A 72,089-nucleotide genomic window follows, 5' to 3' on the forward strand; every position below is an offset into this window, starting at 1 on the left:
CAGGGTTTTAACCAATGTCTATTACTTTGTCTTGGTGTGAGTCATTGCCAGTTAAGTAAACACAATAGCTTGTGATAAGTAGGCTTAAGAAATAGGGCATGTCTTGTAGCAGAGGATTGTTTTGTTCTTGTTTTTTGAACAGGAAGTTTTTCATCGATACAGTTTTCATCAAACTACATGTGCAGGAGTAGCCTTTAGGGGTGTTTAGAAAAAGATCTGTCTCTGAGGAGTGCTTAGAAAGTTGGCTTTCAGTCAGATTTGCCTCTGAGAAACTTGATAGATGAACAAGGCTGAAGCAGGCAGGAGCTGGGAAGCTAACTACTAAGGGGAACACGTGGGTAGCTTTTCCGTGGTTTCACAGAAGACTGCCTTCCTCTGTCCCTAGATTGGTGCCTAGTCCTGTCAGGGATGTATTAATTTAATAAGTTAATTAAATTAAATTTAAATAATTTATAATAATTTCCAGAAACCTTAATGTAGGCACCATTTACCAATAATGATGCCAGGCAGATTCGGGATTTTTAGTCGATGACTACAAATACTCAGGTCAGACAAATTTATGGAAAGAATTACATTGGCAGAGCCTAAAGTCCAAGATGATCTCTGGAAAATGAGTTAGCTATGATTTGAATGTGAAGCACTGACATGTCTTACAGATTACTTTGGGTGTCCAAATTACTGTTTCAGCGCCAGTTATGAGAATTGATTAAAATGTGCCAGAAACGGGTCCAATCTCTCCTTGTCGGCTGGTGGATTCCTATTTAATGCTTACATCATTTACTATTTTGCCTAGAGAAAAGACTTAGATTGCCAGGGAGCTGGAACAGGTGTAGCTGTGCGTTCTTGTTTTTCCTAGTAGCAGATGGTGCCGAAAGATGATCATCTCTGTGGGGCCATTACAGGATAATGCACAGGAATAAATAAGTACAATGATAGGTCTCAACAAAGATAGCTGGGGCTTGATCCAGCATTTGAAAATGATGCATATTCACTGAGCAGTTTTATCTATTAGCTCAGAAAGGCCCACTTAAAACTGGAATCCTTGCCTTTTAATTTTCCTTCATATAAAAATTTCCCTCCAAATCAACCAGCCCACTATTCTCTCCAATTACAGCAATATATCAGAAAGGATGGAAATAAAGGGAAATTCTTTCAGACAATGCTTTGTATTAAAAGGGAGGAGGTAATTTTCTTTGGAGATCCTCCTTACCCCCCAGCAATTTCTGTTTTTATTTTAATGGATTTTATGGGACCTGGTCTTTGATCTTGTCCTCTTAAAAACCAAGGGAGCAATGGAAGGTTAATTCTAGCAATTCTCTCCTAATGTACCTCTGCTATTTTGCATGAAGGACATGGCTTGAATATAATTTGGCCTGGTATTGGATTGAAGAGATGCTTATTTTCTTTTGTGCAAGTGTAATTTTTATCTTCTCTGGGGGGGGGGGGACTAAAAATCTAACCTTCATAGTTCTCAGTACATATACACTGAATACATACATATATATGTATAAATGTAGCTATAATCTTACGTTTCTCATGTTGAAATTTGACAATGCCAAGGAACTATTTTAGTGGGACTTTACTTCGTTGTCTCACTCTCCTTGTTTAAATTTTATCTCTTAATCTGTAAGCCTCAGCAGTATTTGAGGAATATTGTTCCCTTAGCTTAATGCAATTTTTTCCACATGATGTGTTCTCCGACTGTCCTGTCTTTCCTTCACTTGCTGACAACATTGTTCAGTCCATTTGGGCTAAAATGCATTGAAAGCAAATGCATACAAATTTGAACATTCTGTCTGAGTCTTTAACACAGCTATGTTCATTAGCAGGAGATTCTGCCTGGCATGTTGATTAAGCGGCCTTCATCCTTTAAAATGTTTTTTTGTGACGTCTTTGACAAATAAAAGGAAGTCCTTAGATGCATGCTTATGAACCGTAATACCACTTCCCAAAGCATCAGAGTGCGTATGGGCATGCACGCTCAAGTGGGGTTATGCATGTAATTACTTATCCACAGCCAGATTTATGTTCTTATTTCTCAACACCACAATAATTGATGGTTTCTAAAATCTCATTATGCATCTGGATCTAAGACACAGAAACGCTTCATTTCCTCTATTAAAAAGAACTTAATGTAAACATTTAAAATGTGGCTTTTCAGAAATCAAACTCTGTATTAATATAGACATTTGAGTCATGGTTAACCTTCATAGTGCAAACATTTGTGGGTCCCAGGGGGTTAATTTTTGATTGCCTGCTCTACCTGCATCCTCAGAAATGAAAGAGGCATGCAGGAGAAAGAACAAAAACAGACTGTCTTTGTGATGCCTTGCGCATCTCCCTCTACATTTCCATATAGAACATAAATAGTGACAGGAATTGAATCAGGAAACAGAAGAGAAATCTCTCTTAAACTGGGATCATTCCCATTTGAAGCCATAAACTGATTATGCCAAGTTTTTGCAATTTTTCAGATACTGGGTCATTATCTATGAAGGGCCAAAGAAGATTCACAAGAATTGGCTAAATGAGAAGAAACCCTGTGTCACACCTTTTCCTAATTTGGCTGAAAAGCCAAACAACAATCTAGAGTACAGAATTAAGAGAATGTTTTTTTTCCTAATAGTAAAGAGCACATAGAGAAGCAGAATTATTAGGATTGTAATCATATAGACTAAGCTTGTTCAATGAAAACAATACATTGTACAACTGAGAATCACATTCAAGAAAATTGTCACTTTAGTTGAACAGTGTAATATAATTTCTCTTATCATTTACTGTGTCTAATTAGCCTTAGGTTCATTTTATAGGCAATATTTAATCCTGGGTGTTTTTTAAAAATTTATTTCTTTTTTTAATATTATCATCTTACTGCGAATATAATTATTCACTCTTACCTACTAGGAATAAATTTGGTTGGGAGTTACTGCAAGATAAATATTGCTTAGAAACCATAATTTCCCATTGTATTTGTCTAGTTAATAAAGGGAGGTATTTTATTTCTCCCTGGTGACCACTTGTACTTTGTTCAGTAATTAAGGAAGTAAGTCAGTACACCTAGATTTTAGCCTTTCTACAACCCTTGCAGATTTGACAGGAGTCTAGGCCAGTTAAGGTATAGTATTGAGCAGTTACTGAGCTAAAACCAGGGAGGTTCTAATGGTAATGCTTTAAACTGGTATCCATAATTTAAGTGGTATGAAATATATCAAATATATCCTGCCTGAGATAATCTACAGGTGTCTTTTCAGAATATGTCTTTTCAGAAACCTTTTTAGTCACAGTGGGATAAGTTAAAAGAGTGCCTACCATCTGTATATATTTTCATGTACATTTGTTCATAGGAGTCAAGTGATTGTTTCAGCCCTGGCTCTTCCTTGTTAGCTGCATGACCGTGTTCTCTAAGATTTTGTTTCCTCACATGTAGACTAAGAATACTGGTGTTGTTTGCTTCATAGTATTACTGTGAGTGTTTGCTGAAGCAATGCATGTATTTTGTATAATGCTCACATATAATGAAAGCTCCATGAGAAATTTTCATTATTACCATTGTTAAATGTATTCATGCAGACTGTTCGTTGGATTATAAAGTCACGGTGCTGAGTTTTTCATGAAGTTAATGAAATCATTCTGTTGGCTTTCATTTCACGTATACAAAGTACTATTACACATAACCCTCATGAAGTGTACTTTCTTACCATATTCTATTCATATTTCAAGTTTCCACCCAGATGTTTCCTTTTCCTGGAAGCATTTCCTTGCTCTACTCCCTCTAGCTGGGACCCTTTATTTTGTATAACATAGCGCTCTGAACCCTCTTTGATGAAGACTCTCTTGTTGCAAATGTATTATAACTGTTGCTATCCATCTTCCTACTGAGAAAGTAAACTTCATGTATTGTTTACTATTTATCTTGGCATCCCACGTGCTTTGTGATCACAGTGATAAATCAACAAAGGTTTCTTGAATAAATAAATGGAAATGCTGATTTTCTTGTCAGATTGTTCTTCTTTATTTTTTCACACATATCTTGTTTTTTCCACATGTTTTTTGTTATTTAGTCAAGTCATATGCAGATGCTGTGGCACATTCTTATGAAAGGTAAGCATGCTTTTTAAGAAAGAGAAATGCAAATAAATGGGAAGACATACCATATTCATAGACTGGAAGACAATATTATTATGTATGTACTATGTAAAATGATCACTGTGACCTTTATCAATATCTCAGTGACACTTTTTTCAGAAATGAAAAAAGAATCATCATAAAATTCACATGAAATCTCAGTGGACCCTGAATAGCTAAAACGACTTTGAAAGGTTTCCTACTTCTTGATTTCAAAGCATTATAAACTGACAATGAGAAAAATGACATAAAATCAGGTAAGTAGACCATCATATAGAGATCTTAAGAAATACACCCTATTAATATAGTCAAATGACCTCTGACAACAAATGAAATTACCATAGGATCTAGCAATTTTACTTTTACTTCTGGGTATGTATCCAAATATATAAAACACTACATATAATAATCTGTACTCTTATTTTCATTCCAACACTATTCACAATAGCCAAGAATTAGAAGTAACTTTAATGTCCATTTTAAATGGGATAAATACAATGAAGAGAGTGTATGAAAGTATGTGGGTGACAGTGGAAAGGTGTACGGCTTGGGGAGGGGGAGAAAATTCTGTTACATGCTTTGAAATGGATGCAGATAAAAGAGATTGTGTGAAATGAAATAAGCATATATAATAATCCTGCTTCTATAAAATACCTTAATTAAGTAGGCAAATTCATCGAAACAGAACACAGATGGACAGTGGTTACTAAGGGCACGGGGAAGAATAATAGGGAAGTTGTTTAATGGGTAAAATAGTTCAAACTTGCAAGATGAAAATCTTCTGGACATATACTTTACAACAATGCAAACATACTCAACACTATTGGCCTATACCCTTGAAATGGTTAAGACAGTAAATGTGATGTTATAATTTATTTTTAATATTTTAGAAAGTTTTGTTATCTTTAAGTAGTTGTACAGATGAGTTGCCATTTCAAAAAGCAGTTTAATGAATACCATACGTCTTGATCAATGTCACTTCTTTCAACATTCTCACCCATCCCTCCCCTACTCATCCCTTATGAGTTTTTAACCACAATAAACAAAATACAGGGCATGGCATGGCATTTAGGAAAGGTATATGTCATTTCACTTTCTCCTTTGAGAATCTGTGTACCGGTAGACATTTAGCTCAGTAGGTAAGCAAGCTTTTCGGTGACACCCGTGCATTTGATTTAGTTAGTATGTAGACATGCTGATTGCTAAGACTAAGATGGAAAGAGATTGGAGGGAGCGACACTGTCCTCCAGGGATGGCATGATGTACGGAACTTCACTTGCTACTTATCAATTATACTGATCCTCAGATTCATGAGCAGATTTGCTATAAGGTGAGAGTCTTTCCACTTCCTTTCCTTGGCTGAGGTTTTATTGATTGCACGTGAACATCTAAAGCTGGGAGAGATCACGTACACAGAAGGAGCCTAGGATGCAGAGAAGAATGGTTCCCCTCCCTCTCACCAGACCCTGGAATTGCTTTGTATAATTGCTTCAGGATTAAAGCCAGTTTGTCATTTGCCAGTGGGTCAGATTGCCTCCTCCAGGCTGACTGCTTGGCTGCTGTCCAAAAAACCTATATGTTGTACAGGCTTTGCGAACGTGAGTCTGGAGAGTGTAGCTCTCTACAGCCTTTGCTATTTGGGTTGGGGACATAAAAAGCAGCAAGATCTGGGAAAAAGGAGCAGCAAGTGGAGAATGGACAGGGGACTGAACTAAAAAGGTCCAGGCATGCCTGGAATAAATCAGAAATGTAATAGTCTGTCTCTTGCCAAAAAAAGACAATAAATAAACCCAGTGCACCTGTGTGTAGGTTTGTGTGCGTGCATATGTGTATAGCAATCTATCTTCTCAGATGTACACACACAGTAGGATGGAATGAAAGTCTACAGACCTAGAAAAATTCGGAAGCTAAAATGTAGTTAATACCAGTTACCAGGAATACATGCTCTGTGTTATTATCTGAATTTCAAACTGCTAAGTACCTTTCTTGAGACTTTTTTCTGATGTCCCCCTTTCAAACAAATTCTAAGAAGAAAACTGGAGAGAAAAATTGGAAATAGTTGGGGAAATAGTTGATTTCTGCTTCTGTCTCCCCAGTGTTGTTCGAGATTGTGATTTGACTGTGGTAATAAATTAGCAAACAAATCTATTATTTCTACCATTCCATTGTATACATACATATTTTTTGACATAATTTTATTAATAAAGCTATTTTTTGTCTGCTTGCACTGAATTAGTATATAGTGACTATTTATTTAAAACATATTGACTTGCAAGGATGCTGATTTCTTTTTTTTATTTTTTTATTTATTTTATTTTTGTGAACATACTGTACAGAGGGGTTACAATTACATGGGCAGGATAATGTGTACATTTCTTACCAAGCATTGCAGCCTCCTCCTTTGTTTACCTTTCACATCCCTTCCCAGCTTCCCCCCACCCCCCTACCTAATCCTCCCCCCTCCCCCCCCCACCAACGTTGTAAAGCTCGTTTTCGACATGACAACTTGTACTTTTCATTGTTGCAACAGGTCCACCTGTATCCTTAAATGACTGGTTTTTCCCCATCTCCTCCACAAGTTATACTGACATCAAATATAGTGAAAGCAGGGGTTATACTGTGGGGGAAGGACATACAAAGCAACAAAGAGATAATCTTATAAATGCGTTAGAAACAAATGCATGAAAGAAAAAAACATTAAAATACATATCTAAGGGTTCATTTTCCTAACATCACATTATCTGACCTTTTCCGCTTGACTCATACATATACTAGATATTGCAAATAAGGGAAACCATGGGACCTATGTTTCTTTGGGCCTGGCTTACTTCACTTAATATAATTTTTTCCAAGCCTTTCCATTTCCTAACAAATGGGGCAATGTCATTCTTTCTGATGGAGGCATAGAATTCCATTGTGTATATATACCACATTTTCTTGATCCATCCATCTACTGAGGGGCATCTGGGTTGGTTTCATATCTTAGCTATGGTAAATAATGCTGCAATAAACATAGTTGTGCTGGTAGCTTTAGTGTGGTCTTGTTTGTAAACATTTGGGTAAATGCCCAAAAGTGGGATTGCTGGGTCATAGGGGAGCTCTATGTGAAGTCTTTTGAGGAACCTCCATACTGCTTTCCAAAGTGGTTGAACAAGTTTACATTCCCACCAACAATGCAGTAAGGTTCCCTTCTGTCCACATCCCCTCCAGCATCTGTTGTTGTTAGAGTTCTTGATTTTTGCCATTTTAACTGGAGTGAGGTGGTATCTCAATGTTGTTTTGATTTGCATTTCTTTTATGGCTAGGGATGTTGAGCATTTCTTCATGTGTCTATTGGCCATCCTTCTTTCTTCTTCAGAGAAGTTTCTCTTTAAGTCTTTAGCCCACTTATTTATTGGGCAGTTGTTTCTTTGAGGATTTGTTGTTGGGGGATTTAATTTTTTGAGTTCCAAGTATATTTTAGATATGAGACCCTTGTCTGTTGTCTGGCTAGTGAAGATCTTCTCCCAATCTGTGGGCTTTCTATTGATCTTGCTAACTATGTCCTTTGCCATGCAGAAGCTCTGCAACTTCATGCAATCCCATTTGTCCAACCTTTCTTTGATTTGTTGTGTTTCCAGGTCTCTATTCAGAAAATTTCGGCCTGAGCCAAGGGTTTCTCCTATTCCATCCTGTAATGTTTTCAGTGTGTCTGCTTTGACTTCGAGGTCTTTGATCCATTTGGAGTTGATTCTGGTGCAGGGTGATATATAAGGATCTAGCTTTAGTTTTCTACAAGTAGTTAACCAATTTTGCCAGCACCATTTACTGAAGAGGCTGTCTTTCTTCCATTCTATTATTTTAGCTCCCTTATCGAAGATTAGATGGCTATAGGTCTGTAGGTTCATTTCTGGGTTTTCAATTCTATTCCATTGGTCCTGAGGTCTGTTCTTATGCCAATACCAAGCTGTTTTGATTACTATGGCTTTATAGTAGAGTTTGAAGTTTGGTATTGATATTCCTCAGGCAGTGTTCTTTCCATTGAGGAGCGTTTTTGCTATTCGGGGTCTTTTATTGTTCCATATGAATTTTTGGATTACCTCTTCTATTTCCTTGAAGAATGAGGTTGGAATTTGGATAGGTATTGCGTTGAATTTGTAGATAGCCTTGGGAAGTATTGCCATTTTCACGATGTTAATCTTTCCAATCCAGGAGCATGGGAGGTTTTGCCATTTTTTAAGTTCTGTGTTGATTTCCTTTTTCAAGATTTTAAAGTTTTCATCATAGAGGTCCTTCACTTCTTTGGTTAAGTTAATAAGGATGCTGATTTCTTAGCCAGCTCAGGGAGCCAAGTTGTGTGACTATTTTGGATATTGACAGAACCAAGAAGGGAACTTCAACTCTGTTCTGGTGTGGGACCATTGGGAGCCTTCAAGATTTTCTTATCTTCTTCCTGAAGAACAACTCTACATCCACTACTCTCTAGCAGTGGCCCTAGCTCCGAATTGGACCCTAAACTTTGATTGTGTCCTTTCAACTCACCAAATCCTTTCAGATCTACATATACTTTAAAAAATAGGTTTGGATTCTATTTGGCTCCTTCTCTTGCCCCCTGCCTCTTTATCTTTATTACCTAACATCACCATGTATGGAATTGTGTCTCCTCAAGACTCCTAGTCCTGCCCCACCTGACTATGTTGGAGATTGAGGACAAGGAGAGGAGTCTATAAGGCTGGGCCTCTGACTCAATGGAACTGTGGTCTGTAAGAAGAAAATAGAACAGAGATATTTCCCCATGGGGCACATAACAAAAAGGCAAGTAGGAGGAGCCCTCACCAAAGCTCAGCTGTCTTGATTTCCGGTCTTCAGAACTGTGAGGAAATAAACTTCTTTATGGCCAACGAGCATTTTTCATTATGCAAGCTCTAACTGGCTGAAGCATCTATATTAGCTCAAGTCCTCACCTGGATTACTGTATTAACTCACTACAGTTAGTATCATCCTTAATTCATTTCCAATAATTAGTCAGTGTATAGCCCACTAATGCTCTGCTTAAATATTTACTCAACAAGCAATGAAAACATATGTATACAAACAACTTACATGAGAATATTTATAGCAGCTTCATTCATCATAGTCTTAAAACAACTCAAGCATACATAACAAGTGAATAAACACATTTGCATATTGGTATAATGGAATACATTATAGCAATATAAAGGAAATTACAGGAAGAACTCCTAGTGTCCTATAGCATGTAGGGTGACTATAGTTTGCTATTTATTCTATGTCTTATGAAAACTGGGGAGAGGAGTTTGAAGACTCCTAACACAAAGAAATCAGGTTTCTGATTTGATCATGGTACAATGCATATACACTGTATCACCTGTGTTCAATTATTGTGTGTTAATAAGAAAGAAAAGAAAAGGAAGCAGTTCCTGACAAGCTACAGAGGTTTAGACCAAGAAATATTATACCAGGTATGATTATATTGTATATGGTTCAATTCGTATGTTGATATTGAGCAGACAAGCTTAGGTGTAATAGTAGAGATTAGAAATTGGGCATGGTGCTTCATACTCATAATCTTACCTACTTGGCAAGCAGAGACTGAATCATAATGCGTTTGAGGCTAGCCTGGGCAAAGTTAGTGATACCCTGTCTCAAAACAAAATAAAAACAAAAGGCCTGGGGGCATGGCTCAAGTAGCAGAGAGGCTACTTAGCATGGATGAGATCTGGTTCAGCTCCTAAGTTGAAAGAGTAGTTTAGAGGGTGTTGTTCATTAGCAAGGGCATAAGGAAAAACTTCAGGGGAATTGGAAGGTTCCATGTATATATTATTACATGGATATACACATACATTTGTTAAATAAAAATCTACATGTATAGAATGGATATATATTTGTTAAATTTTGTTTTATTGTAAAGATACTGTACAGAGGGGTTATAGTTACATGAACGTAATGAGTACATTTCTTGTCGAGCATAGTTACCTCTTCCTTTGTTTTTCTTCTACCATCCCTTTCCTCTCCCACCTCCCTGACTCCCCCCTTCCAAGTTGTAAATTTTATTTCCAACATAGTGTCTTGTGAGTATCATTGTTGCAAGGCGGCAGCCTATGACCTTGTTTCAGCATTTTGTTATTCCCCATCCCTCCCCCAATTAGATAAATGTACATACAAGATGTATATACAAGATATAAATGTATGTACAAGACGCAGGGTACCAAAATCAAATACAGTGACAATGGGGATATACCATAGGGAGAGAACATACAAAAGAAACAAAACAAAATCACATAGTACATTAAAAGCAATAGCAACAAAGAAAAACCTCTTGTGTCCATATCTTTGGGTTCATTTCACTTAGCATCATCTTCTATGGTCATATGTACTAACTTTGCCCAGGCTATTCTCAAACTCACTATGATTCAGTCTCTACTTGCCAAGTTGGTAAGATTATAAGTATGAACACCATGCCCTAATACTACAGTTAAGCTTGTCTGCTCAACATCAACATATAAATTGAGCCATATACAATATATTGTTTGGTGGTTAAGGTCATTCATTCAGCACAATACATATATTTTGGGGATGCTGGAGAAAGAACCAAGGGTCTTGCACAAATTAAGCAAGCATTCTACCACTGAGTCACACATTCATCCCTAGTATAATATTTCTTGGTCTTTACCTATGTAGCTTGTCAGGAATTGCTTCCTTTTCTTTTTTTTTCTTTTCTTTTCTTTGTTTTTAAAGTTTTAAGCTTTTCTGCTCATCTGATAAGATTATCCTAGACATATACTAATTGTTGCAAATAAGGGAAACCATGGGACCTATATTTCTTTGGATCTGGCTTATTTCACTTAATATGATTTTTTCCAAGTCTTTCAATTTCCATTCTTTCTGATGGAAGCATAGAATTCCAGACAATGGATATATTTTTATTACATTGAAATTATATATCAACCAGTTGGGTACTGGTAATCCCAGTTACTTGTAATCCCAGCTACTCTGACAGCAAATTGAGAGGATTGCAATTGAAGGCCAGATAGGGAAAATTGTGTGAGATCTCATCTCTCCCAGTCACTTAGCATGGCTGGCATATGCCTGTCATTCCAACTATTGCAGGAGGTGTAAATAGGAGGATCATCAACCAGGCTGACCCAAGCAAAAAGTGAGAACTTACCTCAAAACTAACCAGAATACAAAGGGCTAGAGGTATGCTCAAGTGGTAGAGCACCTGCATAACAAGTGCAAAGCCCTGAGTTCAAATCCCAGTATTACTAAAAAAATGACATGTCCAGTGAAAGCATAGATGCATACTACCTGTTACTGAACTAATCATGTTTTAGAACACAAAAAGTTTTTTACAACTTTCGTCTTTTTGTATTTACTTTGGTTCCAAATAACAGCATGTCCAAGAAGATAATATTTCAATGTAATTTTTCATAGGTTGGCATAACATTGATAAAATTATAATCTGATCCTGTACTACCATTTGTCCTTTCTACCAGCCAGCACTCTAACTCCCTTATTTTGCTTGTAGTGTTTCACTTCCTGTTTTACAAGGTTTCCCTCAGCATTGAGGCGAAGTTCATGGAACCACGGCTCGCTGTGCCCATTCCCAGCAGAATGGTGGGCAGAAACGTGAAGGAAATTCACTCTCCTAGATGTCAGAATCTCTAGAAGAGCAATCCCTGCTGGGAGCCCAGTTGTGATGTGCTGGTGGAGATTCTCAGTGCTCCCTGGCACCTTTCTCAACTGTGAGCTCCTTTGTATATTTCCAATCAATCAATTGACTTTTTTACTTATAACTGAAGTCACATTTTTTTTTTTTGTCAAGCACATACCCGTGGCTTCCTGTCATGCATTGATAGTCTAAGTCCCTTAGCCAGGTGTACAGGTTGGGTTCCTGAGATGCTGACCTTGAGCAATAATGCCAACTAGGACCTTTTGGAGGTGATTTAAATAAGAGTTGGAGTTCTGGGAGATGGTGCAGTGTTCCTGCTTGAATGATGGGAAATCTGAGTATTTATTTATCATCTCACTCCCATTTGTCATTAGCCCAAGGCTGCTGCTGATGCATTTACTCTCTGAAAATGTGATTCTGTCCTCTTAGAGCTCAGACAAAACAGTCAGGGAGAGATTTGCTGATGTGGAGGGATGTGACCATTATAGACTCAAACAACAGGGCCAAGACTGCACGGTGGGATGGCAAGGATACCAGTTAGAAGGTTGGAAGTTTCCCCTCTGCTTTGCCAGTGGTCTCCATTGAACTATGCACTGGTGGACTGTCTCTTCCTTTGTGGTCTATGTTGTCACTGTGCACAACTTCTTTTGATCTCACAAGGGCACCAGGTTTAGTAAGCTCTTTATTCCTCATGACTTTGTACAGTGGAACCTGATTCAGTTCAGACACTCTCCTTTTTTTTTTTTTTTGGACAATTCCAACCTATACTGTGTGAGATCAAATATCCCTTGCTCCAGGGACTTTTTCCTAACCCTGAAAAGGAACAAATCTCTCTATCAAAGCTTCCATTGTATTTTGTCCTTCATGTATCACAGAAGTTACTGCGTGCACACAAAATGTTCATGTCTCTATATTTCCTCCTCATCACTGGAGACCCAGTCCAAGATGGTCTTCAGGTGCCAGAATCTTGGACAGTTTACCAAACACACTATTATACTCTTTCTCATGCATATATACCTGACTTACTTCATAAAGCAGGATCGGTAAGAGACTGATGATAACAGCTAGTAATAAAGTAGAACAATTATAGCAGTATGTTATAATACCTGTTACTTAAAACTTTGGACTTACTTCTGGACATTTCCACTTAGTAGTTTTAGACCATTGTTTACAACGGGTATCTGAAAACGCTGGAAGCAAACTGTGGATAAAAGGGGGCGGGGGTAACTGCATAGTATGAGTACTGTGAAAGCAGCAACTTCTCCCTTTTAATCAGGGCACACACACACAGCCAAGAACAGAGCCTGGCAGTTGCATACTAAATGTCTGAGTGAACCACGTAAGTGAGTATCAGGGTAGGAACAGAATGGGAATGAGATCAGAGGACCCCATTGGTGGTCATAGGAGAGTTGACATTCCTGACATTCTTGTACAAATTCCTGGCTGTCTGGCTGTCTTTGATGCTTGAGGTTAATTGTAGATGAGTTGGCTGAACTTATGGTTTCAAGTTCAGGTAGATAATTTTTCACTGTCTCAACGTGATGATCACATTATTTTTTTCTGCCCAAACTCACCCCATCCCATCCTCTGACATACACTGTCCCCTTTCCGGATTCTGAATTTCTTCTGATTTCTTCTTTGTCTGATTACGAAAGGGTCTATTTAGGGATTACCTCAAAGGTGTTACAACACCTGGCCCTGTGTAATGTAGTTTTATTAAACTGAACTTTTTGGTATTATGTTTTACCAAATTCTGCACATACTTCAAAACTTTGTTATAGATAAGATTTTTTTCAAGCCTGAATTGTAAAATTCTACACACACACACACACACACACACACACACACACACACACACACACACACAACTTAAATGCTTTTTACGTGCTAATCATAGAACATTTTTCTCTCACGTAGAGTCTAACAGGGTCATTTCCCCAGTATACATTTCAGCATGTTATGAATATGCAAGTATATGGGAAAAAAACCTAGAAACTTGTTTACAGAACATGGACAAGCAACTATGGAGGTTTCTTTGTTACTAATAATACAGGAAACCAACCAAGAAAAATGATTATTTTAAACCACAGGTGAGCCTCTAATGAATGTGCATGCTAGATTTGAAAGATTAACCTGTACAAAAGCTCAGGGAAAAAAGCCCTAATGATAACTGATTATACATCTCAACCACAGGGAGAAAAGTATTTAAGGGTAGATTTTTCTGTAATTTCTGTAACTTTGATTATTTGTGTTTCAGATTTCCTTAAATAACTCCCTGAGAATGGTTGCAAACTGTCTTTCTCACAGAGAAATTTATTTCTTAGTTTGTGGAAGAACTTGCTAAACCCGAACATATTTTGTGTGACAACATAAATATGTAAAACTCCTTATTAGATACATTATATTTTGAAAATTCACTACAAATAAAACACAATGATTTCTTAGATGCTACTTTACTTTTAGAGAGACACTATCATTTGCTATCATATTATGAATTAAGAATGCAGGGCTCTGGGATTAGTGATGAAGTTAATATTCTTTGCATTTTTTAATGAATTAATTTTATTTTATTTAGCTGGTCCTGGGGCTTGAACTCTGGGGCTTAGGCTCTGTCCCTGACCTTATTTTGCTCAAGGCTAGCACTCTACCATTTGAGCCACAGTGCCACTTCCTGCTTTTTCTGAGTAGTTTGTTGCAGATAAGAATTTCATGGACTTTCCTGCTTGGGTTGGCTTCTAACTGCGATCCTCAGATCTCAGCTTCCTGAGTAGCTAGGATTACAGATGTGAGCCACTGGCACCTGGCTTTTTGCTTTTTTTTTTTTTTTAATGCTCTTTAACATTCATTCACTTTTAAAGACATGCTCCATGCAACACAGAGACCTTTATGTAGGAACCATATGCTCAAAGAGCTCCAATCAAATAGAAGAATAATATCCAAATAACCATAATTCTAGCCAGAACATGATAAGCCAGTCCAGAAGTATTAAGTTGGGAAGGTTCAGAGCCCCAAGGGATCTACGTGTGAGAGGATGAGGGTAGGCTGCTTTGAGAATTATTTTTACCTTAGAATTATTTTTTTTTCCTTTTATCATTAAGTAGTTGGACAAAGGAGTTGCCATTTACCAAATCAGTTTATGAATACCATGTATCGTGATCAATTACACCCTTTCAATATTCTCATTCATGCCTCTCCAACATACTCCTACCCTTACTCCTCTTAATTTTGTAGAATAAACATTGGGTTGTTGACCTTATTCTCTCCTCTTCTTCTCTTCATTCAGCTACCTCTTTCCCCTTGACCCCACCCCACCCGTTCCCAGTACCTGCTTCCTGGTCTTATTTTGTTGAATTTTTATTTTGCCTTTCTAAGGTACAGTAATGGCTTTCTAAGGCATTACACTATTTGAGCTTTGAATGATTTATTTTGTCATAAATATGGGCTGAACTTTACACAAGAATAGCAGAAAGGAGAAAGGAAGACATTTAAGACAGCGAAAAGAATGTGAACCAAATTGTTAAAAAGAAATTTGTTCAGAGCTGCATTGAGATTCCATCTCACACCACGGAGAATGGCTGTTATTAAGAAAAAAAGACCAAAGGAAATCATGATGGTGAGGGTGTGGAGTAGAGGGATGCTTATCCATTGTTGATGGGAATATAAATCACTACAGCCACTGTGGAAATTCACTATGGAGATTCTTCAGAAACTAAAAGTAGGACTACCATAAGATCCAGTTGTAGTATTGGGTATAGAGCTGAAGGAAAACAGTAAAAAACAAAACAAAACAAAACAAGAGACAACTACTTACCCATGTTCATTGTGGTATTACTCACAGGAACCATGGTATAGAACCAGCCTGCATGGCCCCCACCTGGGGATAGCTAATGTAAATGCAGTGTGTACACACAATAGAGTATGTTTAGCTGCAATGAAGAACTTCATCCTGTGCAGAAAAATGGGCCGAAGTGGAGGACATTATAATAAGCAAAGTAAGTCAGACAAAGAAAAATAAGTACCACATTTTCTCTCTTATCCAGAAACAAAAACATGAACAAAATGTAAACAAAAGCCTGAATTAAAACCGGAAGGAACTGGAAGTAGAAGATGAACTATTTAGAGGAATAGAAGAGGGTTACTAAGAGGGAGAGAAGAGTCAGAGGGAAGAGAAGGAGGAGTGGGAAAGGGCAATGCGTGGTCTGCATGTATAGCGATGTCTCGGCGCCAACCATTGATTTGTATCAAATATGTAAGTGCAGGTAAAAATAAAAGAACATATGCGGAATAGGATTAGGGCACTAGACACATCCCACTTTTTAGACAGGGCAAGCCGGAGCAGAGATGGTCTGGTCCAAGGGCAGAGATACTTGAATGATGGGTTGGGACATTAGCTATCAATTTTGACTTTGAATTTGCTCATTTGATTGAATTGGTTGCTCCTGAATATAGTGATTAATGTAAATGGAAAAGGTGGCTCTTGTCAGTGTTAGAGTAATATCTGGACGTCTGTGCTAATCTTTAACATGGCATCTAAGCCCTCTCCAGTCTCCTCTCTTGCCTTAGCCTCCGGTGCCCTGGCATTGGTACCCTATCAGACTGGCAGGGTGCCAGTCTGCTTCCTGCTCTCCGTGGCCCACCTCTCTCATCACAGCCAGCTAACATCTTCTTGTTTCGTGACTTGACTCAATGTCACATCCTCAGCCAAACTGTTCCTGGCCATTAAGTAGCTCTTCCTTTTCCTCTCTGTGTCCCATTTATCTTAATAGTGGAATTAGTGGTTAACTGTGTCCTCTTTGCCCATCTGAGGTGAGCACATTACTGTATACTTAGCAAAGCTTTCCCTACAAGAGGAAGGTTGAGAACTGACACTCAGAGAAGCATCAGCTGTAGAATAGGAGAAATGCTTACAGTATTTGGTTGAACTCTTACTTGCGGGTTGTGGAATAGAAACTCTGATTACTTCTTCTTCTGGAATAGAAACTCTGATTACTTCTTCTTCTATACCGACTAACCATTGCACAGAATGTTGATTCTGCCTCACATTCAGGACATTCTTGAGAAATGGACAGAGCAGAAGTTATACCACGTTGTAGGTAGTGACATTGAAGGGCTGGCTAGAAACCATGACAACCTGGAACTCGAATCCAGTTTTTGAATATTGACTGTGGATTGGAAAAAGTACTGTGCTATGTTCAATCAGCAATATTCAATCTCAATTAATGGGTGGAGACATGGCAGAAAAACACAGTGCCTGACTAAAAGAATGGAGTGGAGTCAGCTTAGGACCCTGGTAACACTCCACTTGTTAAAAGCAGTATTTCTTGCCTAAAGTCAATTTGAAAAAACTGGCTCAGAAAACAGTACTTGAATCCTGTCGAAATGACTTCAATTTCTATTACAATAAATTACTAGTCTTCTTTGCAATTAGTCATCTGACTTGTCAACCGTAGGAAGGGAGGATTTATTTTCTGGTTCAGTCAGCGCTGTTGAGCAGGAGGGCAGGCTGCCACGCTAGAACCCGAGCTGTGTTTCCAGCTAGTATGGGAGAGGGGCAAGGGAAAGGGGGATTGAGATAGAAAGATGATCATCGCATGAGATGTTCTTATTGTTGTATGAACTCAGCTCCAAGTTCAGTGTAGCTTTTTTTTTTTCTAAAAACAATTGTTTTTTTTTTTCTTTCTAAAATTCAGTTTTTGAGCTGCTGTTTGGAAGTTGGGAAATGTCTTCTTATCGTTATGTCTGGCCTGAAGTCAGTGGAGGCAGAGTGGAAACTGACACGTTGCAGCTTCCTCCTGGAAAGCAGGGGACACAGGCCATCCTGAGTGTGTGTGTGTGTGTGTGTGTGCACGCACATGCGCACCCTTAAAGGGCCTCCAGGACTGAAGGACTTGGCTGCAGTGGCTGTGTTAAGAGAACTGGGGAAACAGAGGAACAGAGACTAAAAGGAAGCAGAAGTGGACCTGGAGTTATGACTCATCCTGCCAGAGAATGTTACTCATGCCTTGAGCTATGTTCACTAGGTGGTCACAGAGACACTTGTCCCTGCCCACTGGGTGTTCGTGACACTTGTAGCTCTAGAGGGTTCTGCGTTGCCATGAACACTGTAGGTCAAGTGCTCCACTCCAGATGTTCCTCTGAGCTGTCATTGTCCCTAGAGGACTATTCAACCCAGACATCTCCTGCAGCCACAATCCTTCCATGGACAATACTAGCAAGATTTCCACTTGTTTTACTTTCCTAACCTACTGTCTAGTTTGTTTAATACTTTAAAGAATTGCTTGCTTTCCTAATGGAAACTTCTGTTAGGATAGGAATTGTTTTGGTCAGTTTTTTATTTTTATTTTTTTCTGATGAATAAACCATTTTAAATTTGACTGTGTTCTCTCTTCTTCTTCTTTTTTGTACTAGTCCTGGGGCTTGAACTCAGGGCCTCAGTGCTGTCCCTGAGCTTCTTTTTGCTCAAGGATAGTACTTTACCACATGAGCCACAGCACCACATCTGGCCTTTTCTGAGTAGTTTATTGAAGATAAAGAGTCTCACTGACTTTCTTTCCCTGTCTTGCTTAGAACTGCAATCCTCAGATCTCAACCTCTTAAGTAGCTGGGATTATAGGCATGAGCCACAGGCACCTGGATCTGGTCTCATTTTTTAATGCTAAGAGTAAAGCCCAGGGATTTGTATAGATTATGATCTGTGTTTTTCCATCCATCCATCCATCCATCTGTCCATCCACCCATCCAGTCTATATCCAGTATTAGACCAAAATCTGAAGCATGTTTGTTTGGTTATCTGATCACGATTGGGCTTCCTGGACTTTATCTACCTATATTGAAACTTTGGCTCTCCCGCTCACTACCTGTGACGGGAACAATATTCAATATCTCCACCTTTGTACAAATATTGCAATAAAAATGTGTCATGTGATTTTTGCAGGCATTAGTCACAACATAATAATAAGTGATAGTTATCTTTATTGAGTAATTGCTACATACTAAACATTGTGTCAAACATTTATTTAGTCCTCCTTACAACCCCATGTAAGGAGAATCATTTTAGTTCTCTTTTTATGATTCAAATAATGTTTGGAAAGTTAAGTAATCTATAATTACTATGAGATGGAAAAGGTATTTAAACTACTTTTATGTGTGACTTGACTATGGTAACCACTCAATAAGTGACTCAATAAATGTTAGCCATCATTATTATTCACTATATAATTTTAGACAGCCTATAAATTCCCTTATTTTTCTCAAAGATATCAACTGTGAAATAAGCAACTTAATATTTGATTCCTAAAAAAACAGGAGGAGATTCACAAAGATTAAAGAAATAGGTGGAAAAACAATCATTTTTTATTACACATACATATAATATATTTTTATTGATAATTAAATCTTATTGAAGATATAACATGTTTCATTATGCTGGCAACTAGCGTCTGTTAAAAACGAGTTTGCAGAATGCCAGTTTGGCTTAGGTAATGCTGTGAAAGAGGTTCAGTATATGTGTTCTGGATTATTCCTCAACAAAAACTATCTTGGCAGGGTGTCACATACAAGCTTTCAGATTTGCCTGTGAATAGTTAAAACTGAACTGCAAGTCCTCAAATGTCAAGGGAATTCAGTGATTGAGGGTTCTGAAATTTGATACTCGTATTATGAATATTTGTTCACTTATCAATATTTATTAAACTATAATTTCTTAAACAAGCAGAAAAAATAATTTTTGTATTTTTTGCTATCTTTATGCCAGAGTTATGAATTTAATTGGGATGAATTTTTTTTTTTTTACCACTTAACAGTTAACATGCATATTTGGATTTTGTATTTCATATTCAGGAAGATTATTTTTCCTGGAATTGAATCATGACACTGTGTGATTATGTTTATATACTGTATTTCATGTCAGTGGTTTATAGGAGATACAACTTTGTTCAAGTGAAGAATACATGTCTAGATCTTCTATTAGGACAGTAGAGATAGCCAGTACCCCATTGGAAAAAAAATAGCAGGATTTTAGGATTGGAAAGGGTAGAAAGTCTATGTAGTTCAGTTTCTTCTTTTTTACAGATGAAGAAGTGGGAAATCAGGGAGGGTGACTTGTCTACAGTTACATGGGCAGTTAGTATAAGAAATAAGCATCTTGTCAGGTGCTTGTGGCTCATGCCTGTAATCCTAGCTGCTTAGGAGGCTGAGAGAGGACCCCAGTTCCTGTAATCCTAGCTGCTTAGGAGGCTGAGAGAGGACCCCAGTTTGAGGTCAGCCTTGGCAGAAATCCACAAGACTCATCTAAAAAACAACCAGCCAAAAAGTGGGGCCAGAGGTGTGGCTCATGGGTAGAGCGCCATCTGTGATCAAGAGAGTCAAGCAAGTGCAAGAACCTGAATATGGAAAAGAAAAAAGAAGGAAAAAGAAAAAAAAGAAAAAGAAGCATAACTCTTTTATTTCTATTTAATGCTTTGTCAAGGGGCAGAGATATTATGCTCAGAATTCTAGTTTTATGTCATAGATAAAAGAACTTAAAAAATTTACATGAATGGATAGTTAATGTGCCCATTATACCATCTGTCTTAGGGAATAAACATGTTATTTGAGATTTCATGAGTCTTCTAACTGATTCTGCTAATATGTGTCTGTGTACAGAGATACATATTTTAGTTTCACTAAAAATAATGCATTTCCCCAACTAAAACAGCTCACATTCATTATAGCAATTAAAAACATAGAAAGTCACAAATGTAAAATAAAAGTAACTCCTCATTTTACCACTAACCGTGGTAAAATGGTTTGGAGGTTCATGTGTTGGGAGACTGGACATCAGTGTGATGGTGTGGGAGATGTGAATCTCTGAGAGAGCCCAGTGGGGGATCTTGAGGTCTGTAGAGAACTTTCCTTAAAACAGTACTCGTGGGATCCCTGAGATCTGGTGAAAGTGAGTTGTGTAACCCCTGGATTGTGTGTGTGACTCCTGAATTGTTTTTTTGGCTCCTCACTTCCTCACACAAATGATTCCATCAGGATGTTTGAAATAGTCAGGAGGTCCTTGTCAGAGTTAAGGTAAGGCCAGAACCATGCCCTTGACCCTCTAAAATTGGGAACTATATTTCTTTCCTTGTATAGTCAGCCTGCTTCAAGTATTCCTTTATAGTAATGAAAAATGGACTAATATACCAGTGTTAGGCAACCATTGTTAATTTAAGAGTTTTTTCCTGTATTTCAGATGATCTATATGTGTGAATATAGTTATATGTGCATAAAACATATTTTATAGATGGTATATAAACATGTAAGAGTACATATTAGCATCTATCTATATTATGTTAGTAGAGCATTCCTCATCTGAAAAGCTTCAATATCTGAAAGTTTTCTGAATGCTGACATGGTATTTTAAGTGAGAAATTCTACTTCTGACTTCATCATGCTGAAGATGTACCAGGCATACTGTATAAAATTAGTTCCAGCTTATAAACACAAGGTAAAAGGAAAACATGAATAAATTTCATGTTAGATTTGAGTATTATTCCTAGGAAATATAATTATGTATAGGTGAATATTTTTAAATCTGGAACTCATTTTGAGTCCAAGTATTTGAATAGGAGACATTCAATTTGCACTATTATTATATGTGATTCATAACAGTCTAGTTATATACAATTAACATTTGCTTCCTTAAGATACTATGATGCATTAGTTTAAAAGTTAAAAATGCATTAATGAATGTTCTCCTTTTTCTTATCCTTTGAATTAATTTATCATTAGAAATATTTGGCTTTGTGATAGAATTCACTTTGCCTGGACGTAATTTTTGAGGGCTAGATGTTCTCACCATGAACTTGATTCTCTAGAAGTAGAGATTTATTCAGTAATTCTATTAATTTTTCAGTAATTTTCCTGTGTTCGAAAGGTTGGCATGAACTTTCCATAATATCTTCCTTTTGAAATCTTTTTAATTCCCAGCTTTGTCCCAGTTTCATTCTAATGCCTCTGAGTTTGGGGTTTTATTTGTCTTATCTGTTTTTAAATTTGTCATACAGATTCGGTTTTATTACATGTTTCAGTGAATCCACTCTAGCAGATACAGACAATGACCCATTCAAGTCCTCCTCCCAAGAAGCCCAGTTGTCCCAGCTGCTGGGAATACTGTCAGTGCACAGCCTCAGCTGGCCATACTTCTATAACCACCTTGTCTAAACACCTCCTCCTTTTGCAGGGCAGCTCATATCATATCCAATGGCTTTTTGAGGTAGGGGTGGAAAGGCCTGCTAGCTGGCCTATTGTGGGACAATTTTGATGGGTCTGTTTATCACAGGAGCTCTCCAGAGTCAGTTGAGGCTCTTTGGTTCGCATTACAAATCACCTTCACCCTCCAAGCAATTTTTCTTCTCTTCTTTCCCTCTTTGCTCAGATGCTAATTCCAATAATACTTCTGAACAAATATCCTGAGCATTCAAGTGTCTCAGAATCAGCTTCATGAAGAACCCCAAATTGAGCAATTGCATTAGTCTGTTTTTTATTGCTCTAACAAAACACTTGAGGGAACTCAACTTGAAGGAGGAAAACCTCTGAAAAATGGTCAGTTGGCTCCACTGCTTTTCAGACCATGATGAAGTAGACTATCATGGCTGAGCATATGTGGTGGAAGAGTGGCTTACCTCATGGTGGTTGGGAGGTGGTGCTGGGGAAGGAGGTAGAACAAGAGATATCCATCAAAGTCAAGCCGCAGAGACTCACTTCCTTTAACTCCGCTCTACTTTCTAAAGTTTCTACCACTTCCCAGTAGTGCCCTGTGCTGGAAATCAAGGCTTCAATGTACTTTTTTAGAGGAGTGGGGGAGAGCAGGCATTCCTGATTCAAACTACAATAGCAATGTGATTTCTTTCAGACCAAGAAGGCTGCCAATAAGGATGGAATTTTGTGTTGTACCATTCTCTACTATCAATAGTATAGATAGCTCCTGACAAAAGATGGTGGCTGGTTTGTAAAACCTTCAATTAACAGTAATCTGAAATATTTCACTAGAAGATAATGTACTAGCTAATAGAAAGTATTGAACATTTATAAAACATGGTGGAAATAAATGGAGGACACAATATAGAGGAGGACACAATATAGAGTGTTGAACATTCTCTAAATCAACTAGTCTGGTCCTACAAATTAATCTCTCAAGAAAGAAGAGGTAGAAAGTGTTGTAGAAGAAGAAAAATCACAAGGACATACCAACAAAGTACAAGGTGTGGACTTCCAGGTCTTCAAATTGTAAAACTAAACAACATGTATAAAGAGAGGTATGGAGCAAGGGATGAATTTGAAGTATTTGCATATTACATGTTGGCATAGATTGAGAACATGCTACCTCTTCCTCTATATTCTTACCAATTCCCATTTCCTCTACCTTTATTCCTTTAGTTCTTTTCTAAAAATGTATCTGATAAACAAAAATTGTACATATTAATGGGGTCCCTTGTGCTGTCTCAATAATATGCACATGGTATAATGTTTAAATCAGTCTAAATATACCTATGTCTTTGAACAATGGTTGTTTCTTTATGATGCAAACATTCTGAATGGTTTTCTCTAGATTTTTGCAATATATGGTACATAACTGTTCTCTCTAGCCACACTACTGTGCAATAGAATAGTAGAACTTCCTACCTCCATCCAGCTGTAACTTAGTATCCTCTGCTCACTCCACATGTCCCCCCAACTCCTATTCAGCCCACGTTCCTGCTCTCAGATTCCTTAGATACATGAGAGAGATATTTCTGTGCCTGACTTGTTTCATTTAATATGATGATCTGCAGTTCCATCCCTATTGTTACCAATCACAGCAGGGAAAGTACTTCGTTGTGAACATATATCTTATTTTCTTTACCCATTCACCAATTCTTCAACAAGTAAGGTTACTTCCTAGTCTGGAATGTTGTGAATAGTGCTGTAATAAAAATCCAAGGCAGATTTCCTTTTAGTATAGTGATTTCTTTCCTTCAGATGTTCACCAAGTAGAGGGATGGGTAAATTTCACAGTTGAGTTCCATTAAAATTGTTTTTTGAGGATTGTCTTTATTTTTCCCACTATGGCTGTACTAAGCCCTATTCCTTCCCATAATGTGTAAAGGCTCCTCATTTTCACCAGCACCGTTATCTTTTGTCCTTTGATAAAAGCTCTTCTTACTGGAGTGAGTGGATATATCATAGGGTTTTATTTTTCACTTCCCTGATGATTAGGGATGTTGAACGTTGTTTTTAATATATCTGTATATTTGTATGTATTCTTCTAAGAAATGTCTATTTAAGTCTTCAGCCTTTAAAATATGACTATATTTTTGCTTCTAGAATTTCTTATATAATTTGAATATTAACTCCTTTCTTTGGGGTTGGGACATTTTTAGTCTAGTAAACTTCTGATATATGATTTCAATGAGACTACAGCTCTAAAATAGTTATATCTGGGCAGTAGAAGACACATAAAAGGTAGCTCATAGCAGCTCTGCTTGTTACATCACAAATAGAAACCACCCACATGTCCATTATCATTGGGAGGAATAAACTGTCCTGGTCTAAAATCAAGGAAACACAATGTTCTAATATTTACTAATACCTGAAAGTTAAATTTTGGGCTTCTAATTTGAATTTTAGTTTTGGTTTAATCGATTGCTTTCTACTCCAGCCTGAACTGCATATTAAAATAAGGACATTCTATAAAAGCTTTTGAAGTTGACCTTTATCTTTCATTTGCTGATCTCACTCACTGGTTATCAACTTCTTCAGAATGAACACTGCCTTTCTGTTTGGATATATAATTCCTCTCTTCCAGTATGTGGTTTTTGAAGCACAGGAACTAGCTTGCTCCTTTAAAAGCCATTTGCAGCAGTCTGCTGAGAATTTAAAATTTTATGGCTTATTCCATCAGTTCATGTGATATTACCCCATCTGAATTTCACTAACTGAGCTAATGCATAATTAGCATTGCTCCTCACTTCTCTCTTTGCTTCCCTTACGAGTCTGGAATTATGTTTTCATCACGTGTGTAGGGAAGGAAGGCTGGGATTATTTTCTATTCTATAAACACCTACTTTGCTCTCTGGTTATTATTTTTTTTAAAGTCTTCCTATTGGCTGATGAAAATACTATTATTTAATAATAATATTCTTCTCTTGTTTGTGGTTTCCCATAAAACCAGCTTCCAGCCTTTTCTTTCAACTTAATTAGCTGGGCCTTTCCTTGCAAAAGCCACAGTGTTGTTTTATTTCTTGCCATTGAGATGTGTTAACAATTCATCAGCAGGTATTAATGTTTATTTTCGCTCAATGAGAATTGAAGATACACACCTTTCACAGTTTATTAATTTTAAAGTTCCCTGGATCAAAATTATCTCTGGGGACTAAAAGCCATTTAAAATTTTGTCATGCACTTACCTGGCTTATGATAATTAAGGCTTCAGTGTGTTTTGACTAAGGGAGTTCTATTAGTCCATAAAAGGATAGTGGTATGTGACCAAGGTAAACATCTTTGTGAGCTTTCAAGATAATTCCAGAAGACATTGCTGATTAAAGAAGACTCTGAGATTTAGGTGCATTGCCTCTATTAGAAGGTGGAATGTAATAACTGATCACCTTTGGGTTCCATTTAGGAAACATTATAGGAGGTAATATTGTGACTTAAAAAAATCATTAACTGCAGAATCTAAGAGGCCTTCATGTTCCTTAAGGTTTAACTAGAACGTAGAGATAACACTCTCAGATTTTGTATCATAATAAACCACCCTAATATTTAGTGCTTTAAAATAAAATTCCTTTCTTTATTGACAATTTTGTCGTTTGGCCCTTGGATAGAGCTCAGCTGTGTTATTCCTTGATGTTCTAGCTGAAGCTCACTCATGTCTTTGGTCTGTTGACAGGTTGGCTAGGCGGTTGGGGAGAGACTTCAGATAGGATGGCTGCTCTTCCCTCCATTGGCTCTCACATCTTGTAGAAGTTTAACTCCAGATTTTTCACATGGAAGTATGGCAAAGGACTTGAAGATAACCAGACAGGGCAAGTATCAGGAAGCAAGCATTTGTAAGTCTGCTTGTTCCCTGGACAAACTGTGTGTGAGAGGCAGACGGAAGATGGAAGGTGGGAGGTGAAGGCGTGGTGAGTAAGTAGGGTGCAGAGATAGGAACAGATATGGGCTACAGCAAACAGAATAAAAGAAAGACGACTTGTCTCACTTACTGTGGGTCAGCATTTTGGCAAGTATATTTTAAGGAATTTTGATCTAATAAATATGGCCCTGAAAGAGGAGCTCTTTACCTTAGGTCTTCAAGGTCAGAACGCAGAATTTCCCAAACTTACCCTAAAAAACGTATATTCTCACCCCTCCCACTTTCTAGTGGTATTCTCTAGGCTTACATGACCTTCATAATATTTGTTGTTGCCATTCTTTTTTTTGTCTTTTTCCCTCTTTTTGAAATGACCTTTGTGATATTAACAGTGGTGCTGTAGACAATGAACTTCTTGATCAGCCTTTTATTTTCCATTCCATCCTTTTGGAAAAGACTCTAACTCTATCATTTCCATAGGTTAACCATCTCCTTAAATCGATAGTATTAAATTAGCAAATTTTACTAATAATTTTTTCAGGAAGAAAACAAAGCAAAACAATGAGGACTGATAGAGAAGCACATCACTGTGCCATAGGGTCATTGTCTTAGGACTCTGTGTGCATGTGGTTTTACTATGGTGAGATTTTAACTATGGAGACTATTCTGTGGTTCACATCTTTTTTTTTTTTTTTGGTTCCGGTTGTGGGCCTGAACTCTGGGCCTGGGTGCTGTCCCTTAGCTTTTCAACTCAAGTCTAGCGCTCTACCACTTGAGCCACAGCACCACTCCCAGCGTTTATTTCCCTGCTTATGTGGTGCTGAGGAATTGAACCCAGGGCCTCATGCATGCAAGGCAAGTGCTCTACCACTGAGCCACCTTCCCAGCCCCTCACATCTTTATAATAATGCTTGTTTAATAGTAACTGGAATGAGCCAAGAATTAGGAATCATTTAATTTAGTACATATCAATAATTTAATTCTGCACAATTTATTATCATCATTATTATTATGGAAGAGATGAAATAGGAAGAAAAATAAGGACTCTGGTGTCTATGTTTAAATCTTGGGCTGTCCTTCTCCAGCCATGTGACTTTCAATGCATTTCAACTTGTCTGAGATTTCATTTTTTAATATGTAAAATGAATATGACAGTGTCTAACCATGAGAGTTTTGAGATTCCCATGATGCAGTGCAAGTAAATATTTTAAAGCTGTGGTCCTTGAAAAAGAGCAGATTCTTTGTAAGTGGTAAAGATGGCTCCTAATAAAGGGATTCTACTTTTGGGAAAAACATGGGAAAAGTTCAGGGCCTTCCTATAGATTGGAATTCAGTCTTGCAGCTCTGATTTTGCTAAGTTCAGAGATCTTCCCTGAACTCTGAGACATAGTGCACTGTGTGTATCTTATGACTGAAATGATACACTACTCAAGGTGTGGGTGTAGTTTTTGGGCTCTTTGAGGATCATTTCAGAAATCTTTCTCTGGCCAAACTCACTAACAGCCATTGCCTTTTGCGAATTGCCCCAACACCGTATCCCCTTACCCAACTGCTCTATTACCTTTCAACACTTAGCACTTTATGCCATGACCTTATGCATTTATTTATATATTTATTGACTGGTTCTGTCCCGATGGAAACTACCCTCTCTGAGACCTTATGTGCCCAGGCCTAGAATGTGATCTGGCTACTAAGAATACTTCCTAGTTCACATGGTTTAAGGGAGCTGACTCACTTTCTTGCCTGGGAGTAGGGTAATGGTCAGGTGACTGGTCCACGGGTAATCTTATATATTTGACTAGTAGTTGTTGAATGAAACCTTTCTTTTTCTAGAGTTATTGGAAGAAATACTAGTCCTTTCTACAGATGGTGCCACACTGGTAAAATATAAACCTGAAGTGCCTGGAAATGGTTTTACCACCAAAAGTCAGCCAAACAGACACCAACAGAGAAGATGGCAGAAGTTATGGGAGAGAGAGACAGAATCCTGAAAGATATTTGAATATCTAAGTCTGAAGTGTGAAGCAACTGGGCTTTTTTAGGATGAAATCATTTCTGGGTTGCTTTATTTGTTTGGTTGTTCTTTGGGGTTTTTTTGTTTGGTTGTTGGGCTTGAACTCAGGACCTGGGCACTGCCCCTGAGCTCTTTTTGCTCAAAGTTAACACTTTACCACTTGGAGCCACAGCGTCAATTATGGTTTTCTCATGGTTAATTGGAGGTAGGAGTCTCATGGACTTTCCTGCACAGGCTGGCCTTGAACTTTGATCTTCAGATCTCAGCCTCTTGAGTAGATATCCACTAGTGTCTGGCTTCAATTATGCTATTTTTTAATTTTTAATTTTGGTATACTTGTTTTTGCTTAGGCCAGCTGGAATTTGAAATCATGCCATTCTCTAATGATCATCCTTGTTAGTGTGAAGTCATTTTTCCCACCATGGAAGTGGGAAGATGTTGAGCGCATGGACCACCTCACTGTCTCCTTACTTTGGCATCACTCCTTCAGCCTGAACCTATCTCTTAACTCAGCTTGAGTGATTAAATGAAGAGGTGGCCAAGTCAGTAGGCAATAACGGCAAACTCAGGGTTTAGAATGTGTGTGTGTGTGTGTGTGTGTGTGTGTGTGTGTATGTATATATATGGATTTCCACTATAACTCACTAAACCCTGACCACCTTCCATCAGAAACCAGGAATTCTTTTCTGCTTCTCTTTAATGTCCATTAGCTTATTTCCCTGTCATTTGATTTCTTTTCTTTGTGCTGAGGTGAAAGGGAAACTAATTCTCTGCAATTGAGGCCTTCAGTTAGAAGGATTTATTTGCATTTATTGCTTGTTTTTAACAAACAGGGTATCACAGCAACTGGTGATTAGTGTGATGGCAAGAAGAGAGCATGCTGCAGGAGATTATGTTAGATCCGACGTAGTTAATGGTTTGCGATGTTGAGCAGAAAACAGCAAGGAGCCTGCTAGGGAGACAAGGCAAAAACTTAGTTTATTTTATTGCCCCCTTACAAACTCTGTAACCTACAAGCAGAGAGATGCTACCATTCCTCTCTATTCAGATCAAGAAAGGATAGTTTTCCTTTGTCGATCACTGAGTGTAGGATGTAGGTTAAGCCACCTTGTACAGAAATGTTCTACAGGGAAGCAATGGTGGCGATAGTCAAATCCCGCTTACAGTATGGAAAAGAGAAACATATTACAAAAGTCATCATCAAAACTCGTTTTTATAATAAGAGTTGAGTATATGAACAGATTCATCTTCAGGGGAAAAACAGTGTTTGGACTGAGAGCTGGAAGTCATGATTTAGTTTTGGCTCATTTTGGATGAAATACCATTTGGGTCTTGGTCATGTCACTTGCCTCCAAGGCTTAATACTTTTTATATCACAGAATAGTGGTGAGGCGTGAAAGAGGATTTGTGAAGTTTAAGCAATAACATATGTAAGGAAATTTGATTATGAAGTAGTATATTTTGATACCAGCTCAGGTCGAATGAGATGCTGGGAATTATGAAAGTCTGTTCTCAGATACTCTCCAGGACTGTGAAATGGAATGAAATTCCTTTCCACTCCCACCTTTGGCATCTCCAGTCCATTCTTCATGCTGAAGCCTCGTGTTCCTCTGAAAACATATAAATCTACTTCTATCTCTCCCAAGACATGATGGACTCAAGTAGCTTCACATTGCTGTTATGATTGGAAACAAGATCCCCAACATGGCAATAGGCCTTTCTACCATCTGGTCCATTCTTGCATCTCCTTATCAGCTCACAGTTTCTTTTCTTCTGTTGTTTGGATTCAACCCACACTGTCTTCTTTCAGGAGCTGACTGACTGCACCATGCCTCTTTCTCACTTAGGTTTTGCATTTTTATTTTATTTTACTTTTAGCTGAGAAAGCACTATGTTTTCTGCTTCCCAAACTTTACTTTGTCAGGAAGCTTGAATAATGACCTTCCCCCAGTAAGACTGTGTCCTAAAAAATCTCAAAAGGACTTTGCAGATATGATTATGTATAAGTGAAGATGATTCTAGATTTTCTAGCTGAGCGTACTGAAATCAAGGGGTCCTTAAAAGATTGGGAAAAAAGGAGAAGCAGTTAGTAGCTGAAGATGTGATAATGGAATAGGAGTTAGAGTTGGAATGTGTGGTAGGTTGACCAATGAGATACTCTTGTACTCAATGGCAGGTTGAAGGCTGAAGCTGCTTTTGAGTGTGCAGTCATCAGAAGCTTCCTACAGAAAGAGACTCAAGTAAATCTCTCTTGTGTGAGCAGGAAGCAGAGGTGGTAGAAGAGGTGGGGGTAAAGGATCTTCAAAGTAGTGGGGATGGCCATGGCACATGCTCCCTGGGAGGAGGAGAGAATGTGGGTGTGTACAAAGTGATGATTGTGTTTGGAAAGCTCAGCGGTCAGATTATAAAGAGCTTCATGAGCCAGTTTAGAGATTGTGGTCAATGCCAGCTTGTAGAAGGTGGTTGTTGTTTAGTTGTAAAAATGTGTTTCAGATCTTCAAGTCAGATTACAAGTACAGTGCATCTTGATCATTTACCTCTTTGTAGAGCATTTTAATTAAAGAGGGAAATGATGGAACCTGATTTAAGGAAGAAAATTGGGGAAAGATAGAATGACAATTTCAGTATTTGCAAAGATGAAGACTTGGGTCTGAAAGGGACCACAAGGCAGTGGGAATGGAATCAAATCAACAGATCCTGGAGATGTTTAGGAGGTGGCCTCAACAGGACTTTGGTGATGAGGTGGGTGGACACCAGGCAGGATTTATTCTTGATCATTGACTTGGAAAACTGATAATATAAATAATGATGTTACTCACGAGAAAGGGGAAGCAGGGAAGAAATACACTGAAAAGAAGTTATGTGTTTGTAGCAATAGATCCTCAAGCTTGTTTTCTTCCTTCCTTTCTTTCAAATTACTGCTTTAATAAGGAGATGGTAACATGAACTGACGTGAATTGAACTCTATTGTCAACTAGCTAACCTGGATACAGTTGATAGAGTATAGAGTGGTTCTTGGTTGTAGGTATGATCTGAAGGGAATAGATGCACAGGATGGACATTTAAGAGGATAGAGTTCTTGTAACTACTACATCATGCATTTCACCTTGCAAATTTATCTCCACAGCATAGGATCAAGGCACGCATATATGATGGCTTATTTTTATTTTTAGTTGACAAGTTAAAATTGCATATGTTTACTCCTTAACACATTACATATGCATACATATACATGCATTATATATGTATATATACATATATATATGTAATATATATTGTCCCTGAAGACCCCTCATTGTGTTGTTGAAGGTCTGAATAAACTAGTCTCAGACTAGGTTTCTCCTAAGTAGGGGAGAGGAAGGGCTAGGGAACAGTACTTGCTCCAAACTCCACGTATTCACAATTACTAGCTTATCTTGGTGCTGTAAAAAGCCAAGAACAATTTGGGGACTACAAGACCCATGAGTGCATCTCCTTTCCATCTGTGGCTTGGCGAGGGAGCCGTGATTATGGTGAAGAATTGTAGCTGGAAAGGATGATAGAACTTTGTGGCCTGAAGTGAACTATCCAGGAGATGATCACCATTAATTTTTCTCAGCCCTTAAAACAATGAGTAGAACTTCGTGGTTAGCTTCTCAAGCAGTTCCTGGTCCAGACGCTGCTAAGAGGAACGGTGGCTTCTCAGACCCTGGGGCTCCTAAAGCGACTGAACAAGCTTGGATTTTTTTTTATTGTTTTGAATAAAATTTAAAGATGTGTATCATTGGTTTAAAGTCAGTCAGAAGTCATCCTGCTACGCTGCTTTGTGGAACGTATGACACTTCTATACGACACCGTCTCTGTGTGCCTACCAATATAACATTTACACCTTTAAGTCTATTTAGTGGTCTGTGTAAATGTTCTTAGCTTCATTCAGCCCCTCGGACAATACTTTGCTGGGAAGACGTGAGGAAGGGTGGGGCGGGATGCAAGAGAGTTTTCTCCCCTCTGGGCCCTGGAAACCAAGCATTGTTGTACAAAAGACAAAACGGAGTACATTGTCTGCAGCTGAAAGGATGGCTGTTTCTCTTGAAGAGCTGTCACGGTGACATATTTCCCCTCATTTACACTGAAAATGGGACATTTGCCTGTAAGACAGATTGAAAACAATTTATCTAGCATTTTGAAAAAGGAGAGAAATGAACCAAGCTCCCTCCCTTTGCTTCTGCAGCCCTTCTGCATCTCCCCCTCCTTTTGACAGCATACATGTAGGTAAAGAACACTACAACTGTAGGAAGGCTAATTAAAACCAATTATAGCCTGGCTGACCTGTCACCACAAGGAAATTACCAAAAGAACAATGTAGCTTATTTAGAAAACAGTTTCTTCTAGAGTAGGGAGTTTACCTAATTTGGTCACATTTTATTTTAGGGATCTCAGTACAATGATCACTTAACTGTGAATATTCCTTGTCTCTTGACTCTTAAATATTTATCTACAGAAGGGCCCTGCTATTAGCAAAACCTAAAAAGAAAACATGTGAAGAAAGCATAAGGGATCAAAGTCAAGGTTGCTTTATATTAATTGGAGTAGTATAATTTTTTGAAATGCTCATTTTTAATTTTTATTCTTTCATAAAGTGGTCTGTAGAGTCATCATGCTCATTAAATAGGTTCTAGATTTTTCTGATCACATTGTGAATAATTTCTCAGGCATACTATTGTGGGATTGACAGCACAAAAGAAAAGTATTGCAACTTTCCACATAAACACTTGAGAATTTTGGGCCGGGCTATTACTGAGCCTCTATGGCAGGTATTACATTTGTAAATGCCTTTGAGTCGGTATCTGTGAAAACTCCTTTTCCCTTTAGGGACCAAGTAAGAACAAACTGTTGTGAAAACTCAAAGAAGTGTCATATTCTCTGGGATATGGTTTGAAAAGCTTGATCTTTGGCTAACATATAGTAGTCTATTCAGTTCTCCACTCATCTTGAGCAGAATACAGCCATCATGATAAAATAGTAAGCTAGCCATTGTCCCCCCAAAACACACAGCATCTGGACACACATCACATGCCATCTTTACTAGGAAGGCATCTATCAACACCATTTCACAGACGTATCGGTCTGATGATACATTGTCTATAGACATTGTAAAAAAAGGCCTAGGTATTCTAGGAAGACTTTAAGAATGATGATTATCCAAAATTCATCTTGAATCAACTATTCTGACAATATGGGCTCCCCCCAAGCTATTGGATGAAGAATGGTATGAATGCTTGAAGAAGGGGTACACGAGTCAGTCAAGTATTATACTTCTGGGCAGGAGGCCCCTGAGAGTTGCAGGCAGTCCCCATGATTAGGATTGGCTGCAGTTTGGGGTAAACTTCTTAGAGAAATGAAGTATATACTAGGCATACTGGCGGAGCCCGTCATGAGCATTATGTGTTTTAGAATGCGTGGAGGACCTGCTGGCTTCTGTTTGTTTTGAACAAATCTCACACTAGAGAAGACTGTAGCAAGAAACAACAGTAAAATGCAATGAAGTAGGAAAATAGAGTCATGTATAAATTGCAGTGACAAGGCTAACCATAGTTTCTTTCATGAGAAAGTCAAAGTTAAATATTTTCCAAGGTAATCCAGACAATAACTAGCCAATAATCAGTGCATACATTTCTTTCTATATGCATGTATTTTTTCCACAAGTGGCTTACCTCATGTGTTCAACTCAGGAAGCTTTTATCTTTGTGCCTGGTGAAGGACTACGGCTATAACAATTTATTCAAAATGATACCTTCCAACAGCATAAATGGTTGGGCATGCCTGCACACCTGTAATCCTCGCTCAGAGAAAAGAAAAGGTGGGAAGATGGTTGTTCAAGACAGCCCCCGGCAAGAACGCAAGACTTTCTGAAAAACAATGAAAGCCAAAAAGGTTGACAGGTAGGGGTTAAAGCGGTTGAATGCCTGCCTAGCAAGTTGGAGGCCCTTCAGTATTTTCCAAAGACCCCGAAGGATTCCCACAATAACAACAAAAACAACAACAGACTAGTCTTTGACTTTTATTTTGTCGGTCGTGGGGCCTGAACTCAGGGCCTGGGCACTGTCCCTGAACTCTTCAGCTCAAGGCTAGCGCTCTACCACTTGAGCCACAGCGCCACTTCCAGTCTTTTCTGTTTATGTGGTGCTGAGGAATCAAACCCAGGGCTTCATGTATGTGAGGCAAGCACTCTACCACTGAGCCATCTTCCCAACCCCATAACAACAGACTGGTAACCGTTTATTATTTCACAGTCTCTTTGGGTCAGGAATCTGGGAATAGCTTTTTTGGATACTTCTGGGTCAAGGTTTTACATGAGGTTGCAGACAAAGTGTTGAGTGGGGCTGTGGTTTCATCTGGAGGATAGACTGGGAGAGAGTTCAGTTTTCTGCTTGCTTCTGTGGTTACTGGCGAGCCACCAATTCTCCCCACACCACCCTCTTCACAGGACCGCTCCATCACAAAACTGGCTTTTCACAGGGCAAGCAGTCCAAGAGCGAGTAAGTTTGTCCCAAGACCGAAGCCACAATTTCTCATAATTGAATTCCTAGAAGTGATATAACATCATTTTTGTCAGTCTATTCATTGAAAAGGACTCATTAACTCTGGTCTCACTCAAAAAAAAAAAAAAAGCGATTAATAACACAAATACCAGAAGTTGAAGATCACTGGCACTATAGTCTGTCCACAGGATATGTTTCTTAGTTTTTATCTTTGTGTTCATTTCCCTGGCCTCGGCAGTACTTATGTTTAGAATATTGTGATATCTCTACTGCAGGTGTCAGATAGAAGTCAGTGCAATATGACATCACATCTTATCATCCTGGGCAAGCCTCATAGCTAGTATTTCTTTCTGGTGACATATCTGTAGGAGGTGAAGCATTCCATCAGGATCAGCAAATGAGGTTGTTGTTACAATTGTCTTTGGCAAAAGCAGAGACACAATAATATTTATCTATTCATTCCATTCAATGAAGTGTTAAATAAATATGTTTCCTTGTGTTCCAGAGAGATTAAGAGTAAATTTCACACTATGGAAGTAGGTGGCAAAATATAGATGAGAAGATACAGTACCTGTCTCTTTCCTAACTGTGGGAGCATACTATTTCATCTCTTGGCTTCTCCCTTTCTCTGAGGTCATCAAAGAAGGGCAGGGTTTAATTCGTTAACTTTCAACATCTTCCAGGATAAGGTAAGTAACAGGGGAGAATGAAGAAGACCTGATATAATGAACATGAGTGATGGTACTCATGAAATGGAAGAGTATACAAAGCAGCTTAAGGATACTCCAATGAACTATCTGATGGGAAGATAATGGGTACAATGTGGCCATTGGTCAAACAGTAGGCAGTCAGTTTGGAATCACCAAAATGCTGAATCCTTTCCAGTTTAAAAAAATGTTTCTGCTTTTTTATGCAAAAATATAAACTAAGGGACAATTACTATATGATAGAAGATTTTTATTGCATGCATTGAGAAACAATCTCTTTTACAGCATGATTGTTATAGGTAGACATAAAAAAAGTTCTGCATCTTCCAACACTCTGACTGCTTTAGAGAGATCTACATTTCTGCTTCAAGGAATCAATAAAAAAAGTGGTTAATGTGAAAGACACTTCTCATTTCATTTATATTTGACCCTTCATATTGCTGAGAAAATAGCACAGGAACCACAAAATGAGAAATCTAAATGAATCTTGATGCTATCTGATAAGAATCTTCACCACTGCGGGTCATGGATTCAGTGAGAACATCTCTATCTAATACTTGTTAAAATTAAGTCATAAATTACATTCATAAAGATTTTTATAAATAACCTCACACAAGGTCAGTGTCAACAGAAGAAATTAAAAAAGCAATTGAGAAGTCCTGATGAGTGAGCTCATGGGTCCCTGAACTGACTGTGTGATTGTCAGGACCCAATTTTTACCTAATAAACACACAAATGTCATGGTTAATATTGACACAAGGAAGTTAAGTGGAGATACTCTCTATGATAAAAATGTCATTTTGGAGAAATTGAAATGAAGATCATGAGTTTAAGTACACAGAACACACATGAAATGGAAAAATCTGGGGCATGTGAGTTGTGGAAGTGATCAGTGGAGGTAGGGAACATCTCCAGAAATTTCTAAGAATTTTTATTTTATTCTTTAAATTGGTTTAGGTAGAAAGGACTGCTTTCGTGCTGATTTCAGGAAAACCTCTTTATTGTCAATTTCGGAGACAGTACATCTAATACTAGGAAAGTATGTTGTCATCTCTGCCTTTGTATCAGCTGCAGGCTCCTGGCTTCAGGTTTGTCAGGAAGGACAGTACACAATGTGAACCTAGTTCATTGCATTTCAGGACCAGTGTTTTCTAGTCATCCTGGACACTGGCTCTTGCTAAACTGAATCAGCCATTGTGTTAGTGGTTTAGGCTGATGCCTGGCAAAGAGATTCTTAGTATTAATTCCTTATCATTCAGCTTGCTGTGGTCCTTTTGCTCTGACAAGCTAGGAATTGTAGGTAGGTGAAAAGTTCTTCCTGGAAATCCCCGGCCCTTGAGTACCAAAGACTGAGGAAGCTAGATAGACGGAAAGACCCAAAGATGGCTTCAAGCTTCTGGAGCTAAGGGACTGTTTCAAGACTGTAGAAGCTAGAGACTTATAGTTTTAGGCACTCAGTTTGGAGATGTTCACTTCAGGCTTTAATCACCACCTGCTCTAGCATGTGGCAGCTATTATAATTCTCAGTTTCCATAATCAGTGGGCAGTGGCATCAGACAGCAGTAGCCGAGCAGGTTCTGGTTTCATAGGCTTCGTACAGTCATAGGGTGCTGGGACCTTCAGCCTTATAGCAATACATTTTACAGCTTTCTGCCTAGAATGCCAGGATCCTCAGCCCTCAATAGTGGAAAGTGTTACTAGTTATTGAGCCTAGGGTGTCTGACACCTTTGAGCCTTAATGCTTGGTAGCTCCCTGGAGTTCTTCTGACGAAGTCCTGGAGTTTCTCTTGTTTAGCTCTTCAAAGAACTCTTTCTTCAGCCTTGGCTCTCTATCCTCTCTTAACCTTTCTTCCACTTGCTCATTGTCTACCTCCACCACCACTATTGTCTCAGCCCATTCTACCAGTGAGAAAGATAAAAAATAGTCAAGAAAAAACCCGCTGTTGTGAATTTGAACAACTAACAGTTTAGCACAATGAATACCAGGAAGCTCGAACAGGTGTTGTGTGAGGGGAAGGAGAAGGAGAGTGAGGACAGGTAGATGAGTGGAGAGAGAAAATATGGGGAAATGCAATGTGGGTATGTGAAAGTGGAACTAGGTCGATTGAGGAGATGAGTGGGGATGAAAGAGATGGGGGAGAAGGATGAAAGGGTAACATTGACCGAGATGCATTGTACTCACAAACTGACACGGTGACTTGAGATCCAGTTGTACAACTACTTAAAGATAACAAATAATAAATAGGAAGGAAAATAAAGAAAAGCCGACCAAAGAGAATCAGTTTATTGGGCCTAATATTGTAACACCAGGGGAGCTCAGAAGAGTGTATGCTCTGCTAACTAAAAAAAAAATGTGCTGAACAGCCTGCTTACATAGCCAGAAAGAGGAGTGACAAGAAGTCTACATCAATCATGGCAGACCTTTATGTAAGTGAAAGACTGTGCTTCAATCCTGGCATAATACCTTATACAACTAACAGACAATATTTGTATGAATCATAGGCCTCTGTTGGGTCGTCAGAGGAAATATTCCCCCTATGGCTTGGGTGAAAATGGTTACAGGGTCAATTAGAGTTTGCCATGGCTTGAGTAGATAAAAAGTCTAGCACTGTCTGTTTGAAACAGTTGTGTCTGTGAATGCCTTCTGGAATTCAAGCTATGCTTCAGCAGCAAGCATCCATGGTTGTCCCGTAGCCACTTCAAGGCATTTGTGGGATAGTCAAAGTAGCAGGTTTTGGCATGAAGGCAATCCAGCCAGCTTCCTGGCTGATCATCATACATTCACAGAAGCCATGGTACCAGGGAAGGGCCTAACAGTTTCCAATTAGGAGACAGATAGTACTGATCACCAACATATTGCTTATTTAAGGACAAAGAAGTATTAAAAAGGGTGCTAATAACCAAAACTTAGCAGTAATTTTACAGTGGTCTAACAATGCTTAACTTCTCCCTTCAATCTAGCTCAGATAGGTGCATTGTTATCATCTGAGTTTGACTCCTGTCTAGGTCACCTATCGATTAGCATTGTGACCTTGGGAAAGTTGCTTAACCTCTCTCTCTCTCTCTCTGGCTTCCTCATTTTCTCATTTTTCAAATGAGGCTAATTCTACCATATATGGGATTAAAGATTAAATTAGTTGATATAGGGAGACTATGAAGTGCATGAGGTTCATGCTTAATCAACTTGAGTCATTACTGTGAGTGCTGGTTTCCCCTCGTGTCTCTGCCAGCCCTGTAGTTACCACACCTGCTACGATTACTGTAGTGGTTCAGTCTTACAGGCTCATGTTTTTTTTTTTTTACTGGTCCTGTTGCATAATCATGGGTCTTTTCATTTTTTATTTTTGTTTTGATTTTTTAAAAGAACTCTGCAACAGCCAATTTCTGGTACCAAACAAATGTATGTCAGTGTTCCTATTTGTGCTTAGGAAAGGTTCTGACTAGTCACTTCCTTCAAAGTCATACATGGGTGATATTTTCTTATAGATGGAAGATAACAGACATGCTTACCTGGGAGGAAAGCTCTAGGTATGCTTTCATGGGTAGCCCTTTGCAGGAGAGACTGACTTGGATCATAGTATTGAAGATTCTACAGCACAGCTTAATCTTCCTCTCCTCTATCTGTCCTAGAGAATAACACTCATTTCTTGTTTTACATTTAACTCATGTTTACTGTCTTTCCAAGATATTTCAGAGTCGTTGTTTTCATGGATAATTGACTGCTTTCTCTTTAGTGTTTCCACTATATTCTCAACAGCACTTAGATTCATGGCATTTTAATACAATTACGTTTTCGTCCATGTCTACTATCAACAAGTCCTTGAGTCCCTCAAGGGAAGTGTCTCTAGTACCAAAAATATACTTCATAGAGAAGATGTCCTTAAAATGAATTTTTTTTTTGAGACTGGATTGTCCAGTTAATTCTGAAACTTGTGATCCTCCTATCGCAGCCTCCTGATTGCTGGGTTTGCAAAGGTATCAGTGCAACTGAGGAAAATGCTTCTTGGGTGAGGCTAAGAAGCTAGTGGGCTTCCAAGAAAATGTCTCTGTTGGTGAAAAGTCTTGATGGAGAAACATTTGTTTCTTCAAATTGGATCAAGTTATGTTCAGCCATTAATTTAAAAACAAGTTGTTTTAATTGACACAAAGTAATTGTACATATTTATGGGGTACAAAGTTACAGTTCAATAAATGTGTAAAATGTATAATGACCAGGTCACCACAACTGGTCTATCCATCGCCCCAGACATTTATCATTTCTTTGTGTTGGGAACTTTCAAAATTCTTTCTAGCAGTGATTTTGATTGTTATCAATGATAAATTTCTCTTTTCATGAGAGAGGAGTATGTAAATATCAAGAGAGTAATTCCTAGAAAGGTGGTCATCATCTGCTCTTATTGACACTTTTAACAATATTTAAAATGGTATCAACCTCAAGTATAAAATCACATGACCATGCAACAGTTGCACAAATATAGAGTGCTGTGAAATTACTAAAAGTTTTCCCTTTGATATGTTGGACTCCTTAGCCAGGAGGGTTTGGGTTCTATGCTGTAAACGGATCTAGTCCATTCCTGAATCTCACATTTGAACTAATATTTCAATTTGGATAGGTCTTGCCCACTTGGTAAGCACAGCTCAGCTCCTCGTCCTCGTCCTCGTCCTCCTCCTCGTCCTCCTCCTCCTCCTTTTCATCCTCCTCTTGCTGCTCCTCCTTTTTCTTCTTTCTCTGGTCATGGGGCTTAAACTTAGGTCTGGGAGCTGTCCCTGAGCTCTTTTGCTCAAGGCTAGTGCTCTACCACTTTGAACCACAACTCCCCTTCTGGTTTTTTCTATTTTTTTTTTTTTATTGTGAAAATACTGTACAGAGGGGTTACAATTACATGGGCAAGATAATGAGTACATTTCTTATCAAGCATTGTAGCCTCCTCCTTTGATTCCCCTTCCCATCCCTTTCCATCCTCCCCCACCCACCCCACCCAGTTCTCCTCCCCCCTCCCCCTACCAAAGTTGTAAAGTTCGTTTTCGACATAACGACTTGTACATCTCATTGTTGCAATGGGCCCACCTGTATCCCTATTTAAACGATTTGTTTTTTCCCTTCCCCTCCACAAATTATACCAACCTCAAATACAGTGAAAGCAGGGGTTATATCGTGGGGGAGGGTTTTTTTTTTTTTTTGATGGTTAATTGGAGATAAGAGTCTCACAGACTTTCAGGCCTGGGCTGGCTTTGAATTGTGATCCTCAGATCTCAGCCACCTGAGTAGCTAGGATTACAGGCAAGAGCCACCAGCGCTCAGAAGATGTTCATTCTTCTATGTTATCTGGTTTAATAATATTGAACATAGCATCACATTTCAATGGCCACAGCTATGTTTGTGTAAAATTATTATTACATGATTTTTTAAATCTTAAATCACAGGGATTCCTTTTAATGGTTCTTCTAAATAACCTAGAATGTACTTAGCCATCTTATACATTCTTAGCATCTTTTAAAGTGACTGTGATTACTAATGTCCAGTTTGACCTAGGACTTGGAGGTGGTTTACTATTCAAGTGTCTTCTACCCTGTCTTCTATTGTCATACATGTCTCCTCATTATTGTGGCTGAGGTCAAAATTATCTGCTAAGATATCTGTACAATATGCTAGTTGAAGATAAAATGCTTGGACCTTTGTTAATTAATTATTTCATGCTAGCCACATGTGGTAATACAGTTTTAGTCCAGACTTGGCATCTAACCAAGCAACAGTTCAGGGAAAGCTCTCACTGTTTAAATGGAGCAAGATTACAGCAAGGGAAAGAGAAGGCAGTGTGATGTCACAGAGAATATGGATTGGAGTCAAGCACACCTGGAATTCCAGACCTTCCATTTATAAAGCCCATTGCTAAGAGAAATTAGGCATGTTACCTTAAGCTCTCATAATAGACCTGAGCTAGATATAGTATCATCAGATTGCTGTAATATTAAGTGTGAATTTTCAAATTCAACACATTATCACATTGCATTCTACAGCATTCAGAGCCTTCAGCTGATTGTACAAATGAGAAAATTGTCTTCCTCAGAGGGGAGAAGGGCTTGCATATTATGTATTAGGAAATGTAACTTTAGAATATACTCAGACCTCTTTAAAAACTGCTGATAATAACTCCATATCCCCAAGAATGCCTTTAAAGGACTAGGAGCTCTTATGAGTGCCAGGCACTGCGGCAGCCTCAGGAAATGGGCAGGTGAACAGAGAGCATCATAGACTTTTAACTTTAGACGTGAGGACAGACACTAAATAATTATGACAACATTACCGTTAGGAGAGGAGTTACAGCAAGCGGTAAACAGTTGCCTAATGTGTGAGTCTCTGGGTTCCATCCTTAGTCCTGGAGGTGGGGCAAGAGAGAAAAAAGGGAAAGAGGGAGGAAGCGGAGAAAGGAGAGAGAAGAGAACGTGTGGAGACACAGCTTTTAAAGGTAATTACAATAGGAAGAATAATGTAAATAGATTTTTTTTTATGATACTCTATGCCAAGGCTATAACATTTCAGCAGAGTAGACCAGTTTGGGTCTAAAAGAAGAAACTGCATATTTTCTGTAAATTGGCATATCAATTATTGACCTGTGTTATTAAATTAATACTTTTTTTTTTTGTCTGTGTGAGGCTTGAACTCTGGGCCTGGGCGCTGTCCCTCAGCTCTTCAGCTCGAGGCTAGCGCTCTACCACTTGAGCCACAGGCCACTTCCGGCTTTTTCTGCTTATGTGATGCTGAGGAATCAAACCCAGGGCCTCATGCATGCCAGGCAAGCGCTCTACCACTCTACCTTCCCAGTTCATGTATTTTGATTTTGATACCAACTTCACTTGATTCTGGGCAATACCATTTCTTTTTTATTTTGTCAGTTGTGGGGCTTGAACTCTGGGCCTGAGCGCTGTTCCTCAGCTCTTTAGTTCAAGGCGTGTCGTCTACCACTTGAGCTACGGCACCACTTCCGGTTTTCTGGTGGTTTATCGGAGATAAGAGTTTCACGGACTTTCCTGCCTGGGCTGGCTTTGAACCGGGATCCTCAGATCTCAGCCTCCTGAGTAGCTAAGATTACAGGCGTGAGCCACCGACGCCCGGCTTGGGCAATACATTTCTGATAGGAGGTAGTTGTCTTGGGCTTCAACTAGTGATTCCTTTCAGCCTCTCTCACTGGTTTTGGGACTGGTTTACTGTTTGTTCTTTTTATATTCCTCTTCTTTTTTTTTAATCTTCTTGATTTGTGCTTGTGCATTAAAACTGAAAATGGGAGACTATAAAAAGATACTTTCCATTTTCAAGAATGCTAGATGTATTGCCCAGTGGTTCTGTGAGATGCAGAGCAAATTTAAATTGCATCTCTTATTTGACACAACTGCCTGTGAATGTAAGAAAATATCGTCCATTTATTAAGCAAACCAGTGAAAATGCAGGGCATGTGTGTGAAAGCTTATTATAGTACAAAGGCAATTGCGCTTTGTTTACTTGGTTTGTGGCTAAGTCATTATAATGATTCTTTTCCAGAAAATAAAAGTACATAGACCGAGATGTCTTTGGCAGAATAATTGCTTCCATTTTATTTAAAGATAATGTAAATGTTAAAACCATCAGTGCAGTGGACATTGCTTATTTTGGGCTGTCCAGTATTCATTTGTCCTACTTTTAGAAACCTTAGTTCAGAAGTTAAAGTGTTATTGGGTTGGCTTATGTAATACCGATGGTTCCAATAAGTAAATGGCAAATTTTTAATGTTTGAGGTTAATAAAAATATATTTCTAGCTTATGTGACAGTCTAGTGTGCGAGGTCCCAGAATGATAGTTTCTGCTTATTCATTCTGAGATCCCTGATTTTTTCACCTTTTCTCTACCTTCTTCTAAATTTTTAATATTTTCACTAAACTGCTACATAGAAAAAGACAGATAGGATCCAGTGACAGAAGTAGCCATAGGCAAGGCTTTCATTCCATTGGCTCAAGTTCAATCACGTGGCCACACCTGGCTGCAAGGGAAGCTAGGAAATGCATCCTAGTGGATGGGGATGGTCGTAAGAAAGTCATATGTGCTATAGATATCTACCTCTCCCTTACATTTCAGAGGATGCTAAAAAATGATGAACCCACGTGACTCTGTCCTCACCTAATCTGCTTAGAAATGGGTCACATGGAACTCAGATTTGTTGGGGTGGCATTTTCTTCCTGGCTGGATATAAGCATGGGAATATGTAGTTGTATTTCACACTTCTTCAAATGGTGATGAGAAGTGAGAGGAGGTCCCTCAGAGATCGAGGTCAACACCTAAAAATAAACCCAGAAAGAGAAACAGAGGAACAGATTCTAATCATTGTTTTTAGTGTTGGATCAAGCTAACCCTAAAGCCATAGCTAGTTTTCTCGTCAGAGTCCTTTTTTGTTGTTGTTGTTGCTGTTTTCAAAATTCACTTTAACTTAGAGTTTCTATTCTTGAAAACTCACAGCCTGACAAACAGCAGTGCAAGTATAAAATTTCTCAGAGACTTTGGGAATATATTATTTAATTGATTATTTGATGAATTATTTAACCAGAGGAAATGACTATTTCTCAGTTTAATGAATTGCAGTCACATGTAATTCCACATGTACTGGTTCATCAGGATTTTTATGTGGTGCACGTATTAGGCTTCCTAAACCTCCTAAACCCCATTTGGGGCAGTTCCTGTTATAAACACTGAATCTCTTACTGTGCACTTTCTCAACATTGGTAATATTGATGATTTCAGTGTTTAAAATCAGGACAGGGATCAAAATGCTCCCTGTGGTTACATATACATAAGCGATAGCACTTGGTATTTCCATGAGGCAGTTTCTGATGATAATTGTTGCAATGGTACATCCAAATGTGCTTTTCAATGTCCGGTAAGAGACAGCACTTCAAAATACATGGTGTCATGATAAAAAGGAGGACTTACAGGATTTCCTTGGGTCTGAAGAGCAAGCAACCAGACAGCAGGACTGCTTCGATTAGGATATCAATTTAGTTTTAACAAAAATAGATTTAAAAATGAAATAGAAGTTTATTTCTCTAAGAAATGTTTGTGTTGGTATTGTGACTGCTCCGAGAAGTCTTCAGACTCCAAGCTCCTCCCTATTCTTGCTTTTCTGTCACTAGAATCTATCTTATTCAGCTGATCTCAAATAGCCTATCACCAGGTCTGAATTTCAGCTGGGGTTAAGATGGATAGGGGACAAGGGAGAGAGGATTAGTTGGAACAGGCTAGATAAATGACACAGTCTAGCATAACTCATCACCTTCTAATGTTAGTCATTTACATTTTACTCCTTCTACATGTTTATTACCAATGACTGGGCTCTCCCATGTTACTGTTTAGAGTGTCTGCCAGTCTTGGGGCTTGCACTCAGGGCCTAGGGTGCTGTTCCTGAGCTTTTGTGCTGAAGGCTAGTGCTCTACCTCTTGAGCCATAGTTCCATTTCTGGTTTATTTTTTGGTGGTTAACTGGAAATAAGAGTCTCATGGATTGCTATTATCCAGGCTGGCTTTGAACTGTGATCCTTAGATCTCAGCCTCCTGAGTCACTAGGATTACAGGTGTAAGCCACTGACACTGGCTAAATGTTACTTTTACTCCGTGATAACCAGTTGATAAACCATCACTATCTGTAGTGTTTCTTGAGCCTGTGGAGGAGAGAATTGAATGAGGGAGGGTCTTGTCCCAGTAGTTAAATGATTTGCCCTCCTCTTATTGGCCAGATCCAATCACATGACCACTCCTAACTTCAAATTGTCATGACTACAGTCTTCCAGTGGATGTATCTAAATGGCTGTGACAGTGAACACAGAGAGCACACTCCTTTGAAGCACATGAAAAGTAAAACTTAGAAGTTGCAAACATCAGTTCTTTTTACATAATACAAGTCAGAATGTAGGCTGATGGTTTTGTCAAGCCAAAAAAGAAGCTGGTAAGTATAATATCCATTCTTGTTGCAGTGATTATGATTTCTAATGTTTCCTTTTGCCTCTAAGAGTTTCTGTAAGTTTACTTACATTAGTCACTTGTTTTTTACTGTTTACTTTTTCCAGTATGGGGTTTAGCATGCAATCCTTTCTTGGCCTGATCATTCCAATTTACATCTGATTTTTATACTGTTGTTTCATAGTGTTTGGGAGTGCTTTGTTTCTTTGTGCTAGTCCTGGGGCTTGAACTCAGTCAGGGATAGTTGCTGTCCTTTAGTTTTTTTATTCAAGGTTGGGACTCTACCACTTGAGCCATAGCTCCACTTTCTGTTTTTTGGTGGTTAATTGGAGATAAGTCTCTCTGACTTTCCAGCCCAGGGTTGGTTTCAAAGCCCCATGCTCAGATTTCAGCCTAAGTAGCAAGAATCACAGGTACCAGCCACTGAGGCCTAGCCAGAGTTTATTTTTCTTGTTTTGTAGCACATCTTATACTTGTGGCTAAAATCAGATGGTTTACCATTGACACCAGCTGTGAGCACTTGAGGTGGTTTTGTAACCACAGTTGTTTATCGAGGCTGCCCTTCTTAAGAAGCACCTTCATTTTGTAGGTCTTTTATGTGGTCTCCTTAAACAGAAGCCTCTGTGATGTGGTGGTGAGATGTGAAAAAGGAAAGCTTTCCATTTTCCTATGAGTTCCCTCCACTAGTCTATCTTTAATAAGCAGGTATCCTTGAGTTGTGACCTTTGCAGTGTGACCTTTAACCTTTTGTTTTCCTTATGGAGGTAAGGCAAGACTAGAAGGTTGAATATTTCCAATTTATGCATGCATTAGGCTTTTATGATTAGGTCAACACATAAGAGAAAGGCTTGAACATCTCTCAGAGTGTTCCTTCTTCCCCTCTTCCAGCTAGAAGTGCAAGGGAGTTTTCTCTGATCTTCACAGGAGAAGTTGGTGAGTCCTGGAAGAGGAAAGCTCACAAAAGCACGGGCGTTCTCTTTAAGACTGGGAAACTGGGATGTTTAACTCTTAAGCTCATTTATAATCAGCTTCTAGAAGTTTACCAATCTCATCTCAAAGTTGTCTTCCCGTTCCGGGACCCTGCAGCTTCGGCTCTTGTGAGCTTTGCTTCTCTCTACTTGGCATTTTCTTAGTTTTTAAGCCATTGATTTTTTTTCCCCTGTGACCTCAATTCTGTGATGGATGGAAGAAGAGCTGTTTGGTTCTTAACTTGTTCAACTCTTTTTTTTTTAATTCTTATTTTTTTGTGAGGATTTCCAAGTCATTTGTATGTCAGAGTGGAATCCTTGCCAGTATAGTCACGGGAGTTGATTCATGTGGTCTTTATTATGGGTGGCCAGGTGTCCAGCTAAGAAGGTTTGATTACTGAGTAGTAAGGAGGAGAGAATGGGTATTGAAGAGCCATCAACATCATCAATGCCAAGGCAGCCACAGGTGTGACTACTTCAGGTCTTAGATGTCTGTGAAGAGCCTACAAACCTGTCTGTTAGAGAACAAGTCAGCCTTTGGAAGTTTTGAAGCTGAGAGTCCAGATGCTCATTTGTCACTGTGCTGGTAAAGTGACAATTTTTTTTGTCCTTTACTTCTCTGGCTGCAGCCCTGGAGAGCCACTGGCGGTATAAAGGAGTCCAGGTGAGCAAGAAACAAGCTGAACTTCCTTGACCTTATGTGTGGACCGGGAGACATTACTTGGATGAGATGTGGGGTCTTAATACTATCATGAAAAAATAATATTTATTTTGGCCTGCCAATTGCTAATCTGTTCTCTCCTCTTTTCTTTAAACAGATTGTCATTTTCACATATCAGACCCTACCTTAAAAAATATCTTAAATTGCCTGTTTTGAAGCTAAGTTTATAGTGCTAAATTTACAGGGAAAAGTTTTGAGCAGAGGGATTGAGTTGTGTTTCTGGTGGATATTTTAAAGCAATACTTTTCTCTTCCTTTTCCTTTGTCGAATTCTTTGACAACTAGATCTCCTTCAGCCATTTTGAACCACAAAGACAGGGTTAGGGGAGCAATGAGGTAGGAAAAAACCAAAACAAAAAAAACCCCAGAGAACCTGTAGCGCATGGAGCTGTCAGGACACTTTACCCAAATAGTAGTTTTTAAATAAGAGATATAAAGGAACTCCTATTTTTTCAAGGTCTTCTGTTCCTTCCAGCAAAATCAGAGTCCTAACTTATATAAAAGTTGCCCACGATTATAGACAGGGAAGAGAAAAATGGTCTTATGGGCGGGTTTGCAGGCTGCAGTAAGGAAGAGTAAACTTTATTTCTGTAGAGTTTAGCTCATTCACAAAGCCAATTATGAAATTGGCTCTCAGCTGAGTAAGTTCTTTTTTTTTTTTTAATTGAAAATACTGTACAGAGGGGTTACAATTACATGGGCAAGATAATGAGTACATTTCTTATCAAGCATTGTAGCTTCCTCCTTTGTTTACCTTTCCCATCCTTCCTGACCCCCCCAACCCAATCCTCCCCCCTCCCCACGCCCACCCCAAAGTTGTAAAGTTCGTTTTCGACATAACGACTTGTACATCTCATTGTTGCAATGGGTCCACCTATATCCCTATTTAAACGATTTGTTTTTCCCCATCTCCTCCACAAATTATACCAACATCAAATACAGTGAAAGCAGGGGTTATACTGTGGGGGAGAGACATACGAAGCAACAAAGAAATAATCTTATAAATGTGTTAGAAACAATCGCATGAAAGAAAAAAAAACATTTGAATACATATCTTAGGGTTCATTTCCCTAACATCAACTTATCTGACCTTTTCTACCTGACTCAGACAGATACTAGATATTGCAAATAAGGAAAACCATGGGACCTATGCTTCTTTGGGCCTGGCTTACTTCACTTAATATAATTTTTTCCAAGCCTTTCCATTTCCTAACAAATGGGGCAATGTCATTCTTTCTGATGGAGGCATAGAATTCCATTGTGTATATATACTACATTTTCTTGATCCATCCATCTACTGAGGGACATCTGGGTTGGTTCCATATCTTAGCTATGGTAAATAATGCTGCAATAAACATAGTTGTGCTGGTAGCTTTAGTGTGGTCTTGTTTGTAAACATTTGGGTAAATGCCCAAAAGTGGGATTGCTGGGTCATAGGGGAGCTCGATGTGAAGTCTTTTGAGGAACCTCCATACTGCTTTCCAAAGTGGTTGAACAAGTTTACACTCCCACCAACAATGCAGTAAGGTTCCCTTCTGTCCACATCCCCTCCAGTATCTGTTGTTGTTAGAGTTCTTGATTTTAGCCATTCTAACTGGAGTAAGGTGGTATCTCAATGTTGTTTTGATTTACATTTCTTTTATGACTAGGGAGGTTGAGCATTTCTTCATGTGTCTATTGGCCAGCCTTCTTTCCTCTTCAGAGAAGTTTCTCTTTAAGTCTTTAGCCCACTTATTTATTGGGCAGTTGTTTCTTTGAGGATTTGTTGTTGGGGGATTTAATTTTTTGAGTTCCAGGTATATTTTAGATATGAGGCCCTTGTCCGTGGTATGGCTAGTGAAGATCTTCTCCCAATCCGTGGGCTTTCTATTGATTTTGCTAGCTATGTCCTTTGCCATACAGAAGTTCTTCAGCTGAGCAAGTTCTTATCCCACAAAACAAGAAATGAGGAGGGAGGCTATGTCAGGTCAGTTACTTTGAGAAAGAGACACTGACATGAAATTAAATACGTAATGAATTTATTGAGACAGTGATTCTTGCAGCTGGAATTAACTCTTAAGGGGAATCCTGGGTCTCCAAGACATAGGGCAGCCTTAGTGACCCAGCTATATTCAACCACTAGCTAGGGATGGCCCAGTCAGGGCATGGCCTCTGAACAAATCCTGTGGAGAATTTCAGAGCTTCGCAGCTAATCATAGGCTGGGTGAGATGTGAAGTGCATTCTTAAAATCATCACAAAGGCTGCCAGGAAGCAGCAGGTACCTAGCTGTGTGCAGTGGGTTCTACCTAAAGGTAATGGGCTCATAGCTGTCTGGAGCAGTATCTGGAGCACTTACTCATCAGGATTAAGTGCTGCTACTAGGATTCCTGGCAGGAGAGTAAGGAAGCACCTCAGGAATGTGAATGCAGGAGCTGTCTCAAAGGAAGGCTTGATGTGGATGAAAACAGACCATGTGCACCTAAGCAGAAGCCACCATCTACCCAGCATCAGTTGTAGTGCAACAGCTTCTGTTTCACCAAAGCACTCCCAGCCATCATTGAGTTTGTCTTTTATATATGGAAAGGGAATATCTCTGAAATGATAAAGGCAGAATGGCTGTACAGGTCATAGTAAAGCCAGAGGCTGGAGGCTCATGCCTGTAACCGTAGCTACTCAGGAGGCTGACACCTGGAGGAAATTGCAATTCAAAGCCAGCCTACACAGAAAAGTCTATGAGACACTATCTCCAGACTAACCAGCAAAAAGCTAGGCTGTAGGCGTGGCTCAAGTGGTAGAGTGCCATATGTGAGCAAGTATGTTGGGCAAGCTGGAAGCTCAGAGTTCAAACCCTGGCACCTGTAGAAGGAAAAATAGTAGTCATTGTAGACTTTTCCCAAAGTGTCATGCACATAACAGTGATAATGTGTGATGTGACATTAAAATCAATGTAAAAATTACTTAATAGTAATCAACAAATTTATTAATTATGAAATGTATTATGAAATTATAAATTTAATGCCTGTACAGTGATTTTCAAAGTTCATGGATAATGACATATGGTGATTTTTTATTTACCTTTTTATTCTTTATTTTATATAATTTGTTATTTACCTTTACATTTTAAAATAGATTTTATTTCATAGGGCAGTTTTAGATTCAAGAAATAATTGAGTGGAAAGTACAGAGATTTCACACATTCTTTCTACCCCTACACAAACACAGCCTCTCTTATTGTCATTTAATTTTTAACATGTAAACTTTAAATCCAAATGAAGTAGTACATACAAGACTTGGGAATATGACAAAAACTTACCAGGCAATAAACATTACCTACCCGTAGACTCCCACAGCTGGGCCAGTTGACCAGGCAACAGAATCCAGATCTTCGGACTCTTCCCAAGACCTCTATTGTCTCTCTGAGAATGACTGGGCTTTAGATGAGGAAATCTGACCCTGCTGTGACTGACTGGGGTGGGGTGGGGTGGGGGGAATATGTTCTTTACAGAAGTCCTGATCGTGATTCTGTGTGCATGTTCAAGTGAACCAAATGTGCAGGGAAGGTGGGCTTCCAGTAGTATTCACAGCAAGGCTGACAGTGGACTTCCTCGGGCTGCGAGTTCTGGAAGTTCTGGATGGGCCTAGTGGGCATGGAGGAGAGAGAAAAGGTGAGAATGATGGATGGAATCTGGTCTGTTTTCCAAAGGGCACTTGACCTCGTCACAGATGATGGACAGCGGAGCTATTTTAAGAACATGACCACTTCTAACAGGGGCCATCAAAATGATGGAAAGTTTGAAAGGCTTATTTAGGGTTTCTACTTGAAACCATATGAATGTAGACAGAACATTTAAACTACATTTAATGGACAGAAGTCATATGTTTTTTATTTGTTATGCAAACAGTCATACAAAAGATTTGTTTTTCTTGGAGAAGGAAGTATTGGATGTCTGGTGTGATTATTCATCAACAAGTAGAAATTGGCAGCCTGGGAGCCTTTTTCTTTGCTCTATATGTTTTCCTGTCTTTTACTCCATGAAACAAAAAGATCTCAACTTCCATGAGAAATGTCTGGATTGTATGATATAGGAGTCAGCAGACAGAGCGGAGGAGACAGGGAGGTGACAACAGAGCAAAAAGCACCAGACTTGGATGTGGGAGCCTTATGCTATGCAGAGCGCTTCCAGCCTGCTGATTCCGTCTCTGTTAAAGACTAGAGAGAATGAGATGCTTATGATGTGTATGAAGTCCTTATACTTAGCTATGTTAAGACAAGAGATTTGCTTAGGTATCCTGCCAAACAAATGGTGTTCAGAGAGTACCAGTTCTCAGATACTCATCCACTTGTTTCAGTTAGTACCTCTTATGTTTCTTCAAGAGCTCTAATTCTAATTTATAATATCTACTAAAACATTTGTCCTATTGCAGATATTTATGAGTACCTTAGATATAGGTTTACTATAATTAGTACGAGTTGACTCAAATATATATTTTGGATTATGATAGTCACATAATATTCTCATATAATTTGTCAATTTCTCTACAGTTGAAGGTTATGGACAGTTATACAATAAATTGAAAAAATACACTTCAGGGGGTAAGAAGGAAACACTAGATGAGACATCATAAATTCTGGGTTCTACATTCATTCTATTAAAAAACAGATGTTGTGGGCTGGGAAGGTGGCTCAGTGGTAGAGTGCTTGCCTTGCATGCTTGAGGTCCTGGGTTCAATTCCTCAGCACCACATAAGCAAGAAAAAAAGCTGGAAGTGTCACTGTGGCCTTGAGATGAAGAGCTGAGGGACAGCGCCCAGGCCCAGAGTTCAGGCCCCACGACCGGACCCCCCCGCTCCTCTCCCCCCCCAAAAACAATGGATGTTGTAATGAACAATTACAACATGATTATAATATGCTGGGTAGTTTGTAGTATTTATCTTATTTAATTCTTGCCATGGAACTATATGGAAATATAGTAAAAATGTAGTATGAATATATATATATACATAATACATATATATATATTTTATATGGAACTTCAGTAGAAAGAAAGGTGCCTCCTTGCCTCCCATGATTCTGTACTCGTTTTCTCTGTTTGCCACCCCTCCACCGCTGGATTCCATTGAGGGGGAGAAAGTACACAACTCGTTTTCACCCATGGATAGAACACAAATGACCATTCATTTCTAGTCCAAGGAGAATGACAGCTCCTGTGCATTCTCTTTCTATCCACTACCTGAAAGCTGGTGAGCCTGGGGAGGGTGGAAAGCGGGAGCATGGCAGCTGCAATCTTGTCTGTTTTTCATGGTCTGTCTCCACGTTGTCAGTGATACCTGGAAAGAAGCTGCTTTGGGGACCTTAGAAAATGGCAGAGCCATATGAGAAAAGTTTGTCACTTATTGGTCTAATTTTTAGATGAGGAAAATCCAGACTGGGGTGATGGGGTACCCTATCACAGAAGAACAAAACTGGGATTTGATTAGATAGTTAGCATGCCTTCGTTACGATTAAGTGCACGGCAAACAGTATTTCAGCTCTCTAAGTTTTAAGTCTTCTATGAGCAGGGACAGGTTAGGGTGATTAGTGAGTTCACACATTGGAAAGCCTAGAGAGATCACAGCACAAAAGAACTCAAAATGATATGAAGTATGTGTGTGTGTACACACATAGATATATTTGGAACTTTGGGCACATATTTGTCAACTTTGTCATGTTGAAGCTGAGAATCTCTTCACTCAAGCGTTCCTGTTCAGTGGCATTGTTGGATGAGCTATGCTTTCCATCCAAGGAGACTGTCTGGAGATGCATTTGCTCTCTTGTTTCTAAGTGACTGTGAGTGGCATCATCTGCTAGTGACTGTGAGGGAAAGTGTGTTCCTTCCTCATGAGGAGGGCAAGGCAGCCAGGCTTAGGGTGGAAGGTTCCGGGGGAGAAAGCATGCACCACTGCTCCGCTTTCAAGCTTCAGGACAATCCAGTCAAGATCCCAACTCCAAAATTAAGATTGCTCAGAATTTTAATACAGATACAAATCTTTTTAGATAACATGATATGGAGGAGCAAAAACCAGAATAGAAGGCTTTTGAGCCTTTATCTATGATTTGGACTGCAGTATACCTAATGATTTCTCCAAGTCTCAATTTTCTTATCTATAGATTGGGGATAACATGGAGTTGGCATGGCTTCCTGGAATGATTTTAGAAGGCAATGGCCCCCAGCCACATGATCTTTAGGTGCTGCGACACTGAACTCCACTTAGTCCCGGTGGCATCCTAGTGACTCATTTACATTTGTAGCCCAAAGAAAATTTTAGCACAGACAAAAAAAAGAAAAACTTTTCAATATCAAGAAGAAACAGAGTGTCTGGTGATCAGTAGTGCTAAATGATAGTTGATGACTGTGTGTTTGTTTTTTGTTGTTCTCCTTTCAGTGTTACTCTGTCTACACCCTGGATAGACCAATGGATGACACAAATGATGCCCTGTGAACTTAACTGGAAAGCACAGGAAAGATGGGGAAAACCACTGATTACTTAGTTTGTTTGCTTGTTGGCTAGTTCAACCTGCTATATGTGGTGGGTCATGGGTGTACAACATTGGGATAGGATTCAGTCTTGGCCTCGCTTTCAAGTTGCTCCCAGTACACTGAGGAAAGCAGATACTCAAGTGAATATTTCACAACAGATGTGATGATAGAATTCAGTGAAGGGTACTCTGGCAGTGCAGAAGAGGAGTATGGAACGTGTCTGTGGGTTGGATGTGAGAGTCAGGTTCAGCTACCTGCCAGAGTGGCTTTGTAAATCTTGTAATAGTAATCAGGGTTGTTCAGGTAAGATGGTTTGTGGAAGGCAAGGAAAGGAGAGACTATGTGGAAAGTTAAAGAGGTAAAAAATAGCATAGTGTGGTGTGACGTAGCGGCAGCTTGGTGTTCGTAGGGTGCAACAATGTGGGTATTTGTGTGTGCATGTGTGTGTGTGTGTGAGAGAGAGAGAGAGAGAGAGAGGAGAGAGAGAGAGAGGAGAGAGAGAAGAGAGAGAGGAGAGGGGGGCATAAAAGAATAAGGGAATGTGCTAAGGAAATGTTACCCTGAATGGAAACAGAAGGTTTTTATGTGGAGGGGTGGTGGAGGCTGGCTTGAAGTTGCTAGCACCTCTGCCAGGAGAAATGTGACTGTGGCAACTTACCTGAAATATAATGAGATTTTGAATGGCAGCTGTGGGAGTTGAGGCTGAATTAAAAGTGTGTTGGGTGTGTGTATGGTGGAGGGAGAGATCAATAGTCCTAAAATAGGAAAGAGTTATAATCAAATTCTAAGTTTTCAGTTTGGTAACAGGATGGATACTTTTGCCACCAATTGAAATAGAGTTCCAGAAGCAATGCTGATCTAGGGCAAGGCAATGAACTCAATATTGCTTTTTACCAAGTGTGCAATCAGACTGTGTCACCGGCTTGGAGGCATGGCGGCAGGCAGCCGCGAGCCACATGGTCTGCATTCTGAGGAGTTTGTGGCTTTGTCCCTATTCACTTGCAGAACTTCCTAGGTGTGATGGGTGGTTAGACACAGTCCAGGACACATCAGTGGAAAGTAAGTGGTGCTGTTTTGTTCATGCTCTTTTCTCCTTTAATTCTAGAGAGTAGACATTTTGTGAAAAGTCAGTAATAGTGAGTTCTTCATCTCATAGCAACAAAGAGCCCTGGGTGTGGTATTGAGGTCCAGCATACAAGTTTCTCTGTTGCTTTAACTGGGAAGATCAGTTTGCCGCTCTCTTCTCTCCTATCTTGCGTGTTGTGATCTTGGAATTGTCGCCTTCTGAATTTCTTTCAGGTCTTGAGGTTCTGGGAATTGTCTTAGACTATGTTTCTGTCTCAGCATGTTAACTTTTAACTCTAAAAATTAGTATATTAGGAAGCAATAGTCTGTCTTAAATGAAAGGGAAAAAATGTAAAGGTGAAAAGTCTTCTGAATTACTGAGTTCCTGGAAACTGGTGATAAATCTGCACCCTGCGCTCGTTTGCTACCTGGGTTTCCATTAACCCGGAGTTCTATTAGCTGAGCCGCACACAGTGTAATCTCCGAGTGGGGCTCGGAGTTTATGCCCTCGCTATGTTGATGATTGATATTCAGCATGGTTGCCTTGAGGCAATGTGGGAATCCAAAGTCATTAAAGGCAGAGGAAATTATGTCCAGCCCCGTCTCAAAGGTGAACTGTATTGCTTTCACATGATTTGGAAGTCATTAATCTATGTGTGGTGTGTATCAGGGCTCTCTGACCTTTTGGTGAAGAAAATTTTTTTAATTTCCGTGAGACTGATGCTTTGATCAGGCAGAACTTCCTTTGCTTCCCTGAATATATTAGATAAGAAGGTTTCATATTTACCTACAAAATCCAGGGCTATGTTCAGCTTAATTTTGTGCTCATTTGATGTTAAAACATAAGGGGAGATCAATTTGAGATTTGAGAACCAGTGGAGAGGATGGCTTTTGGATTAAAAGTCAGGGGATGCTCATTTACATCAGAGTTCTGTCAGTAATCAACTGTGTGACCTTGTGCAAACATTTCCCTTCCTGGGCTGTAGTTTCACCATATTTAAAATGAGAGGGTTGCAATAGGTAATCTTTAAGGTCCTGTAGTTCTAAATTAGCATGAGTATTCTACTGGAAGTATTTTGGTTCAGTGCAACATTAATGACATATTATTGTATTTTCCATATGTGTATATATATACATATGTAGGATCTTATCAAATAAACATAATGTTGGTCCCAGTTTGTACCTAGAAGAGCTGAGACTTGGAGAGAATAAGTAGTTCCCAAATGACAGAATCAGTATGAATGCCAGGATTTGGTTTTTAGTCGCAACATTTTTTTAAATTTAATTAATTTTATTGTAAAAGTGATGTGCAGAGAGTTGCAGTTACATAAGTAAGGTAATGAGTACATTTCTTGTCAAACGTTGTCATCCCCTCCCTCAGTTTTCTCTCCCTTTCCCTCCCCCCCAAGTTGTAAAGTTCATTTTCAACATGGTGCCTTATGAGTATCCCTGTTGCATTGGTTCACTCTTTGTCCTTTGTCTCACCATTTTGCCATTCCCTTTCCCTTCCCCAAATCAGATAAACGTATATACAAGACACAAAACCACAATCAAAATCTGTGACAACAGGGGATAGACCAAAGGGGAAAAAAAAGGAAGAAAAAAGAAATAACTTCATACAGCACCTTAAAAACTACAACAATAAAAACAAAAGCTCCTCTTGTTTCCATATCTTGGAGTTCATTTCGCTTAGCATCGTTTTATAGGGTCATATGTCCATAGCTATTGAGCTAGTGTGATCCTCTGCTAGGACTACCCTGGATATATAGTGATTATTACAAATGAGGAAAATCATGGAGCCTATGTTTGTTTGGGTCTGGCTTACTTCACTTAATGCGATTTTCCCCCCAAATATTTCCATTTCCCTATGCTTCCTGCATGTTTTCCTGCCCATGGGCTAGGCTCCCATGAGCACTGAGCAGGGTGATGTGGCGGCGGCTGTCTGGGGACTTGGAGAATGAGAGGAGCTCTGCTTGCAGTTGTCTTGCAAGACAATGATGTCTATGTCAGTGTCTCTCTTGGCTTAAGAAATGCATGGCCTTGCTTTCCCAGGGCTTTTGATTGTGGCTTTCAATCTTTCTTGGATCAGATCATGTCTCCTGGCAGTTGTGATACCGTAATATGAGGATCCGATCTGCCTGCCTGGCTCAATAGCTGGCAATTTATCTCCGGGTATTTTTAGTGCCTCAGATAAAGGTAATATAAATATAATGAAAGAATGAATTTCTTCCTGACACTTTATGCCATTTGTATAAGAGAACAAAAATCTCTTTTGAAAAGATATTGTTCTCAAAGCAGCCTTTCTCCAAATGTGTTCCCTTCATGTAACTTAGTGATAGATAAGGCATGAAAACATCTCTTTGGTAGCCAGATTAACTCAGGTAGAGATTAACTTAGTGAAAATTCTTAGAACCTTTAAAACAATGTTCATTTTGTAGTTAAGGAAGGAGAACACAGGTTTTATTCCCCAACCAAAGTCAATTAAAGAACCTCCCTTTCCCTTCTGCCTCTCTCAATACCAAAATGTTATGGGGCTACTTTACTGAGAAGCAAGATAATGGCCATTTATTATTTATTAATCATTATTTATTATTAATTATTCCCATTTATTAGATGTCACTATATGCAATTACTTTTTTTGTTTTGGATAACAGTCTTGAGGCTTGAACTCCAGTCTGGGGCACTGTCCCTGAACAACTTTTGCTCGAGGCTAATGCTCTACCACTTGAGCCACAGCTCCACTTCCAGCCTTTTGTTAGTTAATTGCATATAAGAATCTCATGTACTTTCCTGCCAGGCTTGCTTCTAGCCCTGATCTTAGATTTCAGACTCTTGAGTAGCTAGGTCTATAGGTGTGGGCCACTGGCCCCAGCCGCAATTACTTGTATGAATGCTTGGCTTTTGCATTCAAGGCTCTGTCTTACCCAAGCTACTCCACAGTCTATATTGTTCAATATATGTTGGGGGCAGCTCGAGCTCAAACCTGCTTGACATAGGAACGTTAAACCTTTTCCCCCTTGACCCATGTGAGGTAACTCTGAAGGGCCATCGCGCTCAGGCCTCTGTTCCTTCTCAATCTGGTCCTTCCATCTTCTTGTCTTCTCTGCCGTGCTCTCTTGCACCCTTTCCCGAGAAGGTCTCTCAGCGCATCTTCACCCGAGGCTCCAGCTCAGGGTCTGTCTCAGGAAACCTGATTTATGATAAACCTAGGAGACAGAGACAATTTCCTATGAAAATATAAATCACCAGAAAATGATGCTCACTTTCTGCTATTGTCATGTTTCTGAGTGAGCTTTTCTGAAGTACAGCCTAGATGGAAAAATTGCACCCATCTGAAGCTCAAAAATTGATAAAAATTGACAATCATGTCCATTTGTATAAGTGTCACCACAATCCAGATACAGAATCTTTCTTTTATTCCCAAAGGGTCCTGCTGCTTCATTTCAGCCACCTTCTTACCTAGAACGACACTATCCACAGATCTGCTAGCATCAGGGCTGAGATTTCTAGGTATATACTGGAAGTGACCTTCAGTTTCAGACTTGGTTCACAGGACATAATGTTTTTGAGACCCATCCTTATTCATCTCTGGGCTTTCCTTATTTATTTCCCATCATTATCACACACTGCTTCCCGTCTGTTTATTGGACGCAATTGCTTCATGTATCTTGCCTAATTTTAATTCTATAGCTCTTACAGCACAAACAGTAAATCTGGTGTTTTTGCCTGTTACTGCTCAACATAGAAGTTCCCTCCCTCCTCTTCCCTTCCCTCCTTTCTCTCCCTCCCTTTTCTTCTCTCCCTCCTCCCTCTTTCCTTCCTCCCTCCCTCCCCTTCTTTTCTCTCTCTCCTTCCTTCCCCTCCACTTCACTTTCTCTCTTCCTCCCTTCTCGTGTTCCCTCCATTCAATCGTCTCCTTTTGTTTATTTGAGTCTGCATCTCATGATATAGCACAGGCTGGCCTGGAACCCTCAATCCTTCCACTCAGTCTCATTCCTCCTGTATGCTGGCATTACAGACATGCTTAACTACACCGGGCTTGTCTTTCTCATGACTGAAGTATACTGGGTGCATGTATGAAGTCTATTTTTTTAATCTCAAGAAAGATGAAAAAGGTAGCAGCCAGAAAGAGTAAGAGGGTTAAATATAGTCAAAGTATATTATATGCATGTATGGAATTATCAGGAGCACCCTCCACACTTGTACAATTAATATACTCTGATGAAACATGGAAAAACTTGAAACCAAGTTACTTACAAAAAAGCTATAGAGAATACTTTAAAAATAAAATAAAATTGGTGGTTACCTATAATAAGATATAGGTTAAAAGAAGATAAAATGATCTCTGCTGATGTTTAGTTTGTTTATCTTAAAAACCCCTCTAGAGAATACACTCACAACTTTTTTCATTCTAAGATTATTTGTTAATTTTCCTGGATATGATGAAAACATAACATTAACTGGTTTTCCTAAGTGCAACTTTAAACAGCTTGACATGAAATATGTGCTATTTATTCTTGGTTGTAATAAAACCTATGCAAATTTAAGGATAAATTTGACACAAAAGGCAAAGACTTATATAAAGAGAATCAAAATCTTATTGGTAAACTAAAAAGTAACTGAGCATGTACTTTATTTAGCCACTATTATAAATGATTTTTTTTGGGGGGGGGGTCTGGTAGTGGGGTCTGAACTCTGGGCCTGGGCGCTGTCCCTCAGCTCTTCAGCTCAAGGCTAGCGCTCTACCACTTGAGCCATAGCACCACTTCCGGCTTTTTTTTTCTGCTTATGTGGTGCTGAGGAATCGAACCCAGGGCCTCATGCATGCAAGGCAAGCGCTCTACCACTGAGCCACCTTCCCAGCCCCTAAATGATTTTTTTGTGTGTGTGAACTTAGTCAACTTCATTAGCTCTGAAAAATCATCTTATCCCCCTTTCAGAGATGACATTTTGGAGCTGTAGAAAAGTTAATCTGTTGAAATCCATCCAGTTAAGTGTAGAGTGAATATTTGAAGTCAGTTTTGGACACAGGACAAGCGTAACCTGTTCTTCACTGAGAGTGATTGATCTGAAAATATCTTTCTACAATGCAAAGCTCTTTATTCAGTATCTAGGGGTCGCAGTATAAAGTCAAGCAATTAAACCTGTCTACGCCGTTAAGATACGGCTCCAATGCACTGCCTTCATTCATCACTATTGCCGTCGTCCTAGCACAGGTCTTCATCATCTGCTTAGCCTCCGTATATTTGTTTAGAAGATAGATCATACTGGTAGCTTTGGAGAGGGCACCAGTGATGCATCAGGAGAGACAGGAGTGAGCCCAGATGTGAGGCTGTCATAGAAGAGGCAGAAGAAGGGAGATGTCTGGTAAGGAGGCCTATTTGACGTCTACTTAAGAGGAAAAACAATGGAAGCACTTACGGGTAATTGGGTGTGAATACTGAGGGAGTTGTTCTCCTGCACAATGACTCCCAGGATTCTAACTTAGATGATTTGGCTTGTTGGAGAGAGTTGGTTCAGTGATCCAGGTTTGTTCCAGAGTCTTTTATCCAGAATGGCATTAATCTATTAGCAAATACTCATTGGTTTAACATCAAAACTAACATTTAACTCACCAAAAGACATTGTTGTTCCTGTATCAGTTTCAGTGGTTATACTTGAAAAGTAGAGGGGTATGACAGATGAGAAATTTAAAAATATGAGAAATTGGGTTTTGATGTAATAATTAGAATCTGAAATAGAATTTCTCGGTTCTCATTCAGGTTGCAGTGTCCTAGTCAACAGCTCTACTCTGCAAGTCAGCTTTCTCACTGGTAAAGCGTGGCTCAAGACAAGCACACAGCCTGAGGGTTCCTCAGTATTCAGTGGGCTGACATAAGTGTGCGGTTTAGTGGCATTGGGGACATTGGCTTTGTTATAGTAACCTCCTCCTCACACATCTCCAGAATGTGCTTTGTTATTCCCAATTCAAGCTAAAGTTAACCATCTTCTTCCCCTAGAATGCCCAAGAAATACTTGTGAATGCAGTTTTGTTTTCCAAGAGCTACTATAAATATTAAGAGATAGCATGTTCTAAATTCAGTCTGCTACCCAAATGTAATTGATAACCTTTCTGATTTTACAATTCAACTTGTCTCACTCATTGTTGGACATATCTTCATTTCGGTTTAGGCTTTAGGTAAATGAGATATTGAGATACCCCTGCCCCCCAACCCTGTAAGGAATTAGCCATACAAATGTGATTTGGACATGTGGCCCAAGAGGGTATACATAGTCTACTGGAAATCTTCCCCATGAGCCAAGAAAATAGAGTTAAGCTCTTGAAGGATGGGCATGAAAAGCATGAAGAAGTTCTAAGCCGGCTGCTATTGGCCATGTTATCTATGCCTTGTGTCTGCAGCCTGAGTGCCCACAGGTTCAACTCTGAATCACCTTGTAAAAGTGAAAAGCGAGGGTGGAACACTGGAGCTGACACTTTTGAGATCTTTAGTGACTCTCTTAATTCCCCCAAATGAATTCTCTTCTCTATTAAGTATGGATAGCAATTTAAAAATGAACTTCTATGTGTGGTTTTAAGATGTTGAAGTGAAAGAAGTAGAAAGTCCACTGTGGTTACTATGGCTAGGGATGGCATGTGGGGGAAGGGATGGAAAGCTGTTGGTTGAAGGATAGAAAGTTTCAGATAGCTAGGAAGAATAAATTTGAAGATCAGTAAAAAGTAGGATAATGGAAGTCAGGAACGATGTACTATGTATTTCAAAGAACCAAGAGAATATATTATAAATACCTCACCACAAAAAATAGATGAGATGATAGATATGTTAGTTAACTTGATTTAATCATTCCACATTGTTTACATATATCAGAAGAGCATATTGTACCTCATAAATGCATAAAACTATGATTTAGCAGTAAATATAATATTAATTTTAAGCTGAATACCAGTTGCTCACAGTCTTATAATTTTAGATTATACATTTCTGTAATCTTAGATACTTGGGAAACTGAGATCAGGAGGACTATGGCTTGAATATGGCTTGAACTCAGGAAAGTACAGTCACCTTCAAAATAACCGCCAACACTCCTCAGACCAGAACTCAAAAAGCAAATAAACAAGCAAACTGATAAACACAGGGTTGGAGGCTCACAAGTGCCAGGCCTTGCTTTAAGTGCATATAAAATTGAAGTATAAAAATTAAAGTATAGCCAGGTACCAGTAGCTCATACTGGTGGCTACCAGTGGCTAAGATCTGAAGATGGTAGATCAAAGCCAGCCCAGACAGGAAAGTCTCTGAGACTCTTATATTCAGTTAGCTCCCCAAAAGCTGGAAGTTAACCTGTGGCTCGAGTGGTAGAGAATTGGACTTGAGTGAAAAAGCTAAGGAACAGCACACAGGCCCTAAAGTTCAAGCTCCAGTACTGGAAAAAAAAATATTTATGAAATCATTTTGGATATTGTAAAGCGCTATGCACATGAGTCTTCAGTAACCACTTTTACTTATTAAGGCAAAAAAGAATATTTCAAGAGCTAAATAAGGCAACAAGAAATATTTCTGAAAGAAATATTTGTACCTAGAAGAGCTTTGATTATTTTCGAGAGTATTTGTAGATTGAATTAATTTGTTGCTTTCAACAGCAAGCAAGGCTGTTTTCGCCTATCTTCCTTTTTACTGTCCTCTTCTCCCCGCTACCCCTAACCTTCTAGTGACAGAATTTAATACTATTTTGCCTTATCTGTATAGATAATAATAGAGACTCTGTTTTGCTGGTGTAAATATAATTAAAGGAGCTAAATCCTTTCTCTGTGTAACTGAGCCTTACCTAAATGGGAGTTAACGTGTCTTCATTGCTATTCCCCCTTCTCTTAGATTTATGAACAAAAGCTGTCTCTTGGGTGAGGATTTCCCCACCATATTCCATTGATTTCTATGAAGGCTTATAACAACTTTCTGCTTAAATTGACTTAAAATCATATCAAAAACCTTTGTAGGAAACACCCCCACTACTTCACTTACATTTTAAGTGGCTGAGACTCCTGGGATTTGCCTTCATCTTCCTGATGCCAGTTTTCCCTGGGGAAAATAGTCACGTCTACCATAAGATGATGAATAAATAATGCTCAACCATTAAGGGACATCTTAACAATGTGTCCTTTTGTAAACTTTAATAGCTTAAAAACAGCTTGTTAAAAGCAGAGCATTTTTTTTGTAGCATAACAAAATATTACATTTCAGATTTTAAAAATGTATTTTGCATATGGTTAAAATCTTATAGACTTATTAATTGTACACAAAAAATCTCATCATATATAAATGGATATTCCCCTTGCATCCTTATCTATGCATTGTATTCATTTACTTACATATTTTCCTAGACTGAGACTTGAACTTTCACTCTCTGGATGGCACTCTACTAACTGAACCACGCCTCCAACTCCCATACATTTTATTTCACATAGTTCTTTTCTCAGTGTGCAATGTTCCTAATACTCATTGTTTACACTTGTGTATACATTTTCAAGGCCTTCTTTATTTCATTTTTAATCTAAACGTTTGTTTAATCCTTCTCTTATGATGGACCAGCTCTACTGAAATAGTTCTGTGTGAGGTCTAAACATCAGCTTCTCTTTTTCCACCCTTATCTCCCTATGAACTAATTGTTTATAGATGCCATCATACGGCTCTACTCCGTTGATGACCATCTGACTCACCTCTGAAGGTTTCAACCTTTCCTGACGCTCTATATGGACAATATCCAGCTAGTAGTATGTCCTTATGCTGGCTAGAGTCTATCATCTTGTTGTGGTTCTGGGTAGTAGTTTTTTTCTCAGAGGAAGAAGTCAGGGAGTCCATTCTGCCCTGAGTTTAGGAGAGAAGGATGCGTTGTTCAAGGTACCATGTTTTCGGGGCATATTGATGTTTCTAAAATACTTAGAATCTGTGCCATATAATATAACCACATTTTGGCAGAGCAATATGCATCGATCTATGAATTATATCTTGTTTTTCCAGCCATTCCATAAGCTCTTTGAGGGGAAAAATGTAATTTGTGTTCTCTCTGACACAATCAAGAACGCTTAACATCTAGTGTGTTGATTTATTGATTTCTGTAAATAAGAGATGGATTAGCTGGGAGACTTGGCTCACATTCTTGAAAGGTTCAATTTGCCTTTTATTGCTCTGTACATCTCACTTCATTAGTGCATTCTACGACTCATCAGTGGGCCTGCTCTCTGTCATCACCCTCTGTTCTTTGGAGTCTGATGTGTTTTGCAGGCATTCAACCAGCCATTGGCCTTTTCTGCTCTGACACTCGAACAACTGACCCCTTTGGCGCAAAGCCACCTCAAATCTTGTTCTGCATTTTCAGCTGGGCCTTGCCTGTGCTCAACACAGACTTTCTTATGCATCTGTCATTAGTGCTTGTTCCTGTTTCCCAGGGCAGCTTTCTGACTCTGCACTAAGGTCTTCTTCTTCCTTACCATCTCTTTCCTTGCATGGTGATGAGATGCATGGTGAAAATAGAGCTTGATGATTTGACTCCTCTCCTCTTTGCCTTGTTTCTCTGCAGAAACTCACACACAAGTCCTTCATCCCATTTGAAAGGCTATCACTTCTTGCCACTTCCTTTTCCTCCAGTTGGAGGAATTCTCTAGTCACACCCTTGATCTTGCTGTTGTCTCTTACAGGCTTGTGCTCTATCGGTACATCAATCTCTGGCTGGAATCATTCACCCTTCCTCTCTACTAGCTGTTTCTCTTCAGCATGAAATTAGACATAGACATCTCAATCTGTCTAAGATCCATCCGAAGTGGTGGGTACCCAGTTATCTATTTTTTCCATTATCTTTCTGTAAGGTGATACAAATGTTGACTGAGGAAAGCAGATAGATGTGATGTCATGTTTATCAATATTCCACTATCAAGTCATATGCCAGATCTCAGAATGGAAGGCCATTCCAAGAGCATGACAAAGGACGTGGGTATAGATGTGGGAAGAATTTGTGGCTTTTCAAAGATTTTACAATATGAAAAGTATTTTGTACATCAGATGCATCCTCGGATCTTCATGGAGTGTCTGGGCACCTGGCCACATCTCCTTGTGTATGAGTGGGATATAGGGTGTATCGTATTCCTCAATAGCCAGTTTGCACCAATATGATGATGTCAGGTAAGCTGCTGCCAGTTTTGGTACAGCTTTTCAGGCAAGAATAGTTTTTATATCTTTAAGTGGCTGTAAAGAAATCAAAAGAGTAGTATATATTGGTATGTGAAATTAGATGAAAGTCTATTAATACAGTGTGTGTGTGTGTGTGTGTGTGTGTGTGTGTGTGTGTGTGTGTGTGTGTGTGTTTCTTTTTGGTGGTGGAGATCGAATCCAGGATGTTGCACTTGTTCTTTGCTCGTGAGCTACATCTTAACCCCACTAATACAGTTTTAACAGAGCCACAATAAATAGCCACATCTATTTCCTGATGCCATTATAGATTTGAAATATTTAAAACAGATTCATTTTAATTTGCACAGCCCTAGATATTGTCTGCCTTTTCTTTAACCAAAAGCAATGGGAGTCCTGTATCTTTTTGTTGTTGTTGTTGTTGGTCATGGGGCCTGAACTCTGGGCCTGGGCACTGTCCCTCAGCTCTTCAGCTCAAGGCTATCTAGCACTCTACCACTTGAGCCACAGTATCACTTCCTACTTTTTCTGCTAATGTGGTGCTGAGGAATTGAACCCAGGGCCTCATGAATACAAGGCAAGCACTCTACCACTGAGCCACCTTCTCAGCCACTAGATGGATTTCTACAGATGTAACTTCTGTTACATGCATGGAAAATCATATCTATCTGTAACAATGGACTGCCAAATAGCTCACCAGGAGCACTCATTCTTAGACTAGAACTAACCAGAACTGTGTAAACCTGTTTTCTTCGCAAGTTCCTCTGCCTCTGGTATTTTGAGATCACAGTGATGGTTAACTATTAGTGGGGAAAGGTGAGAATTAAGTTTAATGTGTGCTGGAGCATGTAGTGTTGCTTATTGGAGTTGTTTCTGCCTCCCTCTGGTCTTAGGGTTTCAAGTAGGTCACCCGTCAAAGGCTGTGGATCCAGTCTGTCCTTCTGTCTTTCTTGTTTCTTTCCAGTTTCCTGTCTGCTTGTACATTAGGCTATTAGACTCTGGATGGGACAAGTCATCTCTTGACTCATCATCTTGATTTGACAATGAGGATTATGTAACACACACCAAACATTTGCTTTAACTTCCACAGGTCCCATACCCAGAATATTAATTTCTGTCCAAGTTGAGATTTTAAACAAGGAACCCTGTTTTCAGGGTGGAATAAAGATCGTGGATGGAAAAACAAAAAGCCAAGGAGGCTCAGTCCCTGGGAAGGGAAAAGTAGGGAAAGAAGAGAGTGGGCGTCAGGGCTCAGTGGGCGCCAGGGCGGAGACGTCACCCGCAGCAGGCCGTGGCTGACACTCACCACAGCTTCACGTCTACCATACTGTGCCATTCTTAGAGCGCTTTGGCTGCGCACGTAGGCAAGCCCTTTGAGTGTTACTGATTTCTTGGGGAAGGGAAATCTAAAACACGTGCTACACTTGGTGTCTTGTGTTTTCTGGGAGGAAGTAAACATCAGTTCAATTGGATAGACAAGAGCAGGATAAAGAGAGAAAGCTTCCTAAAACAGTCTTCCTTGAAATGGATCCACAGAGCAGAGATTTTTCCTGTATCTAAATCCAATGTCACAATTTGTTTTCTCAGTTTGATAACCTAGGACTGCAGTCCCTAAGAAACACAGTGTCTTGGCCCTTAACCCAGATGTGTACGGTCAGACTGTACATTTTCTTTCTTGTGACACTTTTGGGACTTGAAAACTCAGGGCCTTGCACTCTTGCTTTTCCTTCTTCACGCATGACTAGGGCTCTACGACTGATCTACCAATCTTCCACTTTCAAGAGTTTCAGATTTATCTTCCCTAGCTTGCTTACAACCTTATTCTCTTGATCTCTGCCTCCTGAGTAGCTAGGATGACAGATATGTGCCATATAAGCTAGGTCCCCTAGCTCAGAATTTACATTTTTGATATTATCTCCAGGTATTAGAATACACGTTAACCTCTAACAAGGAGTACTTGAAAGAATTCATCTTGGGGAAAACACATGATGTCAGTTGAAGGTCTCTAAGTTTGTCTGTGGTAATAAACAAGTGCTAAATTCTAGGGACTTCTTATAAACATATTGTATTTCTCACTGATGCTTCTTGTCCATCGTGGATCAGAGTGGGCTCTGTTGGACTTCATCTGGGTTCTCAGGCTAATGGATCTGAATCATTCTTCATTGCTATGGTAGAAGGGAAAATAGACAGCATTCTCATTTCATTGATGGAATTGTGCCTCATTACCACACTTCGATCTAAGGAACGAGGCGCAGTCTCGTGGTGAGAAACAGAATATGTGGTAAGAAGCACTAATGTCTGTCACAGTAAACAATTAAAACTGCTGTGTGTGTGTGTGCGCGTGCGCGTGCGTGCGCGTGTGCACATGTGCATAGGTGCATGTGTGTGTTTGGCATGTCAAGTTCTAAGAGCATCATCGTTTCAAGTGTGGATTAGCAATAGCCTTCTAATTGGTTCCTCTGTCATGTCTTCTTCCTTTAAAGCGGTACTATACCAGTGCATTCTTCCAAGGAACAGTTCTGAGTGTGTCATTTTTTTTTTTCCTGCTGAGAACCCTTCAATGACACCTCACTGCCCACCAAATTCAGTAAATTTCCTTTAGCATGATGTAGTGGAAAAAGGCTGCTCATGAATCTGTGTGATCTTGGACAGCATTGCTTAAATTCTCTGAATTTGTTTTCTCATCATTTAACTTGCAACTAAAAACATCTTCCTTCCATGGTGACTCTGAAGTCATGTCAGTATTTGAAAGCACCACCAGGCTCATAAACACTTTGAACACACTGTATGTCCATATGGTAATTCTTTTAACTAAATGTGTGCTGAAATGACCTATTATGTATGAATGAATTCCTTAGGGGAGGGAAATGTGTCTTTAACTTTACCGGGCCTGAGTCTGGTATATGGCTCTGCATGTGGAAACTTGTCTTAAGGAATCTTGTTTTAACTTTGCATTTGAAATGGTTCCTGCCATGCTTGTCCTAAGGGTATTGCCCCTGCTAGATTTAATTTGAACAGAAAACTCTATCCCAACATTAGCCTCAAAAATTCAAATATCACGCCTGGTGCTGGTGGCTCATGCCTGTAATCCTAGCTACTCAGGAGGCTGAGACCTGAGGATCATGGTTTGAAGCCAAGACCAGCCAGGAAAGTCTGTGAGACTCTTATCTCCAGTTAACTACCTCCAAACAAGAAGTGGAATGTAGCTCAACATGGTAGAGTGCTAGCCTTGAGCACAAAAGCTCAGGGGCACTGCCCAAGCCTTGAGTTCAAGCCCCATGATGGACAAAACAAAAACAATTCAGATATCTACTTACTTGTTCATTGCCCCTCCATTCGCAATAGCAAAGTTGTGGAAACAGTGCAGATGCTCTACCACAGATAAATGGATCTAAAAAAATGTGGTACCTACACACAATGGATTTTACACAGCCACTAAAAAGAATATTATGCCATTTGCTGGGAAATGAATGGACCTAGAACAAATCATGTTACGTGAGGTAAGACAAACTCAGAGAGAGAGAGAGACATGGCATGTTTTCTTTCGTATGCAGAAACCGGGACATGATACATTGTGCAGGTTTCATAGTGGGACCAAAGGAGGTTACTCTTAGGAGGGGAACAGAAAGGCACAATGGCTATGTGCATCTGATCATACAAAATAAAGATTTGTTGAAATGTACTCCAGGAACTGGAAAGAAATTCAAATATCTGTTGCAACGACAGCATCTAACGGCAAGGGATGACTAAAACTGTATTTTTCCTCTCTCCTATCATCAATTTTTCTTTCAACTATGCTTTCCACTTAAATTCCTTGAGTAATTGCAATCGACCAAGCTGCCCTCCTTGCTGCTCTTTTAGTGCACAGAACCCTTCTCAGCGCTCTCTGCCTTTGAGCATGATGCTTTTGCTTTGGATATTTACTTTTGCTTGTAATTGTCACCTTTCAGAAGATTACTCAAATGGCAGATATACAGCTCACGTTTCCTAATTCCTGCATCTACAAGTCACCTGACCATTCTATAGTCATCTAAAGTGTTCAGACCAAACTTCCCACGGAAGATGATGGCTGAGGCTGTCTCTTCCCCTGGGCAGAGAAGGCTAAGGTCTGAGATAAGAGAATTTTCCAGAATGATCAAATTGGCATACAAAGCTGCTGATAGCTGACTGTAGGATGTGAGGAGAAAGCAAGCATCGGGATAAAACAGTGTGGTAGATAGGTACTGAAGAAGGCTGATCTGGCCAGCTGGGCTGAGGCATTTGAGTTTTATCCTGAGCCAGTGGAGATAGTTGTAAGCTGGGGAGTGACATGATCATAGTGTGACTAAGAAGACGACTATATTGAAGATGAAGGTCTAACATGCAGATAGATACTTAATCCTTGAGTTTCACTTATCTCTGTTAGACCAATTAGCATCTTCTGTTTCTTGCTCCATTTTCTGTTTCTTGATCATGTTTCAACTCTCCCAGTGCTTCTCCTTTCCTTATAACCCCTTTTTATTCTAATTACACATCCCCCTGAAGACTAGGGTCCCATATAATTTATCATGCCCTAATGTTAGTTATTTTAGTCATTCAGTGTGTTTACTTATGGATGTATAGGTACATTCTAGTTACAATAGATGAGGGAAACCATGCAGCCTATGTAACTCTAGATCTGGGTTACTTCACTTAGTATGACTTTTTCCCAAGTCTTTCCATTTCCTTACAAATGGTACAATATCATTCTTTCTGATGGATGAGTAGAATTGCTTTAGATCACATTTTCTTGATCCATTCATCAACTAAGGAACATCTAGGTTGATTCCATACCTTGGCTATGGTAAACAATGCTGCAATGAACATGGTTGTGCTGGTACTTCAGTGTGGCTTGGTCTATGGTCCATTGGATAAATGTCCAGAAGTGGGATTGCTGAGTCATAGGGAAGGGCTATGTCTTTTAAGGAACCTCCAAACTGCTTTCCAGAGTGGTTGACCAGGTTTACATTCCCACCAACAGTATATTAGGGTTCCCTCATACACATCTCTGCCAGCATTTGTTATTGTTAGTTTTCCTGATAATGCCCATTCTAACTGGAGTGAGGTGGTATCTCAATGTTGTTTTGATTTGCATTTCTTTTTTTTTTTTAACCAGTCATGGGGCCTGAACTCTGGGCCTGGGCACTGTCCCTCAGCTCTTCAGCTCAAGGCTAGTGCTCTACCACTTGAGCCACAGCACCACTTCTGGCTTTTTCTGCTTATGTGGTGCTGAGGAATCGAACCCAGGGCCTCATGCATGCAAGGCAAGCACTCTACCACTGAGCCACCTTCCCAGCCCTTGCATTTATTTTATGGCTAGAGATGTTGAGCACTTCTTCCTGTGTCTATTGGCCATTCTTTTTCTTGCTCTAAGAAGTCTCTCATACATTTTTGTGTGATAGGGTCTTATAGTTTGTCTTGGCCTACACTGAGCAATGATTGAGCAATGCTATCTCTGCCTACCAAGTAGCTGGGATTACAAGTATGAGCCATCATGTCCAGCCCTGAAATTAGTTTAATACTTTTCAAAGACCAAGCAAAACACACTTGTTCGTTTTCAACCTTCCTGTATGATCCTCAAATTACACAGAAACCAATTATCTTAATTTTTATTGGCATCTATTATCCCATAACTATTGAGATAATCAGCCTATTTCCTCTCTTCTGCTATCATAGTTCTGTCCTTGACCTAATTTGGACTCTTCACAGTTCCCAATAGAAGGGCAAATATTTGACCCAAGTAAGGATAATCAGGTTGTTTCCACATGTGGACCCTGAAGGAATTGAGTGAGCCCTTTGCCTTGCTCATTGGCTCTAGTATAGCCTTGTGATAGTATAGCCTGTGGTAGGAGGGAATGAAAAGTCAGAATGAGGCAGAAGTAAATGAGATCAAGAGTCTTAACAGCATTGAGTCCTCACTCATTCCTGTTAGTGCTATGGCTTATTAAAATAGCCTTTGCAACAATTGGAACCAGTGAATTCCCTGGTGGTTTATTTAGCTAATTGGAGTATAGTTTGTTTCATATAATACTCACCCCAAAAGACTACAATTAGAAATACCCATAGTCCTACTAACAGAAGTAAAGTTTAATGACATTTCAATACCTTTAGAAACAAGCCCAAACTAAAATTTTACATTTTGAAAATCTGTCCTTTGAGTGAAATTACTCTTGAAGGGTTGACTAAAAGAATTGTGCTAAGAGTCTTGGCACCTTGTAAATACAAAATGAGAATTTTCATCCTAATAGGTAGTGATCCTCTGTATCTGAGCCCATTGTACCGTCATGGTTTCTTCTTAGAAAAATTTCCATTGTGTGAACAATTCAATAGACATGTAGTTTCCTAGAACAAGAAGCAAAAGCAGAGGTCTGGAGGGAGAGATTCAGGCAGCACTGCCATTATCTGTCTGGGATAAGTACAAATCTGACGAGAAAATGAAAAATAATGCCTCAAGCTGAGTATTTGCGAGATGTCAAATATGATGTGTGTGACTAAATAAGTATGCTTGTCTTTTGCTAAATATAACTTAACAGCACTTAAAACCAACTGTGAAGGGGAAATAAGAAAATATATAAGAATATGTAGGATTCATAGCTGAGATTATACACAGGCAGAACAAGAGTAACCTGGGAAGGTATAGAATTTTCTATGGTACTGGCAACAGAACAATTCTATATTGACTTTAGAACACCTTAGGAAGAAATAATTTCTAGATGTGCATAGTACATTTTTGTTTTAGATTACTGTTCTAGTGACTAGAGATATTAAAAGAAAAATGTCTTCCCTGACATAATGAGCACATCACTCCAATGTTCCTTAAGATAGCGTTGCACTGTCCCTGGCTTTACTCTTCTGGCTCACCCATTTTTAGTTTGGTTGTTAGTTTGTTTGTTTAGCTTTACCTGTGAACCCTGGGCCAAATGCTAAATACGTACATACTCTGTTACTTGACACAAGCCCCTAGCTTTTTTTGGCTTTAGTTACTTCGTAGATATAGTCTTGTGGTTTTTTTGCTTAGGGCCTGCATAGGACCATAATCCTCCTATCTCCTAGTAGGTAGTTGAGATAAGAGATTTAAATTACTGGTGCTAGCTTGCTTTGTTAAGGTGAGGTCTTCCTTGTTTGCTTTTTGCCACAGATGGCTTTGAACCCTTCCAATCTCCATCTCTGAAATAGCTGGGATTAGAGGTGGGGTGTATGTCACTTTCAAATTCTTGCTTTAAAATTAGTATATATTAATTGCAAAAGTAGGGGTCTTTATTATATGCTTTTAGAATATTCATCTACCCCCTCTACTCTTATTTCCTTTCTTTCTTCTCCTTTTATCCCTTCTCCTTTCATCTTCCTAGTAATACTCCTCTTACTTTTTTCAACTGGATTCTGTATATGAGAGAAGATATACAATACTTGTCTTTGTATGACTGGCTTAAAGAAAAACTTTACTACAGTGATCTCTGGTTTTACCTATTTTCCTGCAAGTAGAGAGATTTTGTTAGTATTTATGATTAAGTAAACTTGTGTATTTGCCTCATTTTCTTTATTCATTCATCT

Source organism: Dipodomys spectabilis, unplaced genomic scaffold (assembly GCF_019054845.1).
Source record: "Dipodomys spectabilis isolate Male_0828 unplaced genomic scaffold, ASM1905484v1 ptg000021l, whole genome shotgun sequence".
NCBI classification, from domain to species: domain Eukaryota; kingdom Metazoa; phylum Chordata; class Mammalia; order Rodentia; family Heteromyidae; genus Dipodomys; species Dipodomys spectabilis.